Source organism: Oryza brachyantha, chromosome 5 (genome assembly GCF_000231095.2).
Source record: "Oryza brachyantha chromosome 5, ObraRS2, whole genome shotgun sequence".
Lineage (NCBI taxonomy): Eukaryota > Viridiplantae > Streptophyta > Magnoliopsida > Poales > Poaceae > Oryza > Oryza brachyantha.
The window spans coordinates 7,024,591-7,096,679 of NC_023167.2; the positions used below are offsets into that span (position 1 = coordinate 7,024,591).

The 72,089-nt window shown below is 46.7% G+C and overlaps 1 protein-coding gene and 1 long non-coding RNA gene across 2 annotated transcripts; one reads left to right on the forward strand and one right to left on the reverse strand.

The window, feature by feature from the left end:
- The first annotated feature begins 31,026 nt into the window (after window positions 1–31,026).
- On the forward strand, window positions 31,027–36,810 carry LOC121054553 (acyl transferase 5). The gene is made up of 2 exons (XM_040524619.1): window positions 31,027–31,569; window positions 35,803–36,810. Exons 1-2 carry the CDS (start codon window positions 31,120–31,122, stop codon window positions 36,640–36,642), a joined length of 1,290 nt encoding a protein of 429 aa, XP_040380553.1. The 5' UTR covers window positions 31,027–31,119; the 3' UTR covers window positions 36,643–36,810.
- A 29,547-nt stretch (window positions 36,811–66,357) lies between these two features.
- On the reverse strand, window positions 66,358–67,662 carry LOC107304266. Its single transcript, XR_001550293.2, has 3 exons — window positions 67,427–67,662; window positions 67,255–67,351; window positions 66,358–66,417 (listed from the first exon to the last, which is right to left on the reverse strand). It is a non-coding gene; the product is annotated as an uncharacterized LOC107304266 (long non-coding RNA).
- Between the last annotated feature and the right edge of the window lie 4,427 nt (window positions 67,663–72,089).

Genomic DNA, 72,089 nt, shown 5'->3' on the forward strand with positions numbered 1-72,089 from the left:
CCTGAGGTTTGGTGGAGAGATCAGCGACGGATTGCGGTTGTTCCTCGCTGTTAGGCTAGAAAACCTGAACAATTAAACGGTAGATTAATTTAGATTGATTCGCAAGAATAAAATATATGCGAACCTGAAATTTGGTGGAGAGAGACCAGCCGGCGACGTGCTGCGAACAAGGATGCAGCAGGGCTGCTAGCGGCTTGCTGCGCAGCTGCTGGGATAGGGGCGGCACAGCTGTAGCGGAGGCGGAAGAGGCGACTGGAGATGCACTGGAGAGGGAGACGGGGAAAAGAGGCAAGGGTGTAGGGGTATTTATAGGGGGAAGCATCTCCTATTAACAAGGAATAGATAATGTTTCAAGGGGATAAGATTTAGAATTAATTGGAATTGATTTTTTTGGTGGAGATAGAGATGAGGCTGCATGGCTTGGAGAGGAGGAGGAGAGGATCGTACAGGGAGGAGAGGAAGAGGAGGTGCGACCAGGAGAGAAAAGAAAAGGAAAAGAGAAAAGAAAAAAGGAAAAGGGGAAAAAGGGAGAAGGGAAAAAGAAAAGAAAAAGGAAGGAGGGAAAAAAAGGAATTGCCTCCAATTTTGCCGATTTTTATTAAGTTTATTAGACCAAATTTTATTGACTGCAGTTCAAATATAAATCTTGTTAATCATTTAAAATGCTTTCGGGACATTTTTAGAATATCCGAAAAGCTTCCAATTAATTAAATTAATTTATTACACTGGGTTTCTCCTGAACTTTAATTAATAAATTATTTTTAATGCATTATTTATTTAATTCTTGGCTTGGGTAAAACTCAGGGCGTGACAAGCGAGCATTTGGGTCTGGCTAGCAAGAATCTGAGCAAGTGACGGGTTCTCTAGTGGAGGCGGTGGGGGCGGTCCTCCGGTGTTGGACTGGTCGGTGTCGCGGTTGCCGTGGAGGGTGTTGACCATCTGCGGGAGCGGGAGGGAACAGAAAGAGAAAGAAGAAAAAGAAACAGCTAAGCAAACAGGGCTTTATTTAATTAATGAACTGTAATTGTCTTGCTTAAGAAACACACTTAAAAACCACACAACTCCTGGCGGTACAACCATAACCCCACTACTGCTATGGTTCACCACTAGCCCCAAGCGAAGCAAACCTAACACACAACGACTAAGAACGAAGCTAAAAGCGACGTCTAGGGCACGGAAGGAGAGCGACGATCGACGACAGGGGACGGATCTTCTTCCTCGTCTTCAGAACGGCTCCTAGAGTTGCTGGGGAGACCATCTTCATCTTCACCAGAAGCGGACTCGCTGCTGCTAGAGACTGTGACGATCCCGTTGCGGTTCCTTGCAGCGTTGAAAGGGGAGACACCTTCCACGGGCACTGGGGTCGGAGAGGTTGGCCCCATCTGCATCAGTCGTCTTGGTTCATCCGGGGCACCGGGGTAAGATTGGACTCTTGGTGGTCCACGGGTTCGCTTCCTTGCCGTGGTGCGAAGCCTTGCACCTCCGGGCTCTAGGAGTCCTTTGAGCCTGGCGTTCTCCTTCTTCAACCGGCGTCGTTCAAGGCCTTGGACGCTTCATGGAGGTAGGGTCTTGCTCACTCCGGGCAGACCGAAACCTACTAACCATGGAATTGGGTCCTCGACCAAGGTGATACCGGTAAGCCGAAACGTCAGGTCGTGCCTGGCCCTGAGCGTTATCATCAGACTGTAAGCAGCTTCCTGGGGAAACTCGCCTTCAAGAGGGTGGATCGTGGTGAACTCTGGCTCATAGGGGTATCCTGCCGTGAACGAGACTCTTGCCAACTCTGCCACGAATCCAGCCATTCCGTTTCCACGATGATACAAGGGGTGGTCAGCCATCTACGCACTTTGTCCTCACTCATGCGCACCCAAGAAATGACTTCCCGGTCGGTCACCCATCCCGAGATTGCTCCAGGCCAAGCACACTTAACCTTGGAGTTCTCACGAGATAAGCTTCCGGAAAAGAAGTTGCAACTTGTTGGTATGAGTATCTATCAAATCCTATTAAGCCTTGGGCTGGGATGTTACATACACCCATCCTCAAACGACCCGACGTCCCCGTCGGTCCAACATACCCACACTTGGGCAAACAACCAGGAACGTTCCCCTCTAGGCCACATCTGTGTGTCCAGGTCCGGCCCATGTGCCATGCCGTGTCCCTGCAGGGCCCACGCGCCATGCGCAACATGCCCACGCCCCTGCGCCCACACGTGCCCGTGAAACCGCGAGGGTCGGCTCTGATACCAACTTGTCATGCCCAGAAATTCCTCACACGAATTTCTGAACTTAATTGTGTATTAAATCCCTGTCCAGGACCAGCCAGGGTACACAAAAAGACAATGTTGATTACATAACCATCGTTCTTAGAAACAACTGAAAATTACACTTATTCTAGCGGAAACGCAGCGGAAAGAAAAAGGTAGACTAGCTCCAGCGGGTACGGCTCTAGTCCACAGGCAAAGCTTCGACGGCAGATCAACTCACTCCTGAGAGACACCTCCATCGGACTCGACTTCCAGCTCTGGTGGGGAAAGTTAAGCAAGGCTGAGTACAAACCACCGTACTCAACAAGTGACACGGACAAGAGAGCAATAAATGATGCATAAGGGATTAACAAGGGCAGGCTAGGGTTAGTTGCAGTAAAGCAGCGGTTAAACAAATAACAGAGTAAAAAGAGTAAAGGTAATTGAATACAATAAAGGATAAGTAAATAACAGTTGTAAAGTACCACAACACTGTCCAACGTTACACCACGTTGCAACAGGCCCAACCGCTACTCAACGTTACACCACGTTGCAGTAGTCCCGAGTGAAAACCAGTTTACTCAAACTATTAAAGGTTCACTAATCACAGTGAAGCTGGGAGCTCGCCCGTAACCGTGGGCACGGCTATTCGAATAGTTTATACTCTGATCAGAGGTGCACTACTGTACCCACAAGACACGACTCCACTACACTTGAACGTGCGCCGACATACCACCATGGTATACCGGAAAGGAGACCGTGATAGGACCCGTCACATAACCCTCCCAATTTAATCGCACCACACTTCAGGTTTCACCCACTCCTTTACACCAAGTCGGGCAGTCCCCTCTTGTGCCTTGGTAGATCCGGAAGCAGCAGAGGCTTTCGTTACACCATGATTGCCCGTTGTCACGCCCGGAGTTTTATCCCAAGCCTAAAATCGTAAAAGAAATTCGTAAGCAACAATTGGCTTAATTAACTCAGGAAGAATCCCTCTAAAAGGAATTAATTCAATTAAATCGAGGTTCTAAATCGACTAACTGGATTTAAATTCAAATTGCAGAACAATAAAATTTGATCAAACAAATTAATTTAAAACTCGGCAAAAGTGGGGTTTTCCTTTTTCCCTCTTTTTCCTTTCTTTTTTTCCCTTCCTTCTCAAATTGGGCCGAAGTCCAATTTTCCTCCCTCCCTTTTCTTTCTCTTTTTCCCCTTCCCGGGCCGGCCCAGCTGAGCCGGCCCACTTCCTCTCGGTCGGCCCAGCCGACCGGCTCCGGCCTCCTCTGCCCGTGCGCGCCTCCGCCTGGGCCGCCGCCCGGCCCAGCTCGCCAGCTCGCCCGCTCGCTCACCCGCGCTCGCGGCGAAGTCCGTCTCGCCTCCCTCCTCCCTTGCGCCACTGACAGGTGGGTCCCACCTGTCAGCGACCAAGCTTTGCCAGCGCCCGCGCCGCGCCGCGCCGGCCGAGTCCGCCTCCGCCCGACTCCTCCGGACGCCGCGTTGCCGCTGCAACCGCCGCCGCCGAGTCCGCCGCGTCATCGACTCGGTCTCCACCGGCCGCTCCGCCCTAGCCGGCGCCGCCACCTATAAAATCCTCGCGCCGCCGCCCCGCCGCCACTTTCCCCTCTCCGCCTGAAGCTCCCCTCCGTCGCCGTCAGCCGCCGATTTCCTCGTCGGTCGTCGGACGTCGCCGCCCACCCGCGTCACCACCTCCGCCTCGGCTTCGCCGACCTTCGTCGCCACCGGTGGTCGCCGAGCTTCCTCGCCGCCTCCTCGTCCTCTTCGCCGTCGTGCCGACTTCGTCGTCCGCGCGTCGCCGTCCGTGCTCGCGACGTTGCCGCCCCGCTCCGTTCGCCACCGTCCGGTCCTCTCTCCTCGCCGACTTGCCGCCGTCGTCCTCGTCGCCGGTAAGCCGTCACTGTCCTCTCTATCCCTCTCTTTTCCTCTCCGCCCGTGGCCGCCAGAGCCGCCGCCGCCGCATTCTTGCGCGCTTCGGCCATCTCCGTCGCCCGTCCGCCAGCCGCCACCCTCGCCTTGCTGTCGTCGACGCGACCCCGCCACCGTCGAAGCACCGCCACGCTCGTCGCGGCACTACCGTCTATCAAGCCCCAACCCTAGGAACCCCCCCTAGGTCGGGCCTGTGCTCTGGGGCATCAAGACTTCCCTCACACAACCAACACACATGTCTTTTCTGCGCACTTTGTCCTCACTCATGCGCACCCGAGAAATGACTTCCCGGTCGGTCACCCATCACAAGATTACTCCAGGCCAAGCACACTTAACCTTGAAGTTCTCTCGAGATAAGCTTCCGGAAAAGAAGTTGCAACTTTTGGTATGAGTATCTATCAAATCCTATTAAGCCTTGGGCTGGGATGTTACATACACCCACCCTCAAAGGACTCGACGTCCCCGTCGGTCCAACATACCCACACTTGGGCAAACAACCAGGAACGTTCCCCTCTTGGCCACGTCCGTGTGTCCAGGTCCGGCCCATGTGCCATGCCGTGTCCCCGCAGGGCCCACGCGCCATGCGCAACATGCCCGCGCCCCTGCGCCCACACGCGCCCGTGAAACCGCGAGGGTCGGCTCTGATACCATTCTATCAAGCCCCAACCCTAGGAACCCCCCCTAGGTCGGGCCTGTGCTCTAGGACATCAAGACTTCCCTCACACAACCAACACACATGTCTTTTCTGCGCACTTTGTCCTCACTCATGCGCACCCGAGAAATGACTTCCCGGTCAATCACCCATCACAAGATTGCTCCAGGCCAAGCACACTTAACCTTGAAGTTCTCTCGAGATAAGCTTCCGGAAAAGAAGTTGCAACTTGTTGGTATGAGTATCTATCAAATCCTATTAAGCCTTGGGCTGGGATGTTACACCGTCATCCTCCCCGAGCCGCCACCGCCCTGCTGCCGAGCCGTCGCCGGCCGTCGCTGCCCCCCCGCGCCGCCGTCGAGGCCGTCTCTCCTCTCCTCTGTCGCTGCCACTTGGCCGCTCCGCTCGACTCCGCCGCCGCTCAGCCGCCCTCTCCCTCCTCCGCTCTGCTCCGCCGCCACACGATCCCACGCGCCGTCGCTGGGTGTCGTGCGCTGCCGGCGCTCGTCATCGCACCTCCGCCCTTCGTCACTATCGTCGCACGGTCGCCAAGCCCCGCTGCCGGCGTCCGTCACCGTCTTTCCCTCCCGCCGCTCGTCGCCGCTCCGAGCCGCGCCACCCCGTCGCTATCTCCGCCTCCTCCGCGCCGACTCATCGTCGCCGTTCTCGTCACCACCTTCGCCATCGCCACCTTCTCAGTCGCCGCCACCCCTCCGCTCGTCGTGACCCCTGCCTCGCCGTGCGCCGCCGCCCGTCGCCTCGCGCCAGTACTCGCCGATGCCGTCGTCACCCTTCGGTCGCCGGTCGATGTCGCCGACGTCGACGCCCTCGCGCCGCCGGTCATCGCCACCGCCACCTCCCCTTTCTCCTCGGCCCTCGCCGTCTCCGCCGCTCTCCGTGCCGCCCCTCGCCGTTCCGCGTCACCCGCCGGTCGCCACTCTCCGCGTCGTCCCCAGACGCGCCCCTCCGCCGCTGCTCGCACCACCGACGTTCTCGCTTCCCGGCTGCCGTCGCCAATCGCCGCCGCCCGCCGGTTCGCGCCGCTCGTCGCCGGGCGCCGTCCTCCGCCGGTCGCCGTCCACCGCCGCCCGGGCATTGCCGCCCCTCTCCCTCTCCTGGCCGGACCCCGCTCCCCTCCTCTCTGTTCCAGCCTCGCTGACGAGCGGGTCCCACCCGTCAGCCGCCGCGCCCTCCCTTCCTCTCTCTCCTCCCCGGGCCCGCGTGTCAGCCGCCCACTTCCCCTCTCTCCCACTGACAGGTGGTCCCCACCTATCAGCCGTCAGCCTCCTCTCTCCTCGCTGACGTCAGCAGCCCCATTAATTGCGCAATAATTGATTTAGGACTTATCTGTTTAGTTAAAAACCCAGAAAACTTCTAAAATTCATAAGTAATTCATCTAGTCTCCGTTTAGGTCCATTCAAGTTTCATTAAATCCAGAAAATGCCAAGAATCCATTAAAAATAGTTTCTTTCTCTGTTTCAGTAGTTTTTTAGCCTGTTTTTCTTGTTTTGCCTTGTTTGTCGTAGGTTTTCCCCCGTCGCAGTGCCGTTCGTTCTCGAAGTCGTCGCCGAAGTTCCTCATGGGTCTAAGCAAGGCAAGTGGCACCCTTCTTTGATCATATTGAACCTATGATTATAAAATCCCCCCGCTTTTACATTCAAACATGCATTGTTTTATGCAAACCTATTTATTGTATTTATCTATTGGGCATTTACCAATATACCCGTTGATCCCCATTTATTATTATTGTCACCCCAGGGTTAATTTGACTAGAATTAGGGTTAGTCAATGCTTAGCCATGCTTAGTTCAACTAGCTCACCAATTCTTGTTTAATTACTGTTAAACATTGATAGACCTTTAATGGTTGTAATCATTATTAATATCCCGTTGAGGATTAATACAAATAAAATATTGCTTATGGTGGGCTGTGGGTGCATGGTTTTGAGAGTCGCAACCATGGCAATTAAGGACCGGTTCTCAGGAAACCCTGAAGGTCTTACACGTACTAACCACAAGCCAGAATGGGCAACGGTGAGACTCGTAATCTAGCTTGTCCCTATTCGACGTACCCAGGCAAGGGTAGGCGTGATGGAGTATGGACGGGCAATCGTGGTGTAACGAAAGCTTCTTCTTCTTCCAGATCTACCAAGGCACAAGAGGGGACTGCCCGACTTGGTGTAAAGGAGGGGGTGAAACCTGAAGTGTGGTACGATTGTCTAGGGAGGGTTAGGCGAAAGGTCTTATCATGGTTTCCGTACTGAGGTATCGTGGTGATACGTTGGGGCATGGTAACATGCTTGGCAGCCATGTCTTGTGGGTAAAGTTGTACACCTCTGTAGAGTAAAACTATTCGAATAGCCGTGCACGCGGTTATTGGCGAACTGACAGACTCACTGGGATTAGTTGAACCCCTTTAATAATTTTATTAATCTTGGAGTTGGTTTGACCCTGCGCAATGTGGTGTAACGTTGGCAGTGGTTTGGGTCTGTCGCAACGTGGTTTAACGTTGGGCAGAGGGTTGACCCTGTCGCTACGTGGTGTAACGTTCGACAGTGTTTTGGGCCTGTTGCAACGTGGTGTAACGTTCGACAGTGGATGATTATTTTAAATGCTTACTTTACTTTTATTTCAGTCTATTCTGTCTTCTGTTTTGCTAAATTACTGTAGCTTTGTGCAATTTAACCTTAGCCTATCCTTGATACCCTGTTGCATTCATTATTCTCCCTCTCTTGGGTGTTACTTGTTGAGTACGGTGGTTTGTACTCAGCCTTGCTTAATTTTCCCCCACCAGAGCAAGTGCTAGAGCCTGTGTCAGAAGAAGGTTGTTCCGAAGGTTGAAGTAAGGTTCAGTCCGCCGTCGAGAGTGCCTGTGGTGTGGAGCCGTCATCGCCAGCTGAAGCTGAAGATTAGATGGTCTAGTCTTGTTTTCCTCTTTCTGCTGCATTTCGATAGATAATTGTTTTTATTTGTTTCTAAGTCATGGAACTGTGTATTAATTTGTCATAGTGTGTACTCGGGCTGATTCCTAGACCGAGATTTAATGCATGCTATTGTTCAGAAATTTGGTGTAAATTTCTGGGCGTGACACCCGCCATACTCCATCACGCCTACTCTTGCCTCGGTACGTCAAATAGTTCGAAGTCATGCTCCAAATCCCACCTTACCCATTTCGACATGTGGTTAGCACTTAATTACTTCCAGGGTTTCCCGTGAACCGGTCCTTAATTGCCATGGGTGCGACTCTCAAAACCATGCACCAACAGCCCACCATTATCAATATTTTAGTTGACATTAACCCGAACCAGGTAATGAATCAATATGTCAGCTATTCAAAACTAAGCATGATTTAATGTGATCCCATGAGCTACTTGTTCTAAGCATGGCTAAGCATTAACCTAAGCCTAACACTAATCAAGTTACCCCTGGTCCATCAATGAATAAAGTTGGATAAACAACGGCATAATAATAAGGTTTACTCGAAAATAACATACAGTAAATACTTTAATTAAAACAATGCATATTTGAATAAATAAAGCGGGGAATTTGCAATAATGGGTTCAATATGATCAAAGATGAGTGTCACTTGCTTTGCTCTGGCCCCTGGGGAACTTCGGCGACGATCTCGAAGTAAACCGGCTCTTCGGCGGGGTCCGAATCTAAGCGACAAAGCACAAAAATAAATAAAATAGGCACAAACTCTACTCAAACAGCAAAAGAAACTATTTTTAATGGATTCTTGACAATTTTATGAATTTAATGAAATTTGAATGGACCTAAACGGAGACTAGATGAATTACTCATGGATTTTAGAAGTTTTCTGGGTTTTTAAGCTAAACAGAAAAGTCCTAAATCAATTATTGCGCAATTAATGGGGCTGCTGACGTCAGCGAGGAGAGAGGAGGCGCTGACGGGTGGGGGCCACTTGTCGGTGGGAGAGAGGGGAGAGGATAGGCTGACAAGTGGGTCCCACGGGAGGAGAGAGGGAGGAGAGGCGCGGGGCAACTGACGGGTGGGACCCATCGGTCGGCGAGAGGGGAACAGAGAGGGGAGCGGGGAAAGCAGCTCGGGCGGACGGCGGAAGTCGGCGGTAGCGACGGCGGCGTGACGGCGACGACCGGCGTGCGGCGACGGCGCGTGGCGCGCGACCGAGGTGGCGGCGCATGCGGCGCAGCCGGGCAAAGCAGCGGCGACGGACTGGCACGGCGACGACAAGCGGGCGACGAGCGCGGGCACGCACGGGCGCGGGTGGCGGCGACTTGGCGACGGCGTCGCGAAGGCGACGACGACAGCAGCGAGCGGCGGCGATGACGAGCTCCGCACACATTCGGCGACGGCGTGCGGCTCGGTGGCGGTCGACCGAGAAGGAAAAGAGAGAGGGGAGGAGGAATGGGACGCTCACCGGCGGTGACAACCGAGCAGGCGAGTCGGCGAGGTTGAGGCGGAGGTGGCGACGCGGGTAGGAGCGGAAGATCGGCGATGGCGGCGGAGATCGATTGGTGACGGTGAGGAGGCCGGGCGCGACGGCGACCGGGTGGCGAAAGAATGCGGCACTGGGGATGCTCACCGGCGATGACGGGGGCGGCAACCAGTCGGCGATGGCAGTGCGGAGGGGGTGACGCGGCTGGACGGCGGCGAAGGCGTCCAGCAGCGAGATCGAACGGCGGCGGTGAGGAGCGGGGGCTGCGGGAGCTTCGGGCGGAGAGGGGAAAAGTGGGTGGCGGCGCGGCGGGGGGGGGGGAATTTATAGGGTGGCGGCGCCAGCTAGGGCGGGGCGGAGGTTGGAGACCGAGTCGGGCGCAGCGAGGTCTCGGCGGCGGCGGTTGCGGCGCGGCGGCGGACTCGGACTCGGCCGGTGCGGGCTCGGGCGAGCGAGCTGGCGCGGTCGCTGACAGGGGGCCCCACCTGTCAGTGGCACGGGGGAGGAGGGAGGCGGCGCGAACTACGCGGGCAAGCGCGGCGAGCGAGCTGGGCTGAGCGGCGGCCTAGGCGGAGGGAGGAGGCGCGCGCGGGAAGAGGCCGGCTCGGCTTGGCCGGCCTGGAGGGAGATGGGCCGGCTCGGGTGGGCCGGCCCGGGAAGGAGGAGAGGAAAAAGAAAAAGGAAAAAGAAAAGGAAAGGGAGGAAAATTGGACTTCGGCCCAATTTGAGAAGGAAGGGAAAAAGAAAGAAAAAAGGAGGGAAAAAGAAAAGCCCCACTTTTGCCGAGTTTTAACTTAATTTGTTTGGCCAAATTTTATACTTCTGCAATTTGAATTTAAATTCAGTTAGTCAATTTGCGAGCCTCGATTTAATTAAATTAGGTTCTTTTAGAGGGATTTTTCCTGAGTTAATTAAGCCAATTGTTGTTTACGAATTTCTTTTTACGATTTAAGGCTTAGGACAGAACTCCGGGCGTGACGAATGTCAAGTAATGAGCCATGTATTAAATGCAAGGACCATGACCTTGAAGCTTACACCTCAAACGCCAAGGCCGTAAAAGCCTTGACCGTTCAAAATAATAAGCTCATGGGGTTACCCAACAACGGGCTTCTCAAGTGCCACATGGGTAGTAAGGCCCTAAATGAGTACCTCGGGTACCAACGTGACAACCACAACCATGAAGGCCTTGGGTACATTCGTTCACCTAAGGAAAGAATTGATAGGAGTGTGATGATCAAGAAGATCAAAGGGCTTGACAACTTTGTCAAGGCCAAAAGTATCGTTCCTCTTACTCATATGCTTCATTGTTTATTTGATACATCTTATGTGTTGTGGCTCGCTATGTTGGTCCTCGGGGCAAACATATCTCTATCAAGAGAGCTATTTGGGTGCCAAAAGCACTTATCACTAACATGAAAGGACCCAAGCAAGTGTTGGTACCTAAAGCAAGAAGTTGAACTCTTGTAGGAATATGTGTTCGGTGGAAGGAGTTGGGTGATCGATAGTGGTTGGACCAACCACATGACCGGAGAAAAGTCGATGTTCTCCTCTCTTGATGAAAATGGATCTTCTCAAGAGAACATCATCTTCGGAGACAATGGTAAGGGAAAGGTCGTTGGATTGGGTAAGATTGCAATCTCCAATGACCTCTCCATCTCAAATGTTCTTTTGGTAAAATCTCTAAATTACGATCTTCTTTCCGTTTCTCAATTATGCAGGCTTAGATATAATTGTCTATTTACCGATGTTGATGTGACCGTTTTTAGAAGGGATGATTCCTCCGTGGTCTTTAGAGGTGTTCTCAAGTGCAAGCTTTATCTTGTTGACTTCTCTTCGAAAGAAGCAAAACTTGAGACATGTCTAGTGGCCAAGTCCAACATGGGGTGGTTGTGGCATCGGAGACTAGCCCATGTTGGAATGAGGAATCTTCACAAACTTCTAAAAGGCGATCACATCGAAGGACTAACAAATGTGCATTTTGAGAAAGATAGGGTGTGTAGCGCATGTCAAGCCAGGAAGCAAGTTGGAGCGCGACACCCTGTCAAGAATGTGATGACCACCACAAGACCCTTGGAGCTTCTACACATGGACCTCTTCGGGCCGATTGCTTACATAAGCATCGGAGATAAGAAATATGGTCTTGTAGTGGTAGATGATTTTTCACGCTATACTTTGGTTTTCTTTTTGCATGACAAGAGTGAGACAAAAGAAATATTCAAGAAGTTTGTAAGAAGAGCCCAAAACGAGTTTGATGTCAAGATCAAGCAAATCCGAAGCGATAATGGTGGTGAATTCAAAAACACCAACATTGAAGAATATCTTGATCATGAAGGCATCAAGCATGAGTTCTTCGCTCCCTACTCCTCACAACAAAATGGAGTAGTAGAGCGGAAGAAATAGAACACTCATAGAGATGGCAAGAACCATGTTAGATGAGTACAAGACGTCGGATCGGTTTTTGGCTGAAGCCTTCAACACCGCATGTCACGCCATCAACCGGTTGTATCTCCATCGCCTCCTAAAGAAGACATCTTATGAGCTTCTTACCGGTAACAAGCCAAACATCTCATACTTTCGAGTTTTCGGTAGTAAGTGTTTTATTCTTAACAAGAAGGCAAGAGCATCCAAATTCGTGCCTAAAGTGGATGAGGGGTTCTTTCTTGGATATGCGTCAAACTTGTGTGCATACCGTGTTTTCAACAAGACCTCCGGTGTTGTTGAAATCGCGCATGATGTGACATTTGGCGAAACTAACGGCTCTGAAAAGGAGCAAGTTGATTCTCATGTGCTAGATGAAGAAGAGATACCCTATGAAACAATATGGAGGATGGCTATTGGGGATGTACGTCCTCAAGTGTCAAATGGAGATGACCCTTCTTCATCAACACGTGTTGAGCCATCAACATCACAAGTGCAAGAACCACCATCACCAACAATTCATGAGCAAGATAAAGAAAGCCGTGAAGATGTACCACAAGTTCCACACCCAAGAGTTCATCAAAGCATTCATCGTGACCACCCCACCGACAACATCCTTCGTGATATAAATAGAGGGTTAACAACTCGATCTCGTGTTGCAAATTTTTGTGAACATTACTCTTTTTTTCCTCTATTGAGCCACTTAGGATGGAAGAGGCACTTGAAGATGCCGATTGGGTGATGGTCATGCAAGAAGAACTCAACAACTTCACACACAATCAAGTGTGGTCGCTAGTAGTACGACCACAACAAAACATGATTGGTACAAAATGGGTCTTCCGCAACAAACAAGATGAGAACGGCATTGTTACACGAAACAAGGCAAGGTTAGTGGCTCAAGGCTTCACACAAATCGAGGGACTCGATTTCGGTGAAACCTTCATGCCAGTTGCTAGACTTGAATCAATTGGAATATTACTTGCTTGTGCAACTAACCATGATTTCAAGCCATACCAAATGGATGTGAAAAGTGCCTTTCTTAATGGGCCTATTAATGAGTTGGTATATGTGGAACAACCGCCTGATTTTGAAGACCCCAAGTACCCAATCATGTGTATAAGCTTCACAAGGCGCTCTATGGGCTTAAACAATCTCCTAGAGCATGGTATGAATGACTTCATGATTTTCTTGTGAAAAATGACTTTGAGATAGGCAAAGCCGACACTACTCTCTTCACTAAAAGACATTGGAAAGATTTATTTGTGTGCTAAATATATGTCGATGACATTATATTTGGTTCTACTAACGAAGCTTTTAGTGATGAGTTTAGTAGGATGATGACTAAGCGTTTTGAGATGCCCATGATGGGTGAATTGAAGTTCTTTCTTGGTCTTCAAATCAAGCAATTAAAGGAAGGAACCTTCATTTGCCAAACCAAGTATGCTAAGGACATGCTCAAGAAGTTTGACATGAAGAATGCCAAACCGGCCCGCACACCCATGCCTTCAAATGGGCATCTTGACCTCAACGAGCAAGGTAAAGACGTCGACCAAAAGGTATACCATTTCATCATTGGCTCCTTGCTTTATCTTTGTGCATCTAGGCCGGATATAATGCTTAGTGTTTGTATGTGCGCAAGATTTCAAGCCGCTCCCAAGGAATGTCACCTTGTGGCCGTTAAGAGAATTCTTAGATACATAGTTCATACTCCTAACCTTGCCTATGGTATCCTAAGGGTGCACGGTTTAATCTCATGCTTTAATATGATAAATTGCAACATGATATGAATGTTTGTGCTTTAGCTAGTTCCATTCTCATAATGGATCAATGTGTTTCAATTATACTCATCTAAGTCATCAAAATGTTTTTTGGTCAAGTCATCCTTTCGGAGAACAAATTTTTGGAGTCCTCCTGGAATTGTCAGAAGTTCCGATCAGGATGACCAAAAGTTCTGGAGATCTTACATAACCATTTTCCCCTCCATCGAAAGTTTCGGTAAGCCTGACCGGAAGTTCCGAAAACCCTTAAATTCGGTTGTCACTTTGGCGGAAGTTCCGGTGGTGACGACCGGAACTTTCGAAGAGCTCTCCTAGTATATAAAGGGGGAGGCCGTGGGGAGGGTAAAAGTTTTTCACTTTTTACCTCTCCCCCATGGTTCTTACCCTAGCTCTCCTCTTCCCAACATCACCTATGGCTAGATCCAAGTTTTTGGAGGCTTTCTTCGCTCCACATGGTGTGGAGGCGGATTTGAGGCCTTCAAGGAACGATCTCCATCAAGTTCTTCACAAGTACATCGTCTCAAGGTATTTTCTTTCGGTTTCTCTTTGGTTCCTCCTTGGATGTACATGTCTTGAGATAATGCCTTTGGATTCCGCTTGGTAGAACCATAGATCTGTGGTTATAGAGTACTTTCCTAGAGTTTATTCACAGTTCCAATGGTTGAATCATGCAAATCTTGGGTTTTGAAGTTCGGGTTTGAACACCTTCGGAAGTTCCGAAGGGCTGACTGGAAGTTTCGAAGGGCTGACCAGAAGTTCCGACGGCCTCTTCAGAAGTTCTGAAGAGGATTCAACCCCGAGTACCATCACATGCTTTGCAATCCTAGAGTCCTCCAATCCTTATTTTCTTTTTCTTGTTTGTTTGTAAGGATCATGGCACCCAAAAAGAAGTTTACCTGCAAGCAAAAGGCAAAACGGGTTTGCTCTCCCACCGATATAGGTAAGCCACAGCAGCCCCCGGAGTCATCCATAGCAGCATAGGTTATCCGTGCAGATCATTGACCAGTAGGTGTATCCTGGCGCTATATGCTTGACACTATCCGAGTGCTTTTCATGCGCTCCCCGAGTGCTTCCCGAGTGATCCCTAGTACTCTGTGATGATTGTACGGGCTGTGATGGCTCCGAATAGAAGAAAGGAATGGGTGCATCGAAGATGCACCTATTAGGTGTAGCCCCCGACTCTATGCTTAAATGCGTATCAATTAAACATAGAGTCTTCTATGGAATGTTACCCAAGAGATGTTTCTCGAAGTTTTGAGTTTTCCGACTCGAGCAACACTGTTCTGAGTGGTTCCGGACCCGAGTGGTTTGGAAATGAGTTTTTGCCGTGTTTCCCCTAGACATACAACGCTTAGCTATGTTCTGCCCATGGGATAGATTGCGCCAGCTGGCTCAACCGTTACAGCCGAGTAGTTAATACCGAGTTAATTCGGGTTTACTCAAAGTTTAGGCACAGGCTAAAGAGCACAATTAAGTGCCATGGGTGATATCCACTGACGCCTGCCCAAGTGCGGCCATGAGCCCATAACATACGCGTTCCGTCGATTCCCGATTTGAAAGAAATTACGGATTTCATATTACTATTATAAAACTTGTAACGTTCCTTAAAACGCAGCATGGTATCGATTACACTAGCACCGAAACTTTCGGCCCGCTCTGTCCGCAAGGGAACATAACAATACTTAGCCTGGTAACAGAATTTTATAGCCGTTAGACCCATCAACAGCCCATTTAAGCTTCTCGTTACTCTGCCCGTTCATCTTCTTCTCCGCCACACTAACCACTGTAGCCCCAATTTGCTCCAGCAATCTCGCGCTCACTGAAACCCTAGCCTCCGTGCTCAGAGCCCTAGCCTCTCTTCCGCTCACCGCACCCACGCTTCCTCCCAGCCTCCCGAAGAAAGCCCCTGATGGCTTCCCCGACGGATTCAGGGAAGATGCTGCCGCTGTAGGCATGGCGGTCCTCCATCGTCTCTGAGCAGAACCTCTTTGACCCCTTCGGAGCAGGCTTGATCCAGAGCAAGGAGGTAGCCGGGTAATGCGGTGCTTACAGTGAGGAATTTCGTACCCCCGACTCGCGGGAAATAGTAGTATTTGAGCCATTCTTTGAGCGGGGTTTTGGGCTCCCGGTGTCTTCATTCTTCCGAGGTTTATTGGATTTTTATGGAATCGAGCTTCATCATCTGAATCCCAACTCCATTCTTCAGATCGCAGTGTTTGTATATGTCACGCCCGGAGTTTTATCCCAAGCCTAAAATCGTAAAAGAAATTCGTAAGCAACAATTGGCTTAATTAACTCAGGAAGAATCCCTCTAAAAGGAATTAATTCAATTAAATCGAGGTTCCAAATCGACTAACTGGATTTAAATTCAAATTGCAGAACAATAAAATTTGATCAAACAAATTAATTTAAAACTCGGCAAAAGTGGGGTTTTCCTTTTTCCCTCCTTTTTCCTTTCTTTTTTCCCTTCCTTCTCAAATTGGGCCGAAGTCCAATTTTCCTCCCTCCCTTTTCTTTTTCCTTTTTCTTTCTCTTTTTCCCCTTCCCGGGCCGGCCCAGCCGAGCCGGCCCACTTCCTCTCGGTCGGCCCAGCCGACCGGCTCCGGCCTCCTCCGCCCGCGCGCGCCTCCGCCTGGGCCGCCGCCCGGCCCAGCTCGCCAGCTCGCCCGCTCGCTCGCCCGCGCTCGCGGCGAAGTCCGTCTCGCCTCCCTCCTCCCTTGCGCCACTGACAGGTGGGTCCCACCTGTCAGCGACCAAGCTTCGCCAGCGCCCGCGCCGCGCCGCGCCGGCCGAGTCCGCCTCCGCCCGACTCCTCCGGACGCCGCGCCGCCGCTGCAACCGCCGCCGCAACCGCCGCCGCCGAGTCCGCCGCGTCATCGACTCGGTCTCCACCGGCCGCTCCGCCCTAGCCGGCGCCGCCACCTAAAATCCTCGTGCCGCCGCCCCGCCGCCACTTTCCCCTCTCCGCCCGAAGCTCCCCTCCGTCGCCGTCAGCCGCCGATTTCCTCGTCGGTCGTCGGACGTCGCCGCCCACCCGCGTCACCACCTCCGCCTCGGCTTCGCCGACCTTCCGCCGGCCTTCGTCGCCACCGGTGGTCGCCGAGCTTCCTCGCCGCCTCCTCGTCCTCTTCGCCGTTGTGCCGACTTCGTCGTCCGCGCGTCGCCGTCCGCGCTCGCGACGTCGCCGCCCCGCTCCGTTCGCCACCGTCCGGTCCTCTCTCCTCGCCGACTTGCCGCCGTCGTCCTCGTCGCCGGTAAGCCGTCACTGTCCTCTCTATCCCTCTCTTTTCCTTTCCGCCCGTGGCCGCCAGAGCCACCGCCGCCGCATTCTTGCGCGCTTCGGCCATCTCCGTCGCCCGTCCACCGGCCGCCACCCTCGCCTTGCTGTCGCCGACGCGACCCCGCCACCGTCGAAGCACCGCCGCGCTCGTCGCGGCACTGCCGTCATCCTCCCCGAGCCGCCACCGCCCTGCTGCCGAGCCGTCGCCGGCCGTCGCTGCCCCCCCGCGCCGCCGTCGAGGCCGTCTCGCCACTTGGCCGCTCCGCTCGACTCCGCCGCCGCTCAGCGGCCCTCTCCCTCCTCCGCTCTGCTCCGCCGCCACCCGATCCCACGCGCCGTCGCTGGGTATCGTGCGCTGCCGGCACTCGTCATCGCACCTCCGCCCTTCATCACTATCGTCGCACGGTCGCCAAGCCCCGCTGCCGGCGTCCGTCACCGTCTTTCCCTCCCGCCGCTCGTCGCCGCTCCGAGCCGTGCCACCCCATCGCTATCTCCGCCTCCTCCGCGTCGACTCATCGTCGCCGTTCTCGTCACCAACTTCGCCATCGCCACCTTCTCAGTCGCCGCCACCCCTCCGCTCGCCGTGACCCCTGCCTCGCCGTGCGCCGCCGCCCGTTGCCTCGCGCCAGTACTCGCCGACGCCGTCGTCGCCCTTCGGTCGACGGTCGATGTCGCCGACGTCGACGCCCTCGTGCCGCCGGTCATCGCCACCGCCACCTCCCCTTTCTCCTCGGCCCTCGCCGTCTCCGCCGCTCTCCGTGCCGCCCCTCGCCGGTCCGCGTCACCCGCCGGTCGCCGCTCTCCGCGTCGTCCCCAGACGCCGCCCTCCGCCGCTGCTCGCACCGCCGACGTTCTCGCTTCCCGGCTGCCGTCGCCAATCGCCGCCGCCCGCCGGTTCGCGCCGCTCGTCGCCGGGCGCCGTCCTCCGCCGGTCGCCGTCCACCACCGCCCAGGCATTGCCGCCCCTCTCCCTCTCCCGGCCGGACCGTGCTCCCCTCCTCTCTGTTCCAGCCTCGCTGACGAGCGGGTCCCACCCGTCAGCCGCCGCCGCGCCCTCCCTTCCTCTCTCTCCTCCCCGGGCCCGCGTGTCAGCCGCCCACTTCCCCTCTCTCCCACTGACAGGTGGTCCCCACCTGTCAGCCGTCAGCTCCTCTCTCCTCGCTGATGTCAGCAGCCCCATTAATTGCGCAATAATTGATTTAGGACTTTTCTGTTTAGCTAAAAAACCCAAAAAACTTCTAAAATTCATAAGTAATTCATCTAGTCTCCGTTTAGGTCCATTCAAGTTTCATTAAATCCAGAAAATGCCAAGAATCCATTAAAAATAGTTTCTTTCTCTGTTTCAGTAGTTTTATAGCCTGTTTTTCTTGTTTTGCCTTGTTTGTCGTAGGTTTTTCCCCCGTCGCAGCGCCGTTCGTTCTCGAAGTCATCGCCGAAGTTCCTCGTGGGTCTAAGCAAGGCAAGTGGCACCCTTCTTTGATCATATTGAACTTCTTTGATCATATTGAACCTATGTTTATAAAATCCCCCGCTTTTACATTCAAACATGCATTGTTTTATGCAAAGGGGTTTAGCAGAAATGGAACAAAGGGGTTTTTTGTAATTCTCTCCATTGCTTCATGGCATATCTGGAAACAAAGAAACAAACTTATCTTTGATAACGAAACTCCATCCTTTGATTCATGGAAGATCATGTTTACAAAAGAAGTTCTTCTGCATCTCTGTAGAATGAAGGAGCCCTTGAAACTATCCGTTTTAGACTGGTTACAAAACCTTTAGATTTTTTGGAATGTTGTACATAAACTCTTAGTCTGTTTATTAATGAAAATCATACTGCTGGGCAAAAGCCCTGTGATTATTTCACGTCAAAAAAAAATTTAGCCTCCTATCTACCCCTCCATTTCATATTGTAAGACCTTTTAGCTTTGCTTAAATTCATCCATTGATCAATACATATGTTTGTTATATATATGTCTAAATGCATTAGCATCATATCCTACCACCATGTGTAGTTATTCCTCTCACGTATAAGGTGCAGAAATACCTAAATACATATTTCTGCTCTCATCTAGTAGAAAGTACCTACTATGTATGGAGTCTATGCTTTCTGTTGTGTGAGAGCATAAACATGAATGGAGGTGTTTCTACACCTTAGATGTGAAAGGAGTAAATACACCTGATAGTACAACATATACACACACTGTATATCCTTCCGTTTTCTTTAGTGAGTGGAGACAATAAAGCCTAAGACTAAGAAAATCGAGTGGAAAAATTAAATTTATTTTGAAATGTACATTTTCAGTATGAAGGTAACGCATTTAAAAAGAATTCTTATGTTGGAAACGTTTGTGGTTGGGCTGACGACGTGTTGTCTCAACGCTTGGAAATGCTTTATGACTTAGATGAATTTGGACAACTTGTCAGGGAACGTTTGATCATATTTAGGCATATCATTCATCCATTTCTGCCTAGGGATGAACGAAAAGCTCGTGGCTCATTAGCTTGCTCGACTCGTGACAAGCTTGGCTCGGCTCATCTCGTTTTATTTTCCTAACAAGCCGAGCTGGCATTTTAGCTCGTTAGAGATAATGAGCCAGCTCGAGCTAGCTCGCGAGCCTTAATGAGCAAGAGACAAGGAGGCCACGGGCAAAATACTCAACTGCTCAAAGCCCAAAATGCAACAAAACCCTAATCAAAGCACTACCTCCCCTACCCCGTGAGACCATGACCCAGCCACCGCCCCTAGTCCCTCTATCCTAGCCGCAAAGGGTCCGATGTCATCCTCAACGACTCCTAGCCGCTGCTGACCCACCGTCGACGCCGGCTTCCTATCGCCGCTGACTCCCCATCGCCGCTGGCCCTCCGTCACCGCCGACTTCGCATCGCCATCACCACCAACTGCCCGCCAAATTCCCATGTCCACCGCCGCCAACTCCCCTCAGCCGCTGGCCCGCCATCGTCGCCGACCCACCGTCGCCACCGACTTCCCATAGCCGCGATGCCGACTCCCTTGAGTCTTCTCGCCATGGGAACCACTGTGCTAGGTCTCGTCGGTTGCGTGCCTCCACGCCGTCGGGCATCGGCCGCCCGACCCATCGGAGCTTCCACGTCCGCGCCCGATGCCTTCGCCTTCCACTGCCCGCGCCGCTGGCTGGCTCACGAGCCTAACGAGCTAGCTCGAGCTTTCCAAATAGTCGAGCTAAGCTGGGTTTTTAGCTCGTAAAGATAATGTCACGCCCAGAAATTCCTCACACGAATTTCTGAACTTAATTGTGTATTAAATCCCTGTCCAGGACCAGCCAGGGTACACAAAAAGACAATGTTGATTACATAACCATCGTTCTTAGAAACAACTGAAAATTACACTTATTCTAGCGGAAATGCAGCGGAAAGAAAAACAAAGGGGGTAGACTAGCTCCAGCGGGTACGGCTCCAGTCCACAGGCAACACTTCGACGGCGGAACAGCTCACTCCTGAGAGGCACCTCCATCGGACTCTGCTTCTAGCTCTGGGTTGGGAAAGTTAAGCAAGGCTGAGTACAAACCACCGTACTCAACAAGTAACACGGACAAGGGGAAAACAAATGATGCATAGGGATTAACAAGGACAGGCTAGGGTTAGTTGCGATAAAGCAGCAATTTAAATAAATAACAGAGCTTAAAGAATAAAGGTAATTAAATACAGTGAAGCATAAATAGGTATACAGTTGTAAAATTCCACAACACTGTCCAACGTTACACCACGTTGCGACAGGCCCAACCACTACTCAACGTTACACCACGTTGCAGTAGTCCCAAGTGATACCAGATTTTACTCAAGTTATTAGGGTTCACTAATCACAGTGAAGCTGGGAGTTCGCCCGTAACCGTGGGCACGGCTATTCGAATAGTTTATACTCTGATCAGAGGTGTACTACTGTACCCACAAGACACGACTCCACTACACTTGAACGTGCGCCGACATACCACCACGGCATACCGGAAAGGAGACCGTGATAGGACCCGTTACACAACCCTCCCTATTTAATCGTACCACACTTCAGGTTTCACCCCCTCCTTTACACCAAGTCGGGCGGTCCCCTCTTGTGCCTCAGTAGATCCGGAAGCAGGAGAAGCTTTCGTTACACCACGATTGCCCGTCCATACTCCATCATGCCTACCCTTGCCTGGGTACGTCAAATAGTTCGAAGTCATGCTTCAAATCCCACCTTACCCATTTCGGCATGTGGTTAGCACTTATTTACTTCCAGGGTTTCCCGTGAACCGGTCCTTAATTACCATGGGTGCGACTCTCGAAACCATGCACCCACAGCCCACCATTATCAATATTTTAGTTGACATTAACCCGAACCGGGTAGTGAATCATTATCTCGGCTATCCAGAATTAAGCATAATTATATGTGATCCCATGAGCTATTTGTTCTAAGCATGGCTAAGCATTAACCTAGGCCTGACTCTAATCAAGTTACCCCTGGTCCAGCAACGAACAAAGTTAGATAAACAACGGCATAATAACAAGGTTTACCCGAAAATAGCATAAAGTAAGTATTTTAATTAAAACAATGCATATTTGAAATAATAAAGCGGGGAATTTGCAATAATGGGTTCAATATGTTCAAGGATGAGTGTCACTTGCCTTGCTCTGGCCCTTGGGGAACTTCGGCGACGATCTCGAAGTAAACCGGCTCTTCGGCGGGGTCCGAATCTAAGCGACAAAGCACAAAAATAAATAAAACAGGCACAAACTCTACTGAAACAGCAAAAGAAACTATTTTTAATGGATTCTTGATAATTTTATGAATTTAATGAAATTTGAATGGACCTAAACGGAGACTAGATGAATTACTTATGAATTTTAGAAGTTTTCTGGGTTTTTAACTAAACAGAAAAGTCCTAAATCAATTATTGCGCAATTAATGGGGCTGCTGACGTCAGCGAGGAGAGAGGGTACTGACGGCTGACAGGTGGGGACCACCTGTCGGTGAGAGAGAGAGGGAATGGGCGGCTGACACGCGGGCCCGGGGAGCGACTGACGAGTGGGACCCACTCGTCAGCGAGAGGGAACAGAGAGCTGGGGACCGAACGCGCGGCTCGGCGGACGGCGGCGACCGGCGGGAGCGGCGGGCGACGCGGCGGCGGCGGCGCACGGCGACGGCGACGCGACGGCGACGGCCGGCGAGCGGTGACGGCGCGACGGCGACGACGGCCGGGGCGGCGACGCACGGGCGCAACCCGGCAGAACAGCGGCGACGGCGACTGGCGAGCGGCGGCAGCGCGGCACGCGCGGGCGCAAGAGACGGCGGCCAGACGTCGGCGACGCGGAGGCGACGACGACCACTGTGGCCGGCGGGAGCGGCGGGCTTCGGCCTCGTCCGGCGACGGCACGCGACTCGGCGGCGGTGGCCGGAAAGGGGGAAGAAAGAGGGGAGGTGGGTGCGGAGGCTCACCGGCGGCGGCGAGGGCGCGGACGGGTCGGCGAGACCGAGGCGAAGGTGGCGACGCGGGCGGGTGCGGGAGATCGGTGGTGGCGGTGGAGATCGATCGGCGGCAGCGACGGGCGAGACGCGGCGGCGGCCGGGCGACGAGGGAACGCGCGGCGCCGAGGAGGCTCCCTGGTGACGGCGAGGGTGGCAACAAGCCGGCGACAGAGGGACGGAGGTGGTGACGCGGCTAGGCGGCGACGACCGGTGACTGGTGGCGAGATTGCGCGGCGGCGGCGAACGGCGGCAGCGCGGCGGCGACTTGAGCGACGATGGTAAGCGAGCGACGGCGCGCGGCGACTCGGGATTTATAGGGTGGCGGCGACCGGCTAGGGCGGGCGGAGGTTGGAGACCGAGTCGGCGACGACGCGGTCCCGGCGGCGGCAGTTGCGGCAGCGGCGGTTGCGGCGCGGCGGCGGACGGAGTCGGACTCGGCGCGGGCGCGGCGCGGCGCGGTGAACGGTCACTGACAGGTGGGCCCCACCTGTCAGTGGCGCGGGAGAGAGGAGGAGGCGGCGCGGACTTCGCGGTGCGGCGAGCGGGCGAGCTGGCGACGGGCCGAGGCCGTGGCCCAGGCGGGGGCGCGCGCGGCGGGCGGAGGGAGGCCGGCTCGGCTGGGCCGGCAGAGCGGGAAGACGGGCCGGCTCGGCTGGGCCGGCCCGGGAAGGAAAAGAAAAAGAAAAAGAAAAAGGAAAAAGAGAGAGGGAGGAAAATTGGACTTCGGCCCAATTTGAGAAGGAAGGGAAGAAGAAAGGAAAAGGAGAGAAAAAGGAAAACCCCACTTTTGCCGAGTTTTAAATTAATTTGTTTGGCCGAATTTTATACTTCTGCAATTTGAATTTAAATCCTGTTAGTCGATTTGCGAGCCACGATTTAATTGAGTTAATTCCTTTTAGAGGGATTTTTCCTGAGTTAATTAAGCCAATTGTTATTTACGGATTTCTTTTTACGATTTAGGCTTAGGACGAAACTCCGGGTGTGATAGATAATGAGCCGAGTCAAGCCAGCTCGTTATCTTAACGAGCTAGACCTGAAAGATTATATGAAGGCCTGGAGGGGGGGTGAATAGGCGATTTAAAAAATAAATCTAAAAAGCGGAAGCTGAGACTTTCGGAAGTTCCGGTCAGTGGCTTCGGAACTTCCGGCCTTCGGAAGTTCCGTTGATCTTCGGAACTTCCAACAGCACCAGATCTAGAATGAGAAAGGAGTAGATCTAGCCAACCAAACCTCAAATAAGCAAACCACCTCCAAGCTTTACACAAACAGCAACTAGAGTACGCGCGGCGACTAAAAGCAAAGCTTAAATAACAAGTTAGAGAGATTTCACCACAAGTGTAGGCGGAGACTTTTTACCGAAGTTCCAATCCTTGAGGAGATTTTACTCTCTGTTGAGGAGATCAAACTTGAGCCGGGTTCCACAACCCTTTCCTCAGGGTTGTACTCGTGCACTCCCCCTCACTCGAGATATCTCTTCCCTTTCGGAGGTGAGATCCAACCTTCACAAACCTTTTTCTGGCGCACCACAAGAGCTTCGATGGCTCGAGGAACGACGCCTAGCCGTCTAGGTGTCCTCAACCACCAAAAGTAACAAGCTAGCAAAGGGATCTTGGGATGAATCTAGTGCTCACGAAATTTCATGAAGTCAACACCAAGCACTCAAACAAACCAACTCTCACACACATAAAATCCAAATCACTTAGATCCGTGGAGAGGAGGAAGTAAGAAAGCAAGGCTCAAAGTGAATCTCAAGAAAAGCAAGCCAAGGGCATAGAGATGAACAGGTGAAGCAACAACCCTAGCTTGAGGGGTTGGGGGGCTATTTATACCCCCGTCTCAATTTCTGCCCGTTGGGGGCAAAAGATTCCTTCTTCGGAACTTCCGGAGGTCTCCTTCGTAACTTCCGGTCAGTTCAAAATAGCAGCCCCCAACACTTAGAAAATTCAAAGTCAACTGTGAAAAGTCAAGTCAACGGAAGTTCCGGTCAAGACGTTCGGAACTTCCGTGAATCTTACAGAACAGATTCTGGCTCCTTCGGAACTTCCGTAAATCTTACAGAACCGACTCTTGCTCCTTCGGAACTTCCGAAGGTCTCCTTCGGAACTTCCGTGAAACATACATAACCGATTCCGACTCCCTCGGAACTTCCGAAGGTCTCCTTCAGAACTTCCGTGAAACTTACAGAACCGATTCTAGCTTCTTCGGAACTTTCGAAGGTCTCCTTCGGAACTTCCGTGAAATATACAGAACCGATTCTGACCCCTTCGGAACTTCCGACAGTACCTTCGGAACTTCCGTAAATTCCAGCACAACTTCAAAAAGATAGCAAAAGATACATTTCGAAAATATTTCCGAGCACCGGATTCATTCCTAGATTTTATTTACACACCCCTCTTTACAGTACGACATTCCTAGTTGACTCAAATTCAAAGTAAATACACACGCCAACACGAATATACCGACTTTACTTCTCTTTTCATATGGGCGGCGCAACAACAATTTTTTCATGAAGACTATTTATACCTTCACGTTCTCACACACGTCATTAGTCATCATCATTTGATTGTCATTAATAACCAAAACAAATTAGGAGCCTAGATGCACTTTCAAGACCGAACCAAGTTGGCTCGCTATCCACCCCTCTTTCTGCCTATCCATCTGCAAGCAATATGAAAAAAAATCAGTTACTTTAAATATTGCAAAGTCCATATATAGTAATTTGCTATACTAACGAAAAATTGGAAAAAATGTTACTTTCTAAAAATAATTATCCCATACAACAATATAAAGATTAAAAACATAAAGAGGTTCTGCTAACATATCAGAGTTACGAAGAACATGAAAATAATTGTTACTTCCGAAATAAACTTTTATTAGAAGAGGATATAAAGATTAAAAATCTTAAGAGGTTTTACTAAGATGTTGGAATTATGATAAAACATTAAAATAGGTATTACTCCCTAAACACAGTCATTCCATACACCAAATTAAATTTGAAAAAGTTGAAGATGTTCTACTAACATGTCGGAGTCATAAGAAAACATGAAATAATTGTTACTCCCTAAAAAGATTAATTCCATATACCAAAATCAATATTTAAAAATTAAGAATTCCTATGTATTTTTAAAAAATTATAAACTAAATCTAGATTAGGGTTTCTCTCACCAGACTAGATTAGGGTTTCTCCCTCTATACTAGATCTAGATATGCATCGACTTGGATATATACTTTTGGAGCACTAATTGCAACAAAAATCATATATATTGAGTGATACTAAGACAATAAAGAAGATTTGCACAAAAAAATATGTATAAGGCTTCGAAATTGACAAATAGAAAACCATGAACTCTTCTAATAAAAATACCCTTTTCCGTTTGTATGTATGAAAATTAAAGCTTAAATTCGATAAAGATAGCAATAATATAGGAGATAGAACCAGTGCACTAATTTTAGAGAGCTAAATCTTTTAAACGGTTGGAAATGAACCTCCCTTCTTTTTTTGTTTTTCTCCAAGGACTGAAGATTTAAAATGGAATGTGGTTAGGAGGAAGAAGAAATAGCTGCCTGCAAAGATGCATCTTTGCAAGCGGCTGATGCCTTGTGTCACCTGCGAAAATCGTTTACAGGATACGACATAAGAGCAGGTACAATAGCAGGCTATAAGCCAGCTATAAGTATATTTTAAAGAGATAAGAGAGAAGAGAGGTAGGCTACTAATTTGTAGGCAACTGCAGTATGGGATCCAATACACAGTGTGTGTATGACAGGTGAAATATGGTAGCATATGTTTGGTAGGTAACTATTGTATAAATTGACTATAGATGAATAGCTATATTATTGAACTTGCTCTGAGACGCTTGCGCCGACCTGCAAGCTACTTTTCAGTCTGCAGCAAAACTGGAGATCCTTATATTTCAATATTTCATCAAGATAATACTGCTTTGATTTCTTAATTAATGCACTTGACTATATGACTATAAGATTGACAGTGTTACGCTTAAAATCATGATTTATATACACTAATTAGTTCTAATTTTAATGCCCCCTTTTTCTTTTGGAAAATCGAACCGAATATAGCCTATACTTGTTTTCATGGTGCTGGACTGCTGGTTTATATAATTCCAACATTTTGCAATATTTGGTCTATTTGTATCATATTGTAAGACTTTTTAGATTTGCTGAGATTCACCCATTGATCAATATATATGTTAAGACTAAGAAAATCAAGTGTAAAAAATGAATCTATTTTGAAATTAATGTACATTTTTGGTACGAAGGTAACGCATTTTAAAAGAATCCCTTATCTGTGGTTGGGCTGACGACGTCCTAACTCAACTAATACATTGTTAATCTGCCATATATATATATATATCGTGCAAAAATCCAAACAGATTAGTTGTCTACTCATCTCTTGTTGGTTCAAGTAAAACAAAACAAACGGAGCTAGCTTATTATAGCAGTTGCACCAGAAAGCATTACCTTTTGTTATCTTGTTGCAATATCCTATCGGTCCTAAACGTCAGTTGACCTATAATCAGTCGATCTCTTGTTTTTCTAATTATATAGGTTTACAAAACATAGTTGGCAGGCAGGCGTGAGTGAATGAACTACCAGGCGATATATTTTTGTTGTTGTTTTATATATACTTAATTTTGTTGGTTTGGTGGTTCACATAGAAATGGACTTGTCATAAGAAGCGTGTTAGCTTAAGCTAAAAGATGATGTTATATTAATAATTAGTAATGGGTTCGTACTGACTTAAACCTGATCCGTCTCATCGAACGACAGAAGTAGAATAATGGAAAAGTTGAGCTAGAAGAGATAATGCCTTTTTCAGCCTTTTAAGCTCAATCTTAAAAATATCAAACTAATTATATCTTTTGAGACTAATTACATTAAGGCTAAATTTTTTTCTTCACTACATTTGGGGCACCGATGACGAGCTTCAAATACAGTTCGGAAAAAGCGCCCAGGAGGTAATTGTTTGGCTTGTCAAATACCATATTTGCAAACGAAAAATAACTTGTGAATAAAACTTTTGGGGTTTTATTTTTAGCGAGCTAAAAACCAAGGTTGGAAATTAAACTTTGATAAAAAACAAAATCAACTATAAACTTAAGGTTAAAAATTTAAATTTTATCTTATAAGTATAATCAGAAGCGAAAAGATGACAGTGTCAAGTTCCAGAAAAAACAAAACAAAGGCTAGCGTCGATGATTCTGCAAGATGCCTCAAACGTCCTTCTAAGATTCAAATATCCAATAGTTCCCACAACTCCCCTCCAAACTGAAGAACATCTACGTCCCGATACAAACAACAAGAACAACCATATTATAGATAAGAACAACCTAACCACATTGATTCAATCATTTAAATAATATCATCAACTAAACAAGCATATATCACATGTTCACATCCTTCCACCTTCTCCCTCGAGCCACCGTGCGCCACTATCATCTCCCTCATGATGCACCGCACACGCCCAGAATATCCGATGGCCTGTGACTTCCAGTTGGCCACTGTTGCCGTCATCTACTAGGCTGACCAATAAAGTCAGGGCAGACGGATGGAGCCACCACCGTTCGTCCTCTTATATGGTTTGCTAGCCCTGAGCAGCAACGAGTGGGCACATTGGTAGATTAGAAAGATGGAGACCATTGGTGGGTCAGAGATAGCGAGGATCTAACCGTGTCCCTTGCATGCATTTGGTCGGGATGGGCCGGGTGAGGAGGTAGAGATTAAAATGCATAACTAGATTGGAATAAAGGCAAAACGAAACATACACAAATTAAGATCTAGAAAGGTCCAGGCCATATAGAGGCATAATATCCACATATCTGACTAACTCGGAGACCCTTGTTGTTCTCAGTCGAGGATGTTGTTCTTGCATATGTTTGGGAGCCACGTGTCACTCCTTAGTGGCCCTAGGGTCATTAGCCCAGGCTCGAAAGTTTGTAATATGAGTATTTTTCTCATTCTTGAGGAGGTACCATGAGATACCACTGTAGTACCTTCTAGTATCTAAGCTACCAAGAGATATCAAATTTTACATAGAAAATAGTGATACCCCTGCTACCTTCTTAAGAGTGGTAAAATTGCTCTTGTAATATACGTACGTGGCACCAAGCCGCAATGCACTGTCGGTGGTAGGGACCTTGGTTTTGTTATCACTAAGACTGTTGTGGCAGCTAGCTAGTCAGGAGGTGGAGGCAGTGAACAGAGGCTGCCGCCGCCAACAGGAGAGGAGAGGAAGAGTAGATGGGCATCGAAAGTCTCAAGAGTTCAGACAACTAAATAACACCAACAGAAATAGAATTTGAGAAACGAGAGTAGTCAAATGATGAGGTTGGGTTGTCTTATACCACCGGAGACGTGTCGACAACACTGAACAAAGAAGGTGGTTACAGTGGCTCAATCAAGTGTTGTGTTAAGGTGATTTCAAAAGAAGTAAGGAGTTTTGTTAAGGTGGTTGGGGATCGAGCTTAGCTGGGCAGGAAAAGAGCTGTGATTTCTAGCTAGATGTTAATTACTCGATTCGCGCCTTTTGAATCCATGCGTCGTTACGGAACCGAAAATGTTTTCAGCTCCTTTCGGGTGGTATGTAGTATTAGTTGAATTTAATCAATACCATTGATCTATTTTTATCAAATTATTAATTGAATTTAATCAATATCATTTATCTATTTTTATCAAATGGTTATGATTAAATTATACTATCAATGATAAGTAGTAGAAATTTAGAGTGGATATTATCGTCTTTTTAATTATGAGCCTGAAAAACCTATGTTATTTGGGTTATCAAGTTACAGCGGATACACACACGGACGAAACGATCTTCTTTCTCTCGTGCTGCCAAAGGTCACCTATGTATTACCTTTTTTGTTGGCAAATATTCTAAATTACAAAATACTACTAATTAATTAATTAATAAAAATACCTATTTTTAATCAATGACTCAGATTAATATTACTGATAGTATACTACAGAGCACCGGAAAGGATCCAAATGTTTTATATGTAAGTGGAACAAGCAAATTATAGCTGAAGATATGATTGGATTTTCTTTAGCATGAAAAATTGTAGATTCTCCCATGAAATTGGTACGTGACAGTATAACTTCACCAAACCTTCTATATGCTACTATGATTGGAGTCAAATAATTAACTCATACGTATAAAACAATTAATTAACGCTTATCATATATATTTCATTATTATAGATATGTGTATTTAACACACATAAACTAAAAAAGAAACTGTGGTTCGAGATTCCTTTCTTTAATTAACCAGGCATGCAAGCAGCTGACAATCCCCTGCTGTCTCAGCATGATTAATACTCCATCCATGATCCATTAAGATATACTCCGTATCTATGATCATCATGCGCATAGACTATCGAAGTACTGATAAAATTATACATAGAGATCAGTTCATGACATTGACACAATACATACACGCATTAGGTTACCTATAAAATAATAATCACTCATTAGTAGTAAAGAGTACAAATGTTGTAACAACTGCGTCACTTATATTGTGAAAATTATGTATCAACCCCATGACAACAGAGACTTATACTAATTAATAATTTAATATGGTTTTGCATTCTCCCCGACGCTCCATGACACAGAAGGAGCTTGATTAATTAGCTGAGCGCACTACTACATTAACTATTGCTTGTTTTCTTATTGCATATAATAATTATTTTGTTGCTCCCTAATTAATTTAATGGGACCACGAGAATAAATATTACTGTGAAAAAGGATATCCTCACAAAAGATCGATGGTCTGGTGGGATGAAGGCAACTAGCTAGGTTAACAAAACAACAATGATTAATTACACAAGATGGAAGTCCAAGGGGCCAAAAACTATCATCGTTTTATTTATGCTAATTATAAGCCAGAACGACTTATAAATAATAAAATTTAATTTGTTAATAAAGCTTTTATAAGTATCTAGTGAATTAAAAGCAAATGTTGTAAATCAAACTGCAATAAAAACCACAAAATCAACACAAAAAGTTTAAAATTTTAATTTTCTCTACAGCTTATATAACCTAAATGTCATAATATTATGCTCCAATAATTATATGTAATAGTACTAATAGTTCATATGTTTGACTGGTTTCACTGGTTACTATGTCCTGTCGTGAAGAGTCCATTAACCTAATAATTGCCGCAGAGACGAGTCTTAGAGCATTCAACATATATACAGCAATATCGATGCAAGGGTTAGGCTTGGGTACATATAAATCATACATGGACGATCCAAATATTGGTGTCTACAAGTATGTATCTATGTATCCTCGGTTGGGGCTGAGATAGAACGTTACTTCCTCCGGTTTGGTTGTTTTACACAACTATACAAGTAAAACTTTAATTAGTACTAACTTTTAAAATATTTATCTTATACTAGGATAATAATATATATGTACAGATAAGTCATAAAAAACACTCCAACAGAAATAAAAATTTATTTATTTATTCATATATATTAATAGAAATTTATAGTCAAATTAAGAGTCCTTTGAAGATCGTGTTATTATCCAAAATGATAATTCTTATTGAATTGGAGGGATTATATAGTTTAATTTACTGAATGATGTCACAGCTAGCAAGCATCGCCAGATTTACTGCACCTATATGTATGAACATGCACAGCACATATAATTGGTGTCTACTAAGCGAACTGATCCTACGGGATCACCACAAAAAGTCATCACCACGCTTGCTTCTAGAAAGGAAAAACAAGTGCAGCCCTTCCCGTCTATAAATACACGACTCTTTGTGCTCGCTAAAAGTCACACAAGAGCACACACCCACAACGCTCAAAGTGGTGCGCACCTGCGCGCGCGCGCGCGGACACACGGACGTTACACTTTGCACGCACCCCGCACCGCACGTCCAGTCGCCATGGTCGCTGTCACCGTGACGCGGAGGTCCCGGTCCTTCGTCGCGCCGTCTCCGGCGCCGGCGCCGGCAGCCGAGGCGCAGACGCTCGAGCTGTCGGCCATCGACCGCGTGCCCGGGCTGCGCCACAACGTCCGGTCCCTGCACGTGTTCCGCGGTGGCGGCGACGGCGGCGGCGAGATGCTGCGCCGGCCGGCCGCCGTGATCCGCGCGGCGCTCGCCCGCGCGCTGGCGGACTACCCGCCGTTCGCCGGCCGCTTCGCCGGCTCCCTACTGGCCGTCGACGCCTGCGTCGCGTGCACGGGCGAGGGCGCGTGGTTCGTGGAGGCCGCCGTCGACTGCAGCCTCGACGACGTGAACGGGATGGAGTACCCGCTCATGATCTCCGAGGAGGAGCTGCTGCCTGCGCCCGACGATGGCGTCGATCCTACCAGTATTCCAGTCATGATCCAGGTACGTATATACGCACACACACATATCATTATATTTTTGCTGCTTACTTGACTTGAAACCGTTTGCCTTTCAAATTGGTTCCTACTATTGCTAAACAGCACAAGAATTTTTATTCTTGCGGACGTAACAATATATGTTTCTTTTTTCTCATTTGAGTGTAATACTTTTGCATGCTATGATGCATAAATTGTTAATTAGATTCTCTACCACTACTTTGGCCAAAGTACAATCCGGCCAACATTATCTATAGTTTTCTCGAGATGAGTAGTGACGTTGGTGAGTGTTAAGTCTGCCTACCAACATCAACTCCCCTAATTTTTGACATGCACGACCACGGTCCGTTTTCTCTCTAAACCGAAGTTTTTCGCAAAAAAAAATCTCTAATAAACTTTAAATTAAGCACTAAAATTTTAGAATAATTTTCTCTTTGTAATATATGATGTGTGTGTGTATTTTTTGAATTTTGCAACTCTTGTGTTTTTAATGTCAAATAAACATGATTTTTCCAATAATTCATTAATGTACTTTTTTTTTAATTTTGGGTCAACAAATAAATTTAACTTCCAATTAAAAAATATACTCTGGTGTGGACCGATATGAGATAGAATATTATGGCCGGCGCCGGAACAAATAAAGTAAGCATAACAACCGAACTAGGTATAAAACAAACCGAAAAATAAATGCAGTATTTTTGTTTACCCTTGTTTTGTTTTACCCAAGTTTCGACCAGCTAGAATGTTTCTTTATATTAATGTCCATTCTTCTAAACATGATTAGTCTATAATAGTTGAACCTACTTGTGTGTTGCTCCATAACACAGAACAACAATCGATTGTGCATCTGAACTGAACGTTGATGGACACGGCGCTTGATATATATATATATATATATATATAGTTAGTTATGTTCATTGTTGCATGCATAATACTATAAAGTATATAACGTCTTATTTCTTCCAAGAGTTTAAGATACTGCACTTGAATACCATTAATTAACTGATCCATGCCTGAAAAACATGCAACTAGACTAATTTAGACCTGAAAAAAATCACTAGCTTTTATATTTATGCAGATTCTAGACCCAAATATTAGGATGAGATCGTGTAATTAATTAATTTAATAGAGCAGAGATCGATGTCTTGGTGACTTGGTCAAGGTGGCATATATATGCATAGCACTCATCGTACATTGTTTAATTTGTCTAGACATTTCAACCTTGAAAAAGATATAATACGCTGTTTTTGAATAGTTAAAGCTGTATGCGTCATAAAGGAAAGTATATGTAGTTTTGTGGAAACAGCCATGAAAAGATTACTTTTTATGTGCTGTGCTGCCAAACATAGCGCATGCTTTAATGCTCTATCTTATTATTAGTGCCTTAATTAGGGATGGGCATGCATCAAGAATATTTCTAGGATGATGACGGGTGACATGTTAAGTGGTTAGTTGGCGGGGGCTTGTCGTAGCACCTCTACCAACCATATAGTTACAGGCTTTCTGCCAGCATTGCATCTTAATTATTGTAATAACTCATCCACTGCACATATAATAAAGCCAATCAGGCGATAACAAATGTCATTATTCCGCCTGGTCTTAAAAAAAATGATATTTAGATCTATAAATCGAAAACTTAAAAAATTTAAGTCACTGATAAATTAAAATTATTAAAATTTGATATTTGAAAATAATTCTTAAACATGATATTCAACTATGCATGATTGCCTAATTGCTTATGTGCAATTCGGTGGTGGTGCTTATGGATGTCTGATGAAGAAACCATTGGTGCCCCTTAGATTGTGTTGATCTTGTAGTCTATCGAGGTAGCAGGACATCACCTAAATAGGATCAGTAGATTAAGGTTTGAATTAGTAACTCATATTTCCATGTCACCAACAAAACGGATATATATATTTCCTTTATACTGTCAAGGGGGTCGGGGAAAGGGACGATTCCTTGGAGAAAAATAACGTATCGAATCATCACGCTTAGAAAATAAACATAACATCTAACTCAGCTGCTAGGGGATTGACCAACAGATTTATCATAAAAGCATTTATGTAGCTATATTTAAAATTGGTGTCGCACTATGGTGTTCCTACTAGTAATAGAAATAAATATAAACGTTGTTATTGATCGATTCAGATCTATTTCTACCACCACATCAGTTAACTCATATATTTGTAAAAGGGTATGATTGTCCAAGAAAATATGAGCTTAAAGGGAGTAAACTCATATATTTGTGTGCATGCTGAAGGTTGTGTTATCGAGTACGTGCTAGATATCGATATGATGATCTGATGAATGGATAAAACTTCTGAATTATAAAATCATAAATATCAATATTGCACCCTTAAATACCAACATTACTACTAATTAGTAAAGTACTAAAATATCCATATAAACTAATGGTCTAGATCAATTATACTAGTAGTATAATACTGCTGGTAGAGATTATTGTTTTGAAGCTATCTGAATGAAGATAATAAGAATCAAACATGTGAACAGACATGGTAAGTTTTTAGATAAAGCGACAACACTACTAGCCTTAGTCAAGAAAAGGATATACACTTTGTTTCGTGCTTCAAGATAGAACAAAACCATCACTGAACTTGGTAGGTAAACTTGAATAGGAAAATTCGCTTTTGTTTTTATGTGTGTGACGATAATATTCTTTTCTTCCAAGTAATCTCTGAAGTTAAAAAAAAAACACTCTGACATGGTTCGATGAGAAAAAAAATATGTACTATATATACTTTTCAAAGATTCTGGCACAGGACCGACGAGTTCAGTAAACTGTGGAGGCCTGTGCTAAGGATTGGTCTGCATGCTACTTGCATCTATATATCCGAGATAATTAAATATAACTGGTGAGAGTGATCTAGACGTTTGACATAGCTGTACATATTTTTATCTTGCATAGGATGTTATTGCGAAGAAAAAGACATTGGTAGGCTAGTTAAATATTTTGTCCACCATAGTCTTGCACAATAGTCGGTAGAATTTTTCTAACATGTGAAGTGACTTTTAAGGGTCGGTTTTTGTTTTTCAGATCCGGCTTCTATATAAAATATTGTGGTTATGTGTGTGTTTTCACAACCTCACGTTACGTCCATATAACAAAATATTCCTTCCTCCAGTATGTCATGCATACGCTGCGTGAGCGTGTGAGTTTTTGGCTGACTGCATACAGCTCACGCTGGATTTTAATTACTCGTTAGAGTTAGATGTATGTAAGATTAGTTCGTAATTTGATTTTAACTCTTGTGTACTCCCGTGTAATATACTTCATGCAAAACCAATGATATCCTAATTAACAGATGAACTGTGGCATGACATCAGGAGTCAGGCTTTCGGTGCTTTAGTCAACAAGAAAACGACTCAAATTGTTTTCTTTGTTGTCCCATAGACTAACATGAAATATCTTCTTATATATCTCTGAAAATATATATGCATGCATGATTGCAAGAAGTCATACAGAAATGAAGGTTGTTGAACTACAAATGGGCTAATATACTATGATAAATTGCAAGTATATATCCACACACAGACACACTGCGTAAGAAAAGCTATTTGGATTGGGAAAATAATTATTTGGAAGTGCCTGTATAGTACCTGTCATGATAGTGATCAAACGGAGACATGAAGAAGTACGATTCAACGCCGCACGTTTCCAACAACTGAACCACTACCACTCGTCCGTCCACAGTCACATCTTTCTATGTATGTAGAATAGTGTGCCACTGACTGTTCTAATTAAACTTCTAACCCACACAACCACTGCATATATATCTAATTCATGTTGCATCATCGACGTCTTGATCAGAATCGTTCAGTATCCATGCCATGGATGTCTCCCCTACTTGTCTCCATTCTATTAATTCACACACATTCTCTTTTGATACTGCATGAGCATTTAATCCCAAATCATATGATTGCCTAGCGAAGGGGATATGATATTGCCAAAAATATTACCTCCGTCCGATAATAACTTTATTTTTCGTTTTTTCGTGTCTAATGTTTAACCATTCGTTTTATTTGAAAATTTATAAAAAACATAAAAAAATTAGTCACCCATAAAGTACTATCCATATTTTATCATTTAGTAACAATAAAAATATTAATCACAAAAAAAATTTGAATAAGATGAACAATCAAAGTATTGTATCAAAAAACAGAAAAATAAAGTTATTATACGACGGAGACAGCATTAATCACCCCTGCATGAATGAACCAGGTGACTGAATTCACATGTGGAGGATTCATCTTCGGCCTGGTGGCAGTCCACACCCTTGCCGATGGGCTCGGAGCAGCGCAGTTCATCGGCGCGATCGCCGAGCACGCCCGTGGCGTGGACAAGCCCAAGGTGGCTCCCGTGTGGGACCGGGCGCTGATGCCCAACCCACCCAGGCTGCCCCCCGGGCCGCCGCCGTCGTTCCGGTCCTTCGGTTTCCAGCACTTTTCCACCGATGTCACCTCCGACCGTATAGCCCATTTCAAGACCGAGTACTTCCGGGCCTTTGGCCAGTACTGCTCCACCTTCGATGTCGCCACCGCTAAGGTTTGGCAGGCCAGGACCCGGGCTGTCGGGTACAACCCCGAGGCCCAGGTCCACATGTGCTTCTTCGCGAACACGCGCCACCTGCTCACGCAGGTCCTGCCGAAGGACGGGGGATACTATGGTAATTGCTTCTACCCGGTGACCGTGACGGCGAAGGCTGAGGATGTTACTACTAAGGAGTTGCTTGAGGTGATTAAGATGATTCGCGATGGGAAAGCGAGGCTCCCCATGGAGTTTGCAAAATGGGCCTCAGGTGATGTGAAGATTGATCCCTACGAACTGACGTTCGAGCACAACGTGCTCTTTGTGTCTGATTGGACGAGGCTGGGATTCTTCGAGGTGGACTATGGATGGGGTACACCTAGCCATATTATACCATTCACTTATGCAGAATACATGGCGGTTGCCGTGCTTGGTGCTCCACCGATGCCCAAGAAAGGGACCCGGATCATGACTCAGTGTGTGGAGGATAGCCATATCAAGGAATTCCAAGAGGAGATGAAGGCCTTCGTTTAAGTTATGTATGGGGAGTGATTTGGAATAAATTTCCTAATTGTGGGTAGCACTTGCAGGGTCCAACAAAATACCATGCTTGTTGTATTGCGTTAAGATATCAGCTGGACAAATATATATGTGTGTAACTGTTATATAATTAAGTTATAAGAAGTTAGCTCGTGAACTATATATGAACCGGTCCATCTAATATTAGACACTGTGTTCTTTTGCTCGATGAAAGATTAATAATTATTTGATTTTTTCTAGATAATTAATTTTTTATAAATGATGAGATTAACTGCTTTAAAATTGAAAATCTACTTAAAAAATAAGATGATGAACTCCCAGTAGCTATTTAGCAGTTCAGAAAGCAAACATACAAAAGTCAATGAATAGTCTAAGGCAAAAGAACACAACCATTATGTGATTCCATTGATCGAATACATGTACGCCCTTACATATTTTATAAATAACTATTCGCGTACCAATGCATTTGTGATAGGAAATATTTTGCAGTGAAAATCAACGCCAGGTTGCATGCTTATATACCAGGGGTGATTGTTTGGCTTTTTTCGGCAAATGAAAAATTATTTGTAAATAAACCTTATATATGTGTTTTTTTATTGATCTAAAAATGTCACGCCCAGAAATTTACACCAAATTTCTAAACAATAGTATGTATTAAATCTCGGTCCAGGAATCAGCCCGAGTTATGACAAATTAATATACAGCTCCACGACTTAAAAACAAACAAAAACAATTATCTATCGAAATGCAGCAGAAAAAGAAAAATAAGACTAGACCATCTAATCTTCAGCTTCAGCTGGCGATGATGGCTCCACACCACAGGCATTCTCGACGGCGGACTGAACCTCACTTCAACCTTGGGAACAACCTTCTTCTGACTTCTGACCGAAACTCTGGCACTTGCTCTGGTGGGGGAAAAAATTAAGCAAGGCTGAGTATAAACCACCGTGCTCAACAAGTAACACCCAAGAGAAGAAAAAATAATGAATGCAATAGGATAACAAGGATAAACTAAGGTTAAATTGCACAAAGCTGCCGTAATTTAGCAAAACAGTAAATAAAATAGACTGAAATAAAAGTAAAGTAACATTTAAAATAAACATCCACTGTTTAACGTTACACCACGTTACAACAGGCCCAGACCACTGTCGAACGTTACACCACGTTGCAACAGGGTCAACCCTCTGTCCAACGTTAAACCACGTTGCGACAGACCCAAACCACTGCCAACGTTACACCACGTTGCGCAGGGTCAAACCAGTTCCAAAATTGATCAGGTTATTAATGGTTCAACTAATCCCAGTGAATCTGTCAGTTCGCCCAATAACCGCAGGCACGGCTATTTGAATAGTTTTACTCTGCAGATGTGTACAACTTTACCCACAAGACATGGCTCTCAAGCATGTTACCATGCCCCAACGTATTACCACGATACCTCAGTACGGAAACCATGATAAGACCTTTCACCTAACCCTCCCTAGACAATCGCACCGTACTTCAGGTTTCACCCCCTCCTTTACACCAAGTCGGGCAGTCCCCTCTTGTGCCTTGGTGAATCCGGAAGCAGCAGAGGCTTTCGTTACACCACGATTGCCCGTCCATACTCCATCACGCTCACCCTTGCCTTGGTACGTTGAATAGGGACAAGATAGATTACGAGTCTCACCGTTGCCCATTCTAGCTTGTGGTTAGTACGTGTAAGACTTTCAGGGTTTCCTGAGAACCGGTCCTTAATTGCCATGGGCATGACTCTCAAAACCATGCACCCACAGCCTACCATAACCAATATTTTAGTTGTATTAATCCTCAACAGGATATTAATAATGATTACAACCATTAAAGGTCTATCAAAGTTTAATCAATAATCAAATAATAATTGGTGAGCTAGTTGAACTAAGCATGGCTAAGCATTGACTAACCCTAATTCTAGTCAGATTAACCCTGGGATGACAATAATAATGAGTGGGAATCAACGGATATATTGGTAAATGCCCAATAGATAAGTAAAGTAAATAGATTTGCATAAAACAATGCATGTTTGAATGTAAAGCGAGGAATTTTATAAACATAGGTTCAATATGATCAATGAAGGGTGCCACTTGCCTTGCTTAAACCCACGAGGAACTTCAACGATGGCTTCGGGAACGGACGGCGCTGCGACGGGGAAAAACATATGACAAACAAGGCAAAACAAACAAAATAGGCTATAAAACTACTGAAACAGAGAAAGAAACTATTTTTAATGGATTCTTGGTATTTTTCTGGATTTAATGAAACTTGAATGGACCTAAACAGAGACTAGATGAATTACTTATGAATTTTAGAAGATTAACTGTGTTTTTAAACTAAACAGGAAACCTTAATGATTTATTACGCAATTAATTGGAGGAGCTGACGTCAGCAAGGAGAGAGAGGGAATGCTGACGGACGGGGCCCACTGGCAGTGAGACAAGAGGAGAAGAGGGGCTGACAAGGGGGCCCACGAGGAGAGAGAGAGATCGACTGGACGGGCCTGCTTGACAGAGGAAGAGAGCAGAGGAGGGAGAGGAGAGCGCAGGCGCTCGGCCGAACGACGCGGCAGGCGGTGGGGAAGCGATGCGGCCGGCATGGCGGCGAAGGGGAGCGGCGCACGGCGAAGGCCGGTGGTGGGAATAACAACGCCCAGGGCGGCGGAGACCGAACGCGGCGCACGACGGTGATGGCCGAGCGGCGCGCGCACGGAGGAAGAGGAGGGGGAAGCAGCGGGACGGTGGCACGGGAAGGCGAGGGCGGCAAAACAACGGCGTGACGGCGGAGACGTCAGTTGGCGACCCGGCGACGGCGGCACGTGACCCCTGGCTCCTGCCGACGGCATAGGGAGACCAGCGGCCGTGGTGAAGAGGAAAGAGAGGGGGGCAGGGGAGAGGAGTGCTCACCGGCGGAGGTGAAGGTGGGGCACGTCGGCGAGGTGGTGGCACACGCGGCGGCGAGTCGGCATGGGGGAGACGGAGGTGGCGGCGGGGTTGCGCGGCTCGGAGCGGCAGCAAGTGGCGGGATCAGGTGGTGGCAACAGCCGAGGGAGAGAGAGGCGGCAGCACGGCGACGGTGCCCGACGACGGCAACGCACAAGCACGGCGATGCTCCGACAACGGCGGGGTCACGATGGCGATGGCGAGGCGGGGGTGACGAGCGGCGAAAGGGCAACGACGACGGCCGGAGCGCGCCAGGGCACGGCGGCGGCACCGGCTCGGCGTCCACGGGCGGAGAGGAAAAGAGAGGGAGAGGGAGGACGGTGACAGCTTACTGGCGACAGGGACGGCGACGACAAGTCAGCGAGGGCCGGGGACAGGTGGTGATGGCCGGCGACGAGGTAGATCGGCGGCGGCGGAGATTGCTCGGCGGCGCTAGCGCGGCGTGGAAAAACGGTGCACGGGCGACGAGGACGGCGAGGGCAGCGCTCCGCAGTGGCGAACGATGACGTCCCGAGGCGGCGACGGCGTCGGGAAGACGACAACTACGCGCTGTGGGCGGTGCGGAGTGGTGTGGCGCCCGGCGGAGATCGGGTGGAGGTGGAGGATGTCGGCCGATGGTGAGCGGCAGGGCGCACTCGCGGTGGCACGAGGAAATAGAGGAAGGGAGGAGAGCGGGCTCACCGGGATGGCGCGGCGACGACGGCCGATGCGACGAGATCGATCGGCGGCGGGCGACGGTGGCGCGGCGGCGCTTGCGGAAAGAGGCGGCGGTGGCGCGCAAGGAGAGGGGGTTTATAGGGGCGTGGCGCCGGCTGGGGCAGGGAGGTAGTTAGCGGCGTGGCCGGGATGCGGCGCCGGGATCTGCGGGCGGTGGTTGGCGGCGGCCGGGAAAAGCAGAAGGTGGGTGCGGCGGCGCGAGCGGCACGCGCGGCCATGGCGTGACCGAGAGCAGCGGCGTGGCAGCGCTAAGCGGCAGGATGGCGCTGCAACGCGGCGACATGGCGAGGTGCGGCGCGACGGGATGGGTGCACGGGCCCAGGGCGGCGACCATCAGTGCGAGCGGCAACGCGGTCGGCACAGCGAGGTGACGCCGGCCCGAGAGTGGGGCGGCAGCGGCAAGGAGAGGAAGGGGAGGGGATCGGGAAGAGGCGGCGCACTCCGACAGCGGTGACGACCTGTGCGTGCAGAGGCGAGCAAAGGCGAAGAGGGACCGGCGGTGGCCGGGGAGACGCGGCAGCGGCCAAGCAGCGACGGCGCGCTAGCGGCCGCGGTGACCGAGCGATGGTGACGGTGACGCGGAGCAGCGGCGACCCGAGGGCGGCGCGGTGGTGGCGGCGAGCAGCGGGAGCACGAGGGAGGAGTGAGGTGGTGGCGTCGGCCAAGCAGCGACGCAGCTTGGCGGCCGAGCGGCGGACGCGACCGGAGCGGCGGCGCACGACGACAGCGCAACCGGAGCACTGGCGCATGACGACGGCGACACAGGTGCGGCGTCGCGACATGAGCGGGGGCAGAGAGCGGCGCAAGCAGAGGCAAGGTGAGGCGGCAAGGGGTGCGGCCGACGGCGCGACGTGGAGAGGCCGGTGGCGCGGCGTGGCGGGGAAGCTACGCGCGTGCGGTGCAGCGCAGTCCGCGACGAGGCAGCAGCCCCGGCGAGGGCGTGACACAGCTCGGCACAACGGCGAGCGGAGGACGGGGACGACCCCGACAGGTGGGGCCCACCTGTCGGTGTCCCGATGAGAAGGGAGGTGGCCTGGACTTGGCGTGCGCGTGGTGGCTAGGCAGGAGGGGCTGATGGGAGAGAGGCTAAGGCGAGCTGAGCGGCTCGCGGCTGACAGGCCGGCCCAGTGGAAGGGAAGGAGAGAGGAGTGGACAAGGGAGGCGATGTGGACTTTGAGCGCGGGTTGGGTCGCGGCTCGGGAAAAGCGCGAACAAAACACGCACTCGCAAAACGGAACAAAAACGTGCACGAATTAGAGATTTGTACGATGAATTAGATCCGAAACGCGAAACCGTGAATTGTTAGCGGAACAACGACAGGAATTAACGACCCGTTAAATTGAGATTTAACGACTCGATAAACTAGAATTTGACGATTTTAATGTAAAATCAATCTAGACGTACAAAATTAAAGTCTGCACTGTAGATCAATCTCATGTTAGCTAATAGATTGGAAAACCTAAGCAATTACACGGTAGATCAAAAATAGACTGATTCGCATGAGTGAAACGTATGCGAACCTGAGATTCGGTGGAGAGATCAGCGATGGATTGCGGTTGTTCCTCGCTGTTTGGCTAGAAAACCTGAACAATTAAACGGTAGATTAATTTAGATTGATTCGCAAGAATAAAATAAATGCGAACCTAAGATTCGGTGGAGAAAACCCGACGAACGGCTGCTGCGAATAGGAACAGCAGCGCTGCCGATGGCTTGCTGCTAGGAGAGGGGTGGCTGGAGGAGCACGGGAGAGGGAGACGGGGAAAAGAAGCAAGGCTCTAGGGGGTATTTATAGGGGGAAGCTAGAGATAGATCTTGTTACCCATCTCCTATTAACAAGGAATAGATAAGGTTTCAAGGGATAAGAAATAAAATTCTAATTGATAGGAATTAATTTTCTAGGTGGAGATAGAGATGTGGCTGTTTGTTTGGCCGTGGGGGAGGGAGTTGGGCTGGCTCACGGCATGCAGGAGGAGAGGAGATGTGCGTGCGTCAGGGGGAGGAGGAGGATCGCACAGGGAAGAGAGGGCTGGGAGGAGTTCGGCCAGGGAGGAAAAAAAAGGAAAAGAGGAAAAGAAAAGGAAAAAAGAAAGTAGGGAATAAAAGGAAGGAGGCAAAAAAAAGAAATTGCCTTCAATTTTGCCGATTTTTATTAAGTTTATTAGACCAAATTTTATTTATTGCAGTTCAAGTTTAATAATTTAAAATGCCTTCCGGACATTTTAGAACATCCAAAAAGCTTCCAATTAAATTAAATTAATTTATTACACTGGGTTTTCTCCTGAACTTTAATTAATAAATTATTTTTAATACATTATTTAATTAATTCTTGGCTAGGGTAAAACTCAGGACGTGACAAAAAAGTTAAGGCTGAAAAATAAAATATAATAAAAAACCCCTAAAATCTACTTTAAATTTATGAATGAAGATATAAATATTAGCTTGTAAGTATAAGCGAAAAAAAAGAGACGATTGCATGCTTCTTATCATCACCGCAAAGGACATGTTTTGCACTTTCACAGAAAAAAAACTACCAATCCACAATACCATGTTCACACTATAATAAATAGATCTTCATCGATTACTGTTGCATAATCACCTGAGATACCTTGTTCAATCTTTCATGCACTTGAACATGCATGTACCGATTGAAAATTTTATCAACCTCTCGACCATAATATCTTCACGGTTTCATCCAATCAATTTTGCCTTTTATTATAACAAAAATTGTCTTGCGCCATACTGGTTTGCTGATACAGTCAAAATAAAAATAATTCACTATCAAAAGCCCCTTTAATGTGTTCAATCTTACCTCATGGAGGTAAGTGATTTAAACAAATCTCAACCATTCGTTATTAATGTTGTTTTCATAATAAAAATATATTTGCAAGTGTCAGTTAATAGGGGAAGAGCACAAAAAGTGAAGGACTAGCATGCATTTTGCACTTCCAAACATGATCATGCATGGTAGAAATCAAGGCAACCGATTTAGCAACAGTTATTAGCCTGTCGTAAATGGTTTGCATATATGTTAGTTTAAATTCTTAAACTTTGTACAACATGAGAGAGTCGAACAAATATGATTCAAACATCTGGCTTCTTCATCATTTGTAGTGTAGTTTAAATTAAAAAATCATTGATTTTGACATATGGGAATTTCTGTTTTGATGTCAAATTCAAAATTTTCAGAGAAGGTTCCATGAAAGTTTTAATTTTTTACCTGAAAAATTATAGGTGAGAATCGTTTGCATAATTACGTTTTATTGAGTAGAATTTGCATGAATATGTTGCTTCACGTCATATTTCAATTATAAAGCACTCTCTTTCTATTTAGAAAAAAACTGAACCTCAATTTCCTGTAGAAAAAAAAATCTGTCCCTCTAAATAAATCAAGAGATTGATTTGCGAGACTAATAAGAAGTTGCTTGAACTTGAATTTAGTGCTTCAAAGGTAGATACCACCCTATTTCTCCTGAAAAAAGGTACAACGTACTAGCATATTATCTTTTTTGGGTATATGCTGATGATATAATCGTACCTAGTGGTTTTGCTAAAGAATTTAAAGGAATAATTTGCACTAAAGGATTTTAGAGAGTTGCATTATTTTCTTGCTATAGACGTCAGTAAGATATGCAATGGTATTGTTCTGATTCAGGATAAATATGCTACTGACTTAAATGAGTAGGCATGATAAGTTGCAAAACTGCTGACACGCCATTGTCAGTAAGTGAAAAACTCTCTGCATACAAATGAACACGTTTAGATCCTAGTATAGTTGGTGGCTTTATAGTATTTAACTTTTATTGTTAATAAGGACCGCAGATTTTTGCATGCTCTCCAAGCACGGTAGAATGCATGCAGCCGTTAAAAGAATTTTGAGATATCTAAAGTAGTGCACAAAGTTTGGACTTAATATATACAAGTCAGGATCTACATACTCTTATAAGTGGATTCTCTAATACAGATTAGGTACGATGTCTCGATGATAGAAGGTCAACTAGAAGATTTGTTTCTTTTATAAGTTCAAATCTAGTCTCATGGAGTGCTAGGAAGCAAGTACTGTATCAAGATCAAGTATGGAGTCTGAAAACAAAACTAAAAGAAATGCAACAACATAGATTATGTTGGTTCAAACTTGGCTTAATGAGTTGGGAATCAAGAATCCTCAAGCCGCCAAAATTTGGTGTGACAATCTTAGTGCTAAATATTTATCAGCAAATCTAGTGTTTCATTCTAAGATAAAGCATATACAAGTTGATTATCATTTTTTACACAACGGGCAAGTTAGAAATTATTAGAAATCGATTGTGTATCCTCTCGAGATCAAGTTGTAGATGGGTTAAGCCACTATCTATCGGTACATCTAGTAAATTTCAAGACCAATCTTAACCTCGTGAGGTTGGGATTGAGAGTGTGTTAGATAACAAAGGCACATGTATTCAATTGTATATTTCGTATGTCTGTGATAATGCCAGACACTAAAATTGATATAAAATCTACTCGAGTTTGTTACCAGTACGGTATTGTATGTATGTAAATCTTCTCTAGTCATGGTATTATTCCTAACAATCATGAAAAAATATGGCTGTAGTTTCTCCACAGATGGCAATTTCCCCCGTGGGGCGAGGGCGGGGAAGGGAATATTCTGGCCCTACAGGAATTCAGGTCTGGGGTTAGGGAGGGGTTTAGATCTAGACCCATGGGGACCCAAGAAGGTATAATATACTTCAAAAACTTATAAATTGAAAGCCCAATAAGGCTAAAAGCCCATTCAAATCAATACCAAACCCTAACACTATACTCTCCCACTCCCTCCTTGACGGCCTCTCTCCCGAGCAGGTGGCCGTGGCGCAGTGGGCGGGGCGGGGCGGCATGGCAGCCCAGCGAGACGGAGCGATAGCGCGGGGACGTGGCGGCACGGCAGCCGGCGTCGTTGCCCTCCTCTCTAGCGACAGTGAGTCGCAGCCCTACTCCCCTCTCTCTGCACTGTTTTTGCAGCGTGCTGCGGCCCTGTTCGGGGCTAGGGAAGAAATTAGACCTGATTTTATTTTCGTTGTCGGGGCCAGGGCTGTTCTTATCCAACCCAGCCCAGACCTGCCCTGTCGCCAACCCTAGGTTTCTCTAGTATATAAACACGGAACCGACCGACACAAGGTAAGAGTGGGATCATTTCTCCCGGTTTTATCATTATGGGTATATATAGAAACCTCTCTGTCACTTACTCCCTCCGTTTCATAATGTAAGATGTTTGATTTTTTTGTTTGCAATGTTTGACCATTTGTCTTATTCAAAAAATTATGGAAATATCATTTATTTTGTTTGTGATTTACTTTATTATCAAAAGAACTTTAAGCACGACTTGTCATTTTTTATATTTATACTAAATTTTTGAATAAGACGAATGATAAAACATTACAACAAAAAAATACAAACATCTTACATTATGAAATGGAGGAAGGACCTTTTTATGTAATTGTATTCCATACCTTTTAAATCATGGTTGTCGTTTAATTGAAGATGGCCAGCAATACTGTGCATGGGTTGTGCCAAATCCTTTCTCCGTTTGCTGTGTGGAGGGGAGCCGTTCATGACCATGGATCGGATTTCCATGGTGAGTCCTGCATAGCCTTGCTAGGAAGAAATTTTTGCGGGCGATTTAGACCATTGGATTGACTGATCTGTTAGTTTGTCGATTAATTGGTAGAATTATGTGTACGATTTTTGGGGTTGCTATAGAAAAATTACAACTTCTTTTCTTACATATTAGTATAGAGTATAGAAAAGTGAAATTTTCACGAGGATTATCACACGAGTAAAGAATAGAGTGGTTGGAAAACTGACGGTGCAAGCAAGAGGATTGGAAAGGGGAAGTGGAATGGGCCTCTCGAAGAACCAAGGCGTTATAATAATGTTTATTTATATTTTGCTGTGGGATTGTTAGCTATGAATTAATCACATCGAGGTGAAAACTTGCTGTCCTCATGGATTAACTTCTGTTGATGGAAATTGAACATACAACATTACTAGAAAAGAATAGAAAAAGAATATAAGAATGAAACATACATCGCTCACCTCTTCGCACATAAATGTACCTAGCCATAACTTTGGCAGTGCTTGATAGCAAGAAAAGAATATAAGTTGGCTTTTCTATTGTAGTCTGCGTCCAGTTTTAGCAATCAAGCTTACAGATCATAGTTCACTACTGCAAAAGTGATTTTCCTATACGAGACCCCATGATATTTGCAAAATGACGATAACTAATGACGTCTGCAAAAATCAAGGGTCATTTTACTATACAGCGGCTTAAGTGGTCTGTCGATTTTTTCATATAGGCCTCTTAAAAGGGCCGTATGCAAAAATTAGATCATTTTTGCATGTGGCTCACTTAAACGCCCGCATGGAAAAATTGATTTTTCCATACGGGCCACTTAAGCAACCATATGCAATAAAATTTAAAAATTTGAAAAATTTAAAACTAGTATATCTCACTCATATGAACTCCAAATTGGATGATTTTTTTCCTAATTGTTTCTAAAATCATGCTCTATCATGTTATCATGTTATTGTGTTCTTACTGGTATTATATTGGCTATTTTTTCTTATGACTTTGTTTTATCAATTAAAAATTTGAATTTCAAAACATCAAATAATATTTTGAAGCAGTAAATGATTTTAACTAAAAAAGTCATCAATAACAAAGTTTTATAAATCATCAAGATCTATAACTTCTATTTTGGTCATTTCTTCATCTGACAAAGTGATTTGTAAGATTGTTCACAAAATGTACATCTGTTATAAAACTATATAAGAGATGTATAAGAGATATACATTTTGTGAACAATCTTACAAATCACTTTGTCGGATAAAGAAATGACCAAAATAGAAGTTTTAGATCTTGATGAGCTATTGTTAAAGCCAAAATTTGGATAATTGCTGTTGGAGATTAAACTGTGATCTAAGACCGAATCGGACAGGAAGCAGGACAATAAGATAGAAGGCCAGGCTAAATACAACTCAGATTCAGTCGACGGAGTCTAGATCGGACAAGAAATATAGTCCGATCGGGTCTAGAATGTTACAGATAGATTCAGGAATAATCAGAATCCGTGTAATTTAATTTTATCTGTTAATTAGAGTTAGTTTAGATTTTTCCTTTATCACTCTGAGAGTTAGAGTCCGACCGGGATTTGTGTGTTAGAGATAGAGTCACATAGGAGTTTGTTATTTTTTTTATCTGTTAGGAGTCGTATGTCATGTCCAACATGGACTAGCATCCATCCGAGGGTATAAATATGTATGCCTAAGGTCAGCGTAAATCATGTACTTCTTAATTAATAGATCAATTACTCTCGGTGCATCGCCACCCTCTCCACCGAGGTTTCCACACCGGCGAAACTTGGCACCTGATGCGGGGCTGCATCGTCTCGATCTCCGGCGGAGGGGTAAGTCCTAAGTTCCGCCGACCAAGGTAATTGTCACGCCCAGAAATTCCTCACACGAATTTCTGAACTTAATTGTGTATTAAATCCCTGTCCAGGACCAGCCAGGGTACACAAAAAGACAATGTTGATTACATAACCATCGTTCTTAGAAACAACTGAAAATTACACTTATTCTAGCGGAAATGCAGCGGAAAGAAAAACAAAGGGGTAGACTAGCTCCAGCGGGTACGGCTCCAGTCCACAGGCAACACTTCGACGGCGGAACAGCTCACTCCTGAGAGGCACCTCCATCGGACTCTGCTTCTAGCTCTGGGTTGGGAAAGTTAAGCAAGGCTGAGTACAAACCACCGTACTCAACAAGTAACACGGACAAGGGGAAAACAAATGATGCATAGGGATTAACAAGGACAGGCTCGGGTTAGTTGCGATAAAGCAGCATTTTAAATAAATAACAGAGCTTAGAGAATAAAGGTAATTAAATACAGTGAAGCATAAATAGGTAAACAGTTGTAAAATACCACAACACTATCCAACGTTACACCACGTTGCGACAGGCCCAACCACTACTCAACGTTACACCACGTTGCAGTAGTCCCAAGTGATACCAGATTTTACTCAAGTTATTAGGGTTCACTAATCACAGTGAAGTTGGGAGTTCGCCCGTAACCGTGGGCACGGCTATTCGAATAGTTTATACTCTGATCAGAGGTGTACTACTGTACCGACAAGACACGACTCCACTACACTTGAACGTGCGCCGACATACCACCACGGCATACCGGAAAGGAGACCGTGATAGGACCCGTTACACAACCCTCCCTATTTAATCGTACCACACTTCAGGTTTCACCCCCTCCTTTACACCAAGTCGGGCAGTCCCCTCTTGTGCCTCGATAGATCCGGAAGCAGGAGAAGCTTTCGTTACACCACGATTGCCCGTCCATACTCCATCACGCCTACCCTTGCCTGGGTACGTCAAATAGTTCGAAGTTATGCTTCAAATCCCACCTTACCCATTTCGGCCTGTGGTTAGCACTTATTTACTTCCAGGGTTTCCCGTGAACCGGTCCTTAATCGCCATGGGTGCGACTCTCAAAACCATGCACCCACAGCCCACCATTATCAATATTTTAGTTGACATTAACCCGAACCGGGTAGTGAATCATTATCTCGGCTATCCAGAATTAAGCATAATTATATGTGATCCCATGAGCTATTTGTTCTAAGCATGGCTAAGCATTAACCTAGGCCTGACTCTAATCAAGTTACCCCTGGTCCAGCAATGAACAAAGTTGGATAAACAACGGCATAATAATAAGGTTTACCCGAAAATAGCATAAAGTAAGTACTTTAATTAAAACAATGCATATTTGAAATAATAAAGCGGGGAATTTGCAATAATGGGTTCAATATGTTCAAGGATGAGTGTCACTTGCCTTGCTCTGGCCCTTGGGGAACTTCGGCGACGATCTCGAAGTAAACCGGCTCTCCGGCGGGGTCCGAATCTAAGCGACAAAGCACAAAAATAAATAAAACAGGCACAAACTCTACTGAAACAGCAAAAGAAACTATTTTTAATGGATTCTTGATATTTTTATGAATTTAATGAAATTTGAATGGACCTAAACGGAGACTAGATGAATTACTTATGAATTTTAGAAGTTTTTTGGGTTTTTTAACTAAACAGAAAAGTCCTAAATCAATTATTGCGCAATTAATGGGGTTGCTGACGTCAGCGAGGAGAGAGGGTACTGACGGCTGACAGGTGGGGACCACCTGTCAGTGAGAGAGAGAGGGAGACAGAGACTGACACGCGGGACCCACGGGAGGAGAGAGGAGGCGGGCGCGGGGAGCGACTGACGGGTGGGACCCACTCGTCAGCGAGAGGGAACAGAGAGAGCGCGGCTCGGCGGACGGCGGCGACCGGCGGGAGCGGCGGGCGACGCGGCAGCGGCGGCGCACGGCGACGGCGACGCGACGGCGACGGCGCGACGGCGACGACCGGCGAGCGGCGACGGCGCGACGGTGACGACGGCCGGGGCGGCGACGCACGGGCGCAACCCGGCCGACCAGCGGCGACGGCGGCTGGCGAGCAGCGGCAGCGCGGCACGCGCGGGCGCAAGAGACGGCGGCCAGACGTCGGCGACGCGGAGGCGACGACGACCACGGTGGCCGACGGGAGCGGCGGGCTTCGGCCTCGTCCGGCGACGGCACGCGACTCGGCGGCGGCGGCCGGAAAGGGGGAGAAAGAGGGGAGGTAGGTGCGGAGGCTCACCGGCGGCGGCGAGGGCGCGGACGGGTCGGCGAGACCGAGGCGAAGGTGGCGACGCGGGCGGGTGCGGGAGATCGGTGGTGGCGGTGGAGATCGATCGGCGGCAGCGACGGGCGAGACGCGGCGGCGGCCGGGCGACGAGGGAACGCGCGGCGCCGAGGAGGCTCCCTGGTGACGGCGAGGGCGGCAACAAGTCGGCGACAGAGGGACGGAGGTGGTGACGCAACAGAGCGGTGACGACCGGCGACGGGCGACGAGATTGCGCGGTGGCGGCGAACGGCGGCAGCGCGGCGGCGACTCGAGCGACGATGGAAAGCGAGCGACGGCGCGCGGCGACTCGGGATTTATAGGGTGGCGGCGACCGGCTAGGGCGGGCGGAGGTTGGAGACCGAGTCGGCGACGACGCGGTCTCGCCGGCGGCGGATGCGGCGGCGGCGGTTGCGGCGCGGCGGCGACGCGGACTCGGACGCGGCGCGGCGCGGGCGAGCGGCGAAGCAGTCACTGACAGGTGGGCCCCACCTGTCAGTGGCGCGAGAGGGGAGGGAGCGGCGATGGACTTCGCGGCGCGGGCGACGGGCGAGCGGCGAGCTGGGCCGGAGCCGCGGCCCAGGCGGGAGCGCGCGGCGGGCGGAGGGAGCGGCCGGCGCGGCTGGGCCGGCCGAGCGGGAAGACGGGCCGGCTCGGCTGGGCCGGCCCGGGAAGGAAAAGAAGAAAGAAAAAGAAAAAGGAAAAAGAGAGAGGGAGGAAAATTGGACTTCGGCCCAATTTGAGAAGGAAGGGAAAAAGAAAGGAAAAAGGAGAGAAAAAGGAAAACCCCACTTTTGCCGAGTTTTAAATTAATTTGTTTGGCCGAATTTTATACTTCTGCAATTTGAATTTAAATCCTGTTAGTCGATTTGCGAGCCACGATTTAATTGAGTTAATTCCTTTTAGAGGGATTTTTCCTGAGTTAATTAAGCCAATTGTTATTTACGGATTTCTTTTTACGATTTAGGCTTAGGACGAAACTCCGGGTGTGACAAACCTACCCCCCTTAAACGGAATCTCGACCCCGAGATTCGGAGGCACTGGCGAAGAGGTGCGGATGGGAGGCCTTGAGCTCATCTTCTCTTTCCCATGTTGCTTCTTTTTCTGAGTGGTGACTCCACTGAACTCTGCAGAATCTGATCACACGGTTCCGAGTCTTCCTTTCACTAGTTTCTAGAATCCGTGCTGGCTTCTCCACATAAGTTAGATCTTCCTGCAGATCGATGTGCTCGGAGTTGGTCTGTTCCTCAGGCACACGGAGACACTTCTTGAGCTGCGACACATGGAACACGTCATGGATTCCGGCCATGCTAGCGGGGAGTTCCAACTGATACGCAACCTCTCCTCTGCGTTCCACTATCCGGTATGGTCCCACGAAACGTGGTGCCAATTTTCCTTTGGTCTGAAACCGGTGCACTCCTCGCAAAGGTGTGACGCGGAGGTACACATAGTCTCCTGCTTCGAAGGCTAAGTCCCTTCGACGATTATCCGCACAACTCTTCTGTCTGGTTTGGGCCGTTTTCAACCTTTCACGGATTATTCTGACCTTTTCTTCCGCTTGGCTTAAAACTTCAGTCCCAAAAACTTGACGTTCTCCTGTTTGATCCCAGAAGAGGGGTGTACGACACTTTCGCCCATACAATGCTTCAAAAGGTGCCATCTGCAGACTGGCTTGATAACTGTTGTTGTATGAGAACTCTGCATACGGTAGATTCTTATCCCAAGTTCCACCAAAGTCGAGAGCGCAAGCTCTGAGCATATCTTCAAGAATCTGATTTACCCTCTCTGTCTGACCATCTGTCTGGGGATGATAAGCCGTACTGAAGTTCAGTCGGGTTCCCAATTCTTCCTGTAGCTTCTGCCAAAACTTTGAAGTAAACTGACTCCCACGGTCAGAAACGATCTTCTTCGGTACTCCATGTAAACACATGATCCTAGCCAAGTAAATCTCGGCTAATCTTTTCCCTGAGTAGGTAGTGTGAACCGGTATGAAATGAGCGACCTTTGTCAATCGATCAACAATTACCCAAATCGAGTCATGACCAGCGGCAGTTCTTGGTAAACCAGTGATGAAATCCATCCCGATTTCTTCCCATTTCCATTCTGGAATCTGGAGAGGTTGCAATAGTCCTGCTGGCCTTTGGTGTTCTGCTTTGACTCGTTGACAAACATCGCACAAGGCGACGTATTCTGCAATCTCTCTCTTCATACTAACCCACCAAAACTTTTCTTTGAGGTCCTGATACATCTTAGTACTCCCAGGGTGAATAGAGTACTGGGTTTGATGAGCTTCTTGGAGTATCAACTCCTTCAACTCCTTGTTATCTGGTACGCACAACCTGTTTCCCATCCAGATTGTTCCATGTTCATCTTTTGAAAAATCTCGAGCCTTACCAACTCGCATATTTTTCTTTAGTTCGGCTATCTCCGGGTCATTTGCTTGGGATTGGCGTACTTGATCCACCAAAGTAGGCTGCGCTTCTAGGGCTGCCACAAAACCTTCTTCGACTAAACCCAAATTTAGTCGTTCAAACTCCTGTTGCAACTGCTCACAAACTTCTGTTGACATCGCAGCGTTGCAGTAATTCTTCTGGCTCAAGGCATCTGCAACCACATTCGCTTTGCCTGGATGGTAGTGGATACTTAGATCATAATCCTTGATCAATTCCAACCATCTTCGCTGACGGAGATTCAAATCCGGTTGTGTAAAGATATACTTCAAACTCTTATGATCCGTATACACTTCACACTTGTTACCGATCAAGTAGTGTCGCCAAATCTTTAGGGCATGCACTACAGCTGCTAATTCCAAGTCGTGAGTCGGGTAGTTACCCTCATGTGGTCTCAACTGACGAGAGGCGTAAGCAACCACCTTTCCTTCTTGCATTAGCACACATCCCAGTCCTGATCTGGATGCGTCACAGTAAACCTGGAAGTCCTTCGTTTGATCCGGCAAAACCAACACGGGAGCCGAAACCAACCTTTGCTTGAGCTCTTCAAAACTCCTATCGCACTCACTTGACCACTTGAACTTCTCTTCCTTTTTCAACAACTGTGTCATTGGCTTGGCTATCTTTGAGAAATTCTCAATGAACCGGCGGTAATAGCCCGCAAGTCCTAAGAAACTCCTGATTTGGGAAACCGTCTTAGGCGGGGTCCACTTGATCACTGACTCCACATTACTGGGGTCTACTGCTACACCTTGGGCATTGATCACATGGCCAAGGAACTTCACTTCATGCAGCCAAAATGACATCTAGGTCTTTAGATTCGAGAAGGATGAGATTGGCTAGAAAGGGTGTCCCTTGGATTTCTATGGGCACAACAGGGCTATAAAGGTCCGAAAACATACTATGCCCTGAAGTATTAACCCGCATCGGGTCTCTTAACTTTTCCCTTTTTAACCCAAGCATTCCCACAAACTTCCTTGAAATAAAAGAGTGTGTAGCACCAGAATCAAAAAGTACTGTAGCAGGTACGGAGTTGACAGGAAACGTACCCAGTATTACTTCTGGCGCAGCCTGTGCTTCTTCGGCGGTGACGTGATTCACGCGAGCTTGCACAAACCTTTGCCCACCGCGCTTCGGCTTCGGGCACTTATCAGCAAAGTGACCTGGGTCGCCACAGTTGTAGCACACCCCAGGTTTTGCACCTGCATCCTTCCTGGCTGGAGGAGGTTGAGCTATCGGTGGAGGAGCATTCTGTTGCCGGGGAGCTGGTGCAGGAAGAGTACGCTGAGTAGGAGCATGCTGGGACGAACCACTGGAGAAGTTGTTGGGATTGTAAGGACGATGTTGGCGGACAATGAAGGTTGATTGCCCGTGCTGTTGATTCTGAGGATAGGGACCGGTGTGGAATCGGGGCTTCTGAGGAGGCGGCTGGTTAGATTTCTTTTTACGATTTAGGCTTAGGACGAAACTCCGGGTGTGACAGTAATCGTATCGGCTAGATTAGAACTGTCTTGGTTCAGTCCGATCTTCTAAGTTGTGTGATTGCTAGTTATCGTATCAGTTTCAGCTTGAGTTACTTCGGTATCTTGAGTTTATCTGGTCGACTCCTTTGGATGATCTATGTTGGTTCGATATTTGCTATTTGACATATTCAATCTAATACTGTCTCGGTTCGGTCCGATCTAGTAGATTGCGTTTATCAGATGGTTTATATCAGATCAATATATTTTGCTCATTGTTTTATCGTAGTACCAGCCAATAAGTTATCAATCATCGGCTCATTGGCTTGATAGCAATCTAGATATGTTTATTATCTAGCCTAACATTACTACGCGTAATCTTGAACTGTCTCGGTTGGGTCCGACCTTTTATGATTATTCTTGGTAGTCTAGGCCAGATATTTTATAGATCTTGGTTGTTTGTCCGCCATCTATAGCCGATGATTTTTGCCGATCTACATGTTTATCATATTTACATCAATAGAGTAGTCGATCTACTGTGTTATTTTTATACCAATTGGCTTAGATTTAGTTAGATCGGTAGTTATTTATGTTGCATCAGCTCGCGAGAATTACACGGAAATTGGTTTTAGCCGATCGCAGCAAAGCATTCATTCTTTATTTAATTGTTCCAAGTAATTCATCGCTTTATTTATTAGCCTTATCGATCTTCATGTTTTCTATAATTATATCGTGCTCAACTGCATACTGTCTTGGTTAAGTCTGATCTATGTATGATTGGTTTGATCTGGTGTTAATGCCAGATTTTGGCAAATGAGCGTTATTGATTGAAGCACAGGTTGAAGACCGAGTTGGATAGAGGCTCGAATCGGCTGGAGACAGGAAGCTGTACACGGGGAGATCGCAGCCGATAGAGGCCAAATCGGATAAGGACGGGAGTCCGATCGAGCCCAGAACCTGGAGATAGGATCGGTTTAACCGTGAGTCCGTGTAGCTAATTAGGTTTTATTCCGGAATTTGTTAGGATTCTATTATTTAATTAGAGTCCGAATAATGTAAAGTTAGGTAGTAACGGATTTTTATCCGGTTAGTTATTTCCCGGGGTTATAAATATAGGTGCCCAGGGTCCTTGTAATTTATCAGCAAATCAATCTAACTTGGTGTATCGCCTCAAACCTTCGACTTGCTTGAGCTTTCGGCGCGGGGTTTGTCAGCTGCGCAATGTAAGTTCTAGTTTGTCAAAACCCGTCGATCAGCTAAGATAGAACCGCCTCGGTTAAATCCGATCTTCTTCTTGGTTGATCGGCGGGCTGAGTTCTATTATTACTTTTGATCTACGTTGATTTGAAGTAGTGTTAGCGCTCGTTCAAGTCTATGAGTTCTTCTTTTCAATTTGACGGCATTGTTCTAATTGGCTTGATTCTATCTCGGTTCGGTCCGATCAATCTGGTTTATTGGATCTGTGTTGTCAGATCTAATTGGAATTCGTAGAGGCTTATCGCTGGAGTTTTAGCCAGCATTATCTTGAGTAATCCATTGATTGGTTGGTTAAAATTATCGATCGTCGTGTTTCTATGACTATGTTATGCTAAAACTGTTGTTGTCTTGGTTAAGTCTGATCTATGTATGTTCGGTATAATCTATCCATAGAAATCTGTACGATCGGCTGAGTTTATGGATTAGTCGATGGATTACGCTGCTCTGCTATCTCATTATTCGCATGCCACAATATTCGTCTGATGCTATACATGGCTAGGCTTAGGTCTATATTGTCTCGATTAGGTCCGATCTTCTAGGTCTGGATTAGGCATGTATGCTGTTGGTTGTTATTGTTTTGTACAAATGATTAGTATGGCATTCCAGTTTATTGTATAAATTACATGTTTAGTCTTACATCACTAACAATTTAGTAGATGATAAATATTGGGGCAGTCCAATTGGCCGGCTAATCTTAATACTGTCTCGGTTAGGTCCGATCTGTGGGGATATATCTAAAATAAACAGGAATCCCACATGCCCAACTGTCCAGGATGCAGTTGCGCACAGAAAAGGTATAAAAGCACAAGCTCAGCGAGGAATACTTACTTAGCAGTGGAAATATGGCACGTTGGCCTAGCTTTACCCACACGATGTCACAACTGGATCAGAGTCGAGATAACAGAACCGTTCATTAGTCCCACTTACTACTAGTACCGCCTAGTGGGATATCGTCCGTGCTAGCAGTCGGGCACTCGCTCGGCCACAGGCAAGGCATAGTAGGATCGCTGCTTTCACGGGTGCCACTGTTGCGAGATCATGTCAACTTGGCTCACGGCCCCTTCCACATGGCCACAACTATATGCTCCTAGAGCCTCTAACAGTCGTTAACAGTCGTTCATATAGTAGGACCACGTACTAGGTTAAGTCCGATTACTCGGTCCTGTGGATGGAAGCGAATTATATCACTTTCCATGGCATAAGAGGGTTTTTATCCTTATATCCGGGGAAGCAAATAAATTAACATAAGACCTGCATGTAATAAACACAGTAATACATGTCATAACATTCAGAACACCAACCTTCACTCGGAGTCACCTTCCATATCCCTCAAGGTGAGTGATTTATATCAAAACAATATTTTATGCAGCCTGATAGCGCCATCATGTGACGACGGGCATAACAGATGTATATGTATAGAAGTTTGGTGGTATTATCCACTATAGTATTAATCTGGTGAGGTGTACAACCTATACATAGGTTATGAGGGAACATGATATGGTAGTTTATGGTATCGGCAATAATAGTAAATTAAGTACAGGGCAATAACTAATGTAACATGATTATTTGAAAGTAATAATACGCCAAAATAATTTTGCAAGTAAATAATGCATAAAATAACTAAGTGGTTCTCTACTTAGGTTCTCAGGATGATCAAAGGATGGTTTCGTGGCTTGCCTTGCGATATGTGGTTTTCTGGGAGCTTCAACGTAGTCGTCTGGTCCACGTCAGCTCCTGCAATGGCTTGATAGACTTTCTTCTATACGGTCGAGCCCACGCATACAAGAACAAGCAATAAACAAAACTAAAAACTAAAAGCTATAAATAAACAATAAAATAACAGCAAAAGTTGGAGCCAGAGAAAGATAGTAGCCGAATGGGCAATGAAAGGAATTTAGGAGGATGTTAGACTGATCGAGGATTAAGATCATGATTGTATAGATAGACGGTTATGATTTAGAAGCAGAGCGGTGTATGATAGATATCGGAAGTAAGTGATATCAAGAAATTGCGATATGATTTTATGTGGCTTCGCATAATACGAGATTGATTTAAATACCACATAAATAAAGATCGAGTATAAATCGAGGCAAGAGTTGATCTGAATAAAAGAAAATACAGATAGACAATGGTTGGTTAAAGGTTAGGGCTTGCTAAGCCATTGGATAGGGATAAGAGTTTAAACTATATATGCAGAGGCTATGTGGTAGTGTGTCGAAAGAGAAAACGATAAGTCAGATGAAGTTATTTAGCGATAAACAACATAAACTTGGATTCAGGAGGATGTCAACAATTGGGTTAATATATGAGCTGTAATTACATGGTTGTACAACAGTTTGATGCGGTGGTTCGAAAGAATATTATGACAAATTGAAAGGTAGATGTATCTGAATAGGCTTTAGCTGGTTCGAAGAATAAGATTTGGGTTGGAAGTCCGGACGGATATAATTTAGGGCATATAGTAGCAGATAATAATGGTGGAAGCTGAAATTATGGGAGTGGTATGGTTATGCTATGATCGTACGTGGATTTATAGAATAAGTGGGTCATTTCATGCATTAAGCAACGAACTGACTTGGTGTTTAACTCGAGGTATTGTCATAAACATGGAAGCTGATATAGATAGAGAAATATAAATAGGTTCATGGTTGGTAAATGACCGGAGATGATTGGATTAGGAATGAGATTGACCATTTGAATTGTATACGCATTAAGATTAAATTATGCGTATCAAAAAAGAGTGCAACGATCAAATATGGTTGGCTTAAATCAAAGAAATGGCTAGATAATGATGGTAAAATACTGAATTATTGAATTAAATCAATAACTTGAATTGTGTATGATTTTGTGTGTAAGAATAAAAGAATTTAGGAATTAAATGAGGTCAGTTCGAAAGAAATATTATGCAATCGACACTTCAAACATCGTCGATATGTCGATATGTTAGGATAACCTCTGGATTTGACTGCATAATTATTTGCATAATTATTCAGTATAGCAGAGTGGCTAACTAAATAGTAATATATCGAGTTCACTGTTAAATTGATTTTCAATTGTTTCACCGGTATTAGTGAATAGTAAACCCTAAGATCAAAATTAGGGCGACGACTTTGGAGTTTCGGATGGCGACGAAACCAACGCCATTGGATCCGAAATAATTCAAAGTATCTGGAATAGGTCTCAGATTTTTAAATATGAGATTCGAAAATCAAGGAATTATTTGATTCGGAGAAAAGAATAATTTTTGAATTTATTTTGAATAGAAAAAGAAATTAGGATGGACTCCAATTATTTTTATTTTCTCCTTCTCCTCTTATTATTTTTTCCTTATTTTCTTTTCTTTTCTTTTCTTCTCCTTTATTTTTCCCTCCTCTCTTTTCTCTTTTTTTTTTCCTTTTCTCTTTCCTCCTCCTTTCTTTCTTCTCCTTTCGTTCTTTCTTTCTCGTTTCGTTCGCAGGGAGGTGGCTGGCCGTGGAGGGCGCCGGCAGCAAGGGGGAGACCAAATCCGGCCAAGGGAACGCCGGATCCGTGACCTAGGAGTCCGGGCGACCCCGTCCCATGGAGCGACGGCGGCTGGGAGGCGGCCGGCGAGCCTGGCGACGGCGGCCGGCGCTAGGCGGCGGGGCTGCCGCGGCGGCAGCGCTCTGGCGACTCCGCGTGCGGGCGAGGTGACTCGGGAGATTCTTCGGAGGGAGGCAGAGATATTGGAGCCGGCGGCTGGGCGCGGGGAGGTGCGGGCCGGCTGGACGCCGTGCAGCCCAACGGCGGCGAACAGAGCAGCGGCGGCGGCATTAGCGCCGGCGTGATTCCGGCGACAAATTTAATGGGGTAAGTGAGGGGAAAGGGGCATGAGAACACAAAGATTTCATTTTTACCGTCAATTTCATGGATGGGGTAGCGGGGCGACGAATTTTACGGCGAACGCCGGCGGCCAAAACCTCAACTCCGGCGAACTTGAGCCCTTCGGTGATGATTTTAGCCATGGGAGGCGGCGTGGGTTCAGGGGAAAGGTGGAGCAGGCCTCGAAGACCTTCTTCTCTGTTGGCGACGGCCGGCGAAATGAACCGGGGAGGAGGATGGATGCTAATGGTGGCGGCGGCGAGTTTTGGCCGAAGAGTTTGAGCAGGGAAAAAGGCTTCACATGCAATTTGTTTGGCTCAGGGTGGCGGGAAGTAGTGATGCGGTGCATAGAAGATGATGTGGCTGGGCGGAGCACCTGCGTGGAGAAATTTTTAGGACGACGACAACGTCGGTTGCACACCGACAGAGGCAAAGCTCGGGTTCGCTGGCAGCAGAGGCGGTGGTAAGATAACAACGCAGTAAGAGGGGCTTGGTAGATCGACGCGTGGACGTCGATGTGGCTCAAGCAGCTGCGTGGCCGCGACGGTGGCTTCGTGCTTGCGCGAGACAGCCGGCAGAGCAAAGAAAAGAAAGGGACAGATGGCTGACTGGCTGGCTGGATTGGAGGAATCGGATGGATAAACTTTGTCTAAAATAAATTAGGCAACGTTTAAAAATTTGGGAAGAATTTAGATGGCGACCAGAATGACGGTTCGCGTAATATTGACACATACTCTGAAATCGTTAAACTCGGGACTTTAGTTTGATATGAGTTTAGAATATTTGAGATATTTGGATAAAATATGAATATGAGAGCTGTGGTTGAAGCTATTTTGGGTAGATGTGTATGGCTCGAGATTTTGATGGCGTCGGTTTGATATCGAAGTAACGTGGAAGAATTTGAATTTGACGGTAGATATTTGAGTAGATGGTGACGACGAAAAGATAAAAGAGAAAGATAGGAGAGTTTAGAAGCTCCAACTCAACGAATGAATAACGAAACTTTTTAAAATAATTTCGCAAAAATTTAACCCTAAAATTTGTAGTATGTTACACGATCTTTTAAGATTAATTTGCCGGTTGGCTTATCTAGTATTTATTCTACTTCCGACCTAGCCGATTGGGCATATTTATAACTGTTATCACGAAATTTCTGTAAAGCCGATTGTCTAGTCTATCGGCTAGGGTCCTGTAACGGTATCGGCTATACGGTCGATAGCGATTTCGGGGTTAACTGTTTTCTATGTCATATCTTGTCAGCTATAGGATCAAACTGACTGGCACACCCAGTATTTCTAGGAATTAGGTCCTGCACTGGAATGGTCTAAGATTTATTCCTAGGCCTACGTGTGTGACCGTTGATTGTTATTTTCAGTGTCAACACATTTTTGGCACGCCTGGTGGGACGCGTGTCAAGAACCCAGCTCTGGTCAGTCAAGCGTACATCAAGACAAGACAACAGCAATGGCCGCGAAGGAAGTCAGCACGAAAAACATTCTCCCTATCACCTGGGAGAGCCTCACCGATGAACAGCGAGCCCTGGTGCAGCGCCACATGGATAAGTTTCAGAAACTATGCCTTGAGTCCTTCAGCATGACTCGAGACGGTCCTGTGTAGAAATCTGAGCTTTCGACGTCGAGTTCAGAGCGTCGAAAAGGAGGTGACGTAGGGAAAGGTGGTGGTAGCGACCCTCCCTTAGAGAACCAGCCGAATCTACAGGACATGGTGTATTTGGCAGTACACCATGCCCTCATCAACCAATCGGGGGTACTGGTAAACACTCTATCGGGACTAATCCGGCAGGTGGCCGATGAAGCTCCCGATGGGAATCACACCAAAGGGGGCCCAGGTATTTCCCAGATGGGGAAAGACCAAAGTATCGGCAGTACAGGGATGAAAGAGATTGAAGGGAGGACGAGCCGATACCGTACAATTCTCGTGTACACTTCGAGGAGATCCCAGAAAGACTAAGACAACCTTACCAGGAGAGGACTCCGCCGAGGAACGCTCGCCACGCTGATCCCTATTACCGAGACAACCAGCCGTATCAGTAGCCTCCGGCATGGCCCCATCGGCAAGAGCCGATGTATGAAAACCAGTTCCATCAACCTAACCCAGTGCCAAGAGGGCAGTTCAGAGGTGAAGAATGGATGGACCACATAGCCGAAGTCATGCAAGAATGCTTTGGCCTAAGACCAAGGGAACAAACAACTATGTATCGGCGCCCATACCCTGAGTGGTTTGAAAGGGTGCCGTTACCTCACCGGTACAGGGTACCGGATTTTTCCATGTTCTCGGGGCAAGATGGCATGTCGACCATTGAGCACGTCAACTGATTCCTAGCTCAATGTGGCGAAGCATCGGCTGAAGATGCACTGAAAGTGCGCTTCTTCCCACTCTCGCTGTCTGGATCGGCTTTCACCTGATTCTCGTCTCTACCTCCAAATTCAGTCAAGAACTGGGCCGGAAAAACAATTCCACAAATATTTCTTTGCGGGAGTACAGGAGATGACACTGACCGATCTCACCACAGTCAGGCAGAAGATGGACGAGTCGGTCCACAACTATATCCAGAGGTTCTACAACGTTAGAAGCCGATGCTATCGGCTAAACTTAAGGGATCAACAGCTCGCCGAACTGGCATTCCAGGGCTTGCTCGGCCAGATCAGAGAGAAATTCTCAGCACAAGAATTCGAAAGTTTAGCTCACCTCGCGCAGATAGTATCGGCTCATGAGATCCGATACCAGGTGGCCAGGAAGGATAAATTCCAATGTCGCGTCGCATACCTAGTCGAGGAATCATCGGACTCTGATGTTGAAGAATCCGACACAGGATTGGCAGAGTGGACTAGGAACAAGAAGCCGGTGAGTTTCTCCTGGGTCAAGGGAGCGAAGGAAACCAAGAAGTTCGACTTCGACGTTAACAAGGCTGATAAAATCTTCCACCTACTGCTACAAGAAAAGCACATCCAGCTATCGGTGGGACATGTCATACCATCGGCTGAAGAGCTTAAAAAGAAGAAGTATTGCAAATGGCACAACTCTGTTTCCCACCACACGAACGACTGCCAAATCTTTCGGCGGCAAATCCAAGCAGCAGTTGAACAGGGTCGCATCAACTTCGAGGATACAAAGAAGCCGATGAAAATTGACGGGCATCCATTCCCCGTCAGTATGGTCCAGCCTGGGTTTGGCTACGGGTCGAGCAGCAGCTCAAGGAAACGTCCAGGTAACAACGACATCACCTCCGCCTCAATGATGAACATGTACCATTGGCGTTTCGAAAGGAGCCAAAGGCGTGACGGGCCGTCCCGATACGATGATCATTGGGATTGCCCGTTCTTCCAATACTGCTGGGAAGAGAAGATACAACTACCATCAAAAGAAGACTGCCTAGAATGCAACCCCGAAGAGCTAGGTTACACCAGCCGGCAGCCGCGCCCCAGGAGGTCAAGAATGTATCAGTGCAAGACAAGCTGGGCCCTCGGGAGCAAGACTATGAAGACTACGATGAGGAAGAGATCGGCCAGTATTGCGATGATCGAGAGGAGCTGCAAGCGATGAAACCTAACTAATGGTGTCCCAGCGGCTTGTTCACTAAGAATCAGAAGAGATGGCTGGAACGACTTCGCCAATGCGAGCTTCAACAACAGCAAGGCGAAGAACAACCACCGGCACCCAAAAGGACATGCAAAGAATGGTGCATCAAGTCAGAAGTCCATAAACCATCGGCCGATGTAAACATGGTAGTTATTCTACTAGCAGAATTCAGGGCCGATTGGTTTGATGATGAGGTATTGGAGGTGACAGCCCAGCTGGTGCTGCCCTCACAGCCGACGGTCTTCGAGAAGCCGACAGAGAAGGACCATCAGCATCTTCGACCACTCTATATCCAAGGGCACGTCAATGGAAAGCCGACAGCAAAGATACTAGTCGATGGAGGCATGGCAATAAATCTAATGACGTACTCTACCTACAGAAAGTTGGGCAAAACTTCCGAAGATCTTATCAAGACTAACATGATTCTCAAGGACTTCAGGCCAACTCTTTGGAGGCCAAAGGATGTCTCAATGTTGAACTCACAGTCAGAAGCAAAAAGCTACCGACCACGTTCTTTGTCATCGATGGAAAAGGATCCTACAGTCTGCTGCTCGGCTGGGATTGGATCCACGCTAACTGCTGCATTCCCTCCACCATGCATCAAACTCTGATACAATGGCATGGGGATCAAGTGAAAGTGGTGGCTGCCGATAGGTCAGTTAACATAGCCACAACAGATCTTCCCACGTGGGAAGCAGAAGGCTATGAGTGCATATCCGAAAAACCCTGGTCGGGGGAATTCCTGAGCGTATCGGACATTGGGATCCAGCCGATACGCGATCAGGAGTCCCAGTGAACACCCTAACCAGAGCAGTAGATGACTTAGATGGCAAGCTAGGCCAAGGATTTATGTTGGCCGACAAGCTAGAAAAAATAGACATAGGACCGGGAGATAGGCCCAGACCGACATACATAAGCGCAAATTTGACACCAGAGTTCTAGGAAGAATTAATAAAATTATTAAAAGAGTGTGTGGATTGTTTTGCATGGGAATATCACGAGATGCCAGGATTAAGTCGATCAATCGTTGAACATCGGCTGCTGATTAAACCAGGTTATCAGCCCTTCAAGCAGCCACCGAGAAGGTTCAAACTCGACATGTATGTACCGATCAAGGCAGAAATCACTAGGCTATACGAGGCTAAGTTTATCCGGCCTTGTCGGTATGCAGAGTGGGTATCTAATATATATCGTCCCAGTACTCAAGAAAAATAGCAAGCTACGAGTCTGCGTAGATTTCAGAGATCTGAACAAGGCAACTCCTAAGGATGAGTACCCGATGCCAGTAGCCGATCAGTTGGTAGACGCAGCCTCAGGGCACAAGATGATAAGTTTCATGGATGGCAACGCCGGTTACAATCAAATATTCATGGCGGAGGAGGACATCCACAAAACAGCTTTTAGGTGCCCGGGGGCAATCGGTTTGTTCGAATGGGTCGTCATGATGTTCGGACTTAAAAGTGCCAGAGCAACCTACCAGAGAGCCATGAATTACATCTTCCATGATTTAATCGGCTCCTTGGTAGAGATCTACATAGACGATGTCGTAGTCAAATCCAGAACAGTAGATGAACACCTGGGCAACCTTCGGCGCGTGCTGGAAACAACAAGGCAATATGGATTGAAGATGAACCCAACCAAGTGTGCCTTTGCTGTCTCGGTAGGAGAGTTCCTGGGATTCATGGTGCATGAGAAAGGGATCGAGGTAACCCAAGGATGTCTCCAAGGGATAAACGATACTCAACCTCCGGAAAGCAAAACAAAATTAGAATCCTTGATCGGCAAGATTAATTTCATCCGTAGATTCATATCAAATCTCTCCGGAAGAATCGAACTGTGGACACCCCGAGTATTATAACATCCAATGTCCAACATGACCATCACATACTATTGGAGGAGTGAGATCCATACACACATAAATAGCCACTCGTCCTCAATGTGTCCATGATCACAGTTGACAACCTTCTGTTATAATAATCGGAATGCCGAGTAGTGAGCGCAAGACATAACCGTAAGATAGTTTGCCAGTCTACTCCGTCATATGCACATCAACCACTCGAAGGTGGCGACCAAAAGCATACCCCAGTGACTCGATCCAAAGCGCTATCCCCGATTATCTCAAGCGATCAAAACTCGTTACTCATGCTTAGCTAGTCCCCAGGAATGCGACTAGCCTCACATTTTCATTGTAAGCAATTAATAGTCATAACAGTACCATATCATGGATAATAAGTGGCAAGCTACATGATACAACATAGGGTCCAAGGTCCCAACATACACAAAATGAGTAGAAGTGGAAGACTCAAATAAAGCTCATAAGCATAAAACAAAAGCCGACGGTGGCACAACGCCATAAGGGCAAACCAACCGGGCAAGAGCCAAGCTGCAAGAGAAGGGATCACTCACTGCCCTTGCCACCCCCGGCAGAGCAGTGACCACACAAGAAGCACAACTCATACCCGGAATCCTCACCTGAAAATGCAGACACCGGATTAAGTACAAGATTGTACTCGCAAGTCTTACCCAAAACTATATATAAAAGGGAAAGAGGAGTATGCAAGGTTTACCTTAACTTAAGCCATCTAGGTGCAATATTTGCATAAAGCCAATTTTATTGAGCAAATAACAGTTAAAGTGGTTAAGTAATAGTAAATATAACATGATTTTAACTTATGGACTGCAAGTATACAATTCTGAAATGCATAAGCAAAAGAGCCCAAACGGCGCTCTCACCAACAACAAGGGACTACCCAACTCCACTCCATCATGGCACAGCATGCCAACACCACCATCAAACACAAACTCATCCATATTAATCCACATTTGATGCTAACATAACTGACTAACACATCAAGCAATGTCCATAACCGAGGACGCAGCTATTCGAATAGATTATACTCTGATCAGAGGTGTACAACTGTACCCACATGAAATGAACAAGGATCAAAAGCTACACACCTCGTCGAGTGCGGTACGCGAGTGATACAAGCTCATTACATGTCTTTCCTAACCCCCACCCCAACCACATATACCACGCCGGGGTTCCTGACGACTCAGTCACGTGCGTGTGTGGTGTGACCAAGGTGGGCGCACCACGCGGGAGGCACCCCCGGCCAACATAGGCACCCGAGGCCCTCCAAAGGGCTACCTGTCCTCACGTCTCTCCAACGTGGTATAAATAATCACAGTAGAGCTAGTAAAGAACAAGTCAGTCCCAAATAAGGCATGTGGTAAGTACGAAGGGTGCTTGAATAGATGTCAAAATGTTCAGTCCTTAACGACCCAAATGGGGCTACTTGCATCAGGGGAAACCAACCTCCCTTCATCGCCCTACCACCCGTCCAAGTCCAACATATTTCATCAACCATAATTTAGTGTAAGTGCTCAAGTTTTATGCCCATTAGTACAAGTTGTCTACACACCACAAACTATAGTAATGTCAATCCTTATATTTCTATTAGCACTAAGCATGACTAAGCATGAATGAAGTAAACAAGCCTAACACTCCTTCACGGTGGTGACAAGGCATAAGGTGAGCAATATAACAGAGAATAAATGCACAATTGGGATCTACCAATTCACCCAAAACCGATGTTTTAACATCTAGGAAACACATGCATATATATAGGTATAGTTTTGCAACCAAAGATATTTATAGAGAAAGCATAGGTTATATATGCTTAGGTGCTTGCCTTCCTGCTGAGGGTAGTCACTATCCTCCTCTGGATATGGCTCGGTACTCCGGATTCTCCAAATCTACCAAAAGAAGCAATATGCGAATAAGAGCCAAATAAACATGCACATGCAAAATGATCAATAAATCATGAAATAAATACACTGAGTAGAGCACATGTTAACTTGAATTTAGGTGAAAGAATCACTAGATTATCACTTATTGTTTAGGAGATATGAAAATGACAAGCTTTCAGGTCAGATAATGACAGCTCCGTAAGTAATTAAGTCTACTTTAGATCATTACAAGTAACTTGCAACTCAAACCAAGTTTTTACTTGTATAATTATTTTTAGTGGGCAGTACATCACTCACAGGTACTAAGAAAAATTATTCCACAGCTTTATGTATTGTCATTATTTATTTATGGATCTTAGAAGTTAAAATCATGGGAATGCTAAATACACTCCTAAACATGATTTAAGGGGAGTATTGTCAAGCTTATTTTCACAACAGCAAAGAGTAACAAAATATAAGCTCAACAAAATTGGTTTCACAATTTTAGCTTTTACCAATAATTTCTTATGAATCTATGAAGAGCTAGACCACACAAGGGAGACATATAGCTATTTATATTCCTACAGAGAAAAACTGTAAAATGTTGGTCATTTTTATTTTACAACAATGAAGAGATCTGTTTTATGAAGCAATAAGAATTTGTTTCACTGAAATCGGAGCTCATATGAATTAGTTATGGATTTTCAAATTTCACTCATTTTTCAGCCAAAACAGCACGTGTGGATGGCTCGATCTAGTGCATGAATGCCAAGAGCATCACATGCAAGAAAACATACATTAAGGACTTGATCCTACTTCTAAGAAGACACTTTTCAGCTTGAGTTGAAGAAGCTGAAAACTCACCAAAACAGGGAAGCAAAGAAGACACCGGGCTGTTGTCACCGAAGAAGTGAAAACAGCTTGCAGCCTGCTACTAGCCTTCAAATCTTGAACCGGTGACCTATGGAGGAGGCTAGAAATGCTCAGCATGATGGGGAACCTAAGAGAGTAGCTATGGATGGGGAAGAAAGCTCACCAAGAGGAGGAAAACAACTGCTGCTGCTGCTCTGCACCAAGCAGCAAGATCCTCTTTCCTTCTCGATCTCCCTCAGCAACCGATGCATGTGCAAGCTATTTGGATGGATGGAAAGCTTACAACCTTGGGGATCTTGTGGTGTGACATGCAGGGCTGGATCCTTGCATTTTTGTGAAGATTTGGGGAGGGGAAAATGAAGAGGGAGCTTAGCTCATGGAAAAACAGAACAGCAACAAGAACAGAATGGGAGGGAGATGAAGGGGTTTTCTCTGCCCCTCCCCCTTATATCCTGAGGTGGGAGCACGCCCACGAGGGTGTTGTGGGGCTAAAGAGATACCCAAGGTCAATGACAAGTAGGCCCAAGTCATGGCTGTCTAGGAGGGTGAGAGAGGTGGGTGAAAAATTAAGTACAGATACACTCTTGCAGTTTTCAGGATTTATTTTATTTCCCTCCCTTGGTAAATTCAATTTGATTAAGCTACAAGAGTGTGAAAAATGTGTGTTTTGGTGTTGAGATAGATTGAGTTACCTAGTTTCCATTTTTGAAAGTTTCACACATAAATTCCAAGTATTTTAAATCTGGTGAAAAGATGAAATGGGTTAGGCTGAAACTTGGTTTGAATTTTTAGGAGGCCTAAACAGAGAGTTAAAATTCAACAAAATTTATATTTAGTGATGATAAATAATCTAATATTTGAATAAAATATTAAATATGTATACTTCTGTTCAGGTTATTGCTCAAATAGAAGTGGTTTCAATTTTACCGATTAGAGTTAATTTTGTTATCGCATATGATCAAATTGCAATATAGTAAATATGCACTCTAAAGGACAACAAATGAATTTCTAAATACCTGGTTATGAACCTAGGGCTCTTACACGAACCCTTCCATCCTTTGCTGAAATTAAAAGCCGATCAAGAATTCTCGTGGGGGGAGAGTCACCAGAAGGCGTTCGATAAGATCAAAGAATACTTGAAGAACCCTCCAGTCATTATGCCACCAGAAAAGAGGTACCCTTCAAACTTTATCTGTCAGCCGATCAGAAAACTATCGGCTCGATACTTATCCAAGAACTAGACAGCAAGGAAAGGATGGTATATTACTTGAGCAGAAAGTTGTTGGATGCCGAAACAAGATACCTAGAAGTCGAGAGATTATGCCTGTGCTTATATTTTTCATGCACCAAGCTAAGGCATTACTTGCTGGCGGCTGATTGTACGGTCGTGTGTAAAGCCGATGTGATAAAATACATGCTATCGGCCCCGGTTCTGATAGGAAGGATGTGAAAAATGGATACTGGCACTAACAGAATATGACCTGAAATACGAGTCGGCCAAGGCAGTAAAAGGACAGGTAATGGCCGACTTCATAGTCGAACACTACAAGAAGGCCGATTACGTCGAGATTGTGCCCTGGACGGTATTCTTCGATGGGTCGGTTTGCCAGCATGGGTGCGGCATCGGCCTAATGATAATCTAGCCTCGGGGGGCATGCTTCGAGTTTGCATACACAATCAAGCCGTATCGGACCAATAATCAGGCCGAGTACGAAGTATTGATCAAAGGGTTGGAGCTGCTAAAAGAAATAGGTGCCGAGGCAGTCAAAATCGTGGGAAATTCTCAGTTGGTAATCAAACAACTATCCAGGGAATACGAATGCAGAGATGACGTCCTCAAGACCTACCATGAAGCTGCTAAAGAATTACTAGGGGACCTCAAGCAAATCGCGTTAACCCATATCCCTCGAGAACAGAACGCCGAAGCAAACTCTCGCCCAGGGGTCATCGGGCTACCGGCCGATGAATTCAGAAACCGAAGCAGAAATAACACAGATAGAGCTGACAAAAGAAGAAAGCATATCGTGCACAGAGGCCGATGACTGGAGACGAGAGATTATCGATTACCTGAAAGACCCATCGTCATCAGCCAACCGAAAAGTTAGGTACAAAGCGCTCAAATATGTACTACTCGAAGATTTGCTATATTACAGGACGATTGATGGCGTGTGCTGAGATGCTTAGACAAAGAGGAGGCCAAAGTGGTAATGTGCGAAGTGCATGACGGCATATGCGGTACTCATCAATCGGCCTACAAGATGAAGTGGTTGTTGCGGAGAGTGGGGTACTATTGGCCGACTATGCTGGAGGACTGCTTTACATACTACAAGAGTTGTCAAGACTGTCAAAGGTTCGGAAACATACAAAGATCTCCAGCATCGGCTATGAACCCAATCATCAAACCTTGGCCGTTCAGAGGCTGGGGCATCGATACCCCCGTCAAGCAAAGGGCATAAGTTCATACTGGCGGCCACAGATTATTTCACCAAGTGGGTCGAAGCCATACCGCTCAAAAGAGTAACTTCGGCTGACATGATAAATTTTATAAAGGAGCATATCATATACCGGTTCGGGATTCCCCAGACAATAACCACAGACCAAAGATCGGTATTTATCTCGGAAGAATTCCAACAATTCATCTCCCTACTACGATTAGGCTAATGGACAGGCAGAAGCTTCAAACAAGAGCTTGATCAAGCTAATAAAAAGAAAGATAGCCGAGCAACCTAGGAGATGGCACACTTCGCTAGCCGATTCGCTTTAGGCTTATCGGATGGCATGTCATGGATCCATCCAAGTTCCACCTTATCAGCTGGTATATGGGCATAAGGCGGTACTCCCATGGGAAAATAACATCGGCTCTAGGAGATTGATGTTGCAAGACCAGTTGATAGCCGATGAATATTATAATCTCATGATGGACGAGTCAGAAGAAGTCGCCCAATCCCGGTTAAGGGCGTTGGAAAAAATAAAAGAAAACAAGGCTCGAGTATCAAGACACTATAACAAGAAAGTCAAGTCAAAAACTTTTGAGCAAGGTGAATTGGTATGGAAGCTGGTCTTGCCGATCGGATCCAGAGATCACATTTTCGGCAAGTGGTCACCGAATTGGGAAGGACCCTTTCGGATTCACATGTGTGCCCCGGGAAACGCATATATGCTAGAGGTACTGTATGGAGAAGTGTTCGGGAGAGCGTTAAACGGAAAATACCTAAAGAAATACTATCCGAGCGTATGGATAAACACTTGATCGGCTAAAACCGATTAACGTGAAAGCTGATACAATCAAGTATCGCCTTAAGATGGCCGGTGTTAATACATCACCCTTAGACCAAAATCCATCTCAAATCAAGACGGAAGACAAGTCACGACAAAAAAGCAGAAGTTATAACATGAAACCAAGGGTTGCCAAAAGCCAACAGAAGTGTTGAGTCACAGTAACAGCCCGATAATAGAATAAAGTTGGAGAAGGATTTACAAGCCCAGATATCTTTTAAGGGCTGCTATCGCGCACAAGCGAACACCATCGGCATCCTGGATGACTTTCAAGTCGTCGCTATCAGTGCCGGGGATTGCTTTAGGAGATCGGCGGCTAGAAATAGCAGTCTGAACAGTCCATTTCAGAATCTGCTCCTGGGCAGTGACCACGGATGGAAGGTTCGCCAACTTCTCCTCCTCAGAGGCAAGATCCCCTACGACCCGAGCCAGCTGCGCTTCCAAGCCAGCCTTCTTTAGTTGCAGATCGGCAATCTTAGCTGATATGGCTGGCGCAGCCAACTGAAGTTCCTCCAGCTTGGCCTTCTCTCTAACGGCCTTTTCTTGATCGGCTTCTACCCTTGCTTGGGCCTTAACTTGGGAGGCATAGTCTTCAATTCGCCGGCGGGGCTGGATTACCGGAAGTCTGTGAATTTCAATATAACCCGCCAGGGCAATGGCGTCTATCAGATCATCGGGTAACTGGTCTTGCACTTCCTCAATCCTCGACCTGATCAGACCGGCGTGGTTGATTAGTGTGTCGATCGGGTAATCCAGCCTAGCTAGGATATCACGAAGCATTGCTTGAATGTCGGCTAGCAGATCGGCGGGATCATCGACATCGGCCTGAGGTGGGTCCAGATATTGGCCGACGTCAAAGGAGAAGAAATTCCCCAAGTCTTGGATGGGAATGACAGGTAAGCTAGAGCGCAAGCAAAGCAACGGGACAAGCTAAAAAAAATTACCTGCGCCATGGAAACAACATCGGGCGGTTGGATAGGCGTGCTAGCAGGCACGAGAACATCCTCTGGGACGGGCACTGGTGTAGGATTGATATCGGCCGGAAGGGTCGGTGAGCTGGGAGCATCGGCAGGCTAGCAAAATGAAACGGAGAGTTAGCCATAAACGCAAGATCAGATAGCGGAGGAATCATCAGAAAATTCCTATGCAGAGGAAGTAATCTGCCGAGAAGGGTGGTGAACCACCATCTTGTGCTTCTTCCCAGGTTTTGGCGCCGGGCCGGTTGTAGAAGGCGTAGGGGTCGGACTCGGTACTGTAGATACGACCCCGGCAGCGGGAGTGGGACCAGGAGCATCGGTCGGAATCAAGGTAGTATCGGCCGATGACTTGAGAGACTGGAAGAAAGAAATCTGAGAAAGCGATCGGCTGAATAAAGCAGTAGCTATAGTTCAAGAGGTAATTACCTACCGAAAAGTGAAGAGATGGGCAATTACCTTTTGCCTGACGTCAGTATCTGAATCACCGTCGGCTGCGGCATCAATAGCAGCATCCATATCAGCTGAAGTGGTCTCCAAAGGAATGGCCTCTGTGGTGATCTTCAATTTCTTCTT

Excerpts from the sequence above, each read along its gene's own strand:
- LOC121054553 (XM_040524619.1), top strand. The coding sequence starts at position 31,120 with ATGGTCGCTGTCACCGTGACGCGGAGGTCCCGGTCCTTCGTCGCGCCG. Across the intron at positions 31,570-35,802 it reads GTATTCCAGTCATGATCCAG|GTGACTGAATTCACATGTGG; the intron begins GTACGTATATAC and ends TGAATGAACCAG.